Below are 64,054 nucleotides of genomic sequence, written 5' to 3'. Positions count from 1 at the left end.
CAAGAGGAATTCTAGAACGAGGACAATGATAAAGGACATTTTATCATTTTTGAAGTTTGCTTGCTGTCGTTAACCATCAGAAATCATAATAAGAGTTATGGACAAAAGATTTGCATATCACATGGTTAGTTACGACATGTCACGGCTTCATATATAAGGGGTGAAATAGTTTGGTAACTTTTAATAGAAGTTTTCCCACCTTAAATATTTGAAATGATCTGTTTGGCCTATATCTCCTAAACCATAAATAATCTATCATATTTTCGAATTTTGTTTGTTATCTTGTTATCGCAACTCCTCGGAAAACCATCAAAATCTATCGACATAAGGTTTTGAAAATTAACAGCAAAAATTATCAGAAATACAAGATACTCTAAAAGGGAAAAGAACGAATTCATCGGATTTAATGAATAATACTTAGTATTATTAATAGTACCATCGTTTGATCGTTGCCGACGTCATATCCCAGTTGTCGGTAAGAACTCTTTGATTACAGTAGTAATACATGTATTCCGATTCTAATGCATTACAAAAAGAAATAATACATTAGAGCTTAAAATGGTTTACAAAGAAAAAAATACACGGGTCCGTTTGGAAAAATCGTCACTAACGACCATTGATGCAATTAGAACATGCACATGAAATTTTTTTTCATTTTCATGATCATATCAACCGATGCCTCTTTTTTAACTGTTTCATACAAAGTCTTTTCCCGAAAGATTACATCACCTAAATAAATCCTAATTTATAGGCAGCTAGTTCAGATCAAACTTAGTGCAATCAGGACATCTAAATTGTCACGACGAAGCCTATCGATATTTTGCGAGATGGTTGTTCTGCCTGCCCAATTTACATTACAGAAATTGACAGAATTTAAAGTCATGCAAGCTAAATTCCAAATCATAGTGTAAGTCATACTGTCTAACTGTTGAAAGTTTCGGTATGCCAGTCAAATTCTTGTCATTTGTTTACATGTTAATTCATTACTGTCGACAAAACGAATCACCTTTTGGGAGTGGGATCAATTTTGATTTCCTATTCTTGTTTGACTTGTCGTCGTTTAGTTTCTTGGCCATGGTGTTGCATGCTTTTTGTACTTGAAGTCGTTTATAAGATTGTGACACGGTGTTGACTGCTGTACCCCTATTTTGACATTTTTACCTTTTATGTCTGTTTATTTTATTCACGCATCGTTGTCAATATAATGGAATTTGATGCGACTGTCCTACTAGTGAGAGGTTTAGCGCTATAAAACCAGTTTCAATCCACCATTTTCTAAATGACGACATACAGATTAGAGGTTTGACATGACTTCATACAAATTAGGGGGTTTGATAAAGCCTTTTCAACCGTGACTGATATCGAGATCATCACGGATAGCTGATACAACACGTTGACCGTATTACACATGCAATTTATCTGTATTAACTATTAAGTATATGATAAACCTGGTTTTATAGCTAGCTAACCATGTCACTTGTATGGCTGTCGCATATAATTCCATTATATTGACAACAATGTGTGAACAAAGAACTTTTAGAATATAACAAAAGTTCTGTTGGGAACTTTCATTATGTAAATTTGTTTTCCTGTGTGAAGGAAATTTTCTTATAACATTGGATAAAATATATTAGGAAAGTTCCCAATGAAACTTTTGTTATATGATGAAAGTTATTTAGAACACATATTATGTGGGAACTTATATTCTATCACAACAGTACCAAATATTTGGGTATCACACGCTGTCCTTATCTGATTACAACGTAGTTACTTCTACAGAGATTACGACATACTACATATCATTTATTTACTTATTGTTTACATTCTTAAAATTATTGAGTGTAACAAAATCTTACATTTATCAGACTCTGATAACAAATATGTTATTAGGAAAATCCAGGAAGTTAAGTTAGCTGATTGTAAAAACAAATTTTATACCTCAGAATTTACCGGGAGATATCAATGTTCAAGATCTCAGTTCAAACCAATTTACAGCTATTTAAAATGACTCTTTCGTTAATTATAAGTACTTACAAGAACTGATTTTGGAAAAAAAACCAAATTGAAGATCTATCTTGTGATCCATTTAAAGGATTATATAATCTTGCTAAGCTTGACATGTCTCATATATGCTTGATTTATCAAACGTATATTCAACGGTTATATTTCTTCAAATAAAAAACTTAACAAAATCGGATATCAGAAGACTCATACGTAATATGCCCCAACCAATAGATTTTAATAAGGATTTTATTTATTCCGACCATGTATTTGGTGTTCTAAGTGAATTGTCATTCTTATGAATTGATATGATGCCTGTACAAGAAGTAGGACGGGGATTCAGTCATATTACTAACCTGCAAAATTACACTTCCAATCATGCTATTTAGTAAGCTTGTCTAATACAATATTCCAAGCGTTTTTATATTTTCTACAGGAGCTTAGTCTAGTCTTACAAATTGTCGACTAAAAGCCGTAAGGACGGATGATGGTTCTCTGCTTTCGTTTCCAAATCTCCGTGTAATATACTTTCATGCAACGTTTATGCATTTGAGACGAGCACTGCATTCATTACACCTGTACAGCTATTCAAATCTAATCACAGTAAATTTTGGTCATGTTATTGACGACAGTATTGATGGCAGTGACCTAACTTTTGTTACGACAATTACATCTTGTTCGGATTGGTAATGGCAAGAACATCATCAATATATCTGAATGTGAAATTAAATGATCTTGCTTCTTTGTTCTTCCTGTTTTGACAAGTGTCTGAAGGAAATTCAAATCCTATGAAAGGAAGGAGAGGTCGGCAGAGAGAACCGTACAGTAACTAACTACATATTAAACTTTATAATTACTGTCCACAATAACAAAATATAATTGAGATGGTATATGAAGAAAGAAATAATGAATTGGTACGGTGTACAAAATTTAAAAGTCACTTGTAAGTAATTTATTACATCAATTTTACAAAGGGAGATGCCATGTATTTTGTCTTGTTTCATGACCAATAAAAGGCTGATAATTTATTTAACTATTTCGAATACTTGCTTTTTCTCTTGTGTCTGGAATTTCATATTTTTTCTTCAAAATACAATATTATCCTGTCCCCATTTAATAAGTACGCGGTTGTTTCTCTTTGAATATAACAGAAAATTCAAATATTTGGTCAATTGATAGAGTAAAAGGTAAATAAATTTGTAAAAACAAGAACTTGCATGACGTGTAGACATGTTTAAAATCAATATAATATCTTAAAAATAGTAAAGTATTAATACATGCGTCCTATATATTGAAACCAATTTAAGATGTTAAAATTCCATTTGTCGACCTTTGTGTCCTAGATATAAAGTGTTGTTGACTTACAAAGTCATTGTTACTATAGAAACCATGTGAAAGTCCTGTTTTTGATATCCATGTCACAAAATGGTGCGGATTCTAATTTACTCAGTAATTTATATTGTTATTCAGTGTGATGAAATCTCTCGATCATTAGATTGTGATATTAAATATGTATTTAATGGAAAACTCGGAGTCAAAATAGCTGATTGTAAAAACAGAGGACTGCAGTTTATTCCTGAAGATTTACCTCGGGATATAAATGTTCTAGATATATCTTCAAATCGGTTAAAGAGTATTGAAAACAGTTCGCTGATTATTTATCCACATCTACAGGAACTTTATTTGAGAACGAATCAACTTAAATATTTATCTGATAAGTCATTTCAGGGATTATACAATCTTGCCGTGCTTGATATGTCTCACAATTTGCTTGATTTATCTTATGCATATTTAGCCGAACTTTTTTTTCCGATTCAAAACTTAACAAAATTGGATATCAGGAGTAATATGCCTCAACCTGAGAATTATGATAAGGAATTCAACTATCCCGATCATGCGTTCGGTGTTCTGAGAGAATTGACTTTCTTAGGAATTGATATGATGCCTGTGCCAAACTTCGGAAGCGGATTCAGTGAAATGAAGAAACTTCGGAAATTATACTTTAAATCTTGTTATTTGGTACGTCTATCAAATGAAACATTCCAGACGTTTTCATCATCTGTAGAAGAGCTTTATCTCAGAAATTGTCGATTAAAATTTGTGAAAACAGAAGATGACGCTTTGAGTCCATTTCCACATCTACGTGTACTGGATTTTTTTGGAACGTTTATGCACCTCACTCGTGCTTTACTACTTTTACATCCATACCGTTATAGAAATATGACCACAATTAATTTTGGCCATGTGAGTGACCTAACTATTGATAGCGACGACTTCCCGTATGCTCTGACAATTACATCCGATATAATGACAAATCTGAAATCCATTTGCATAGAAAATCTAGATTTATCACAGAATGGAATAGTTGATTACAAACATGGATCTTTACTTTCCTTTGATCAACCAGAATGTTTACAACATCTTTCATTGAAAGGAAACAGACTTTTACTAGCTTATATAAAAAATCACGAAGAGATTAACTCTTTTTTTAGAAAAGCTTTGCGATTGCAAACTTTGGATTATTCATATAATGTCGTCAACTTCTTCATTGAAAATTCATTGACCTCAGATTCTGATTTTAAAAGTTCTGGTGATAGTCACGTAATCTTGCCAGCATCATTAGAACAATTAGATATCAGTTTCACAATAGTTAATACATTACCCTTACTGTTTATAGTTCCTAAAATCAATAATCTTACTTATTTGGATATATCTTATACAAATACAACTGTGACCATGCTTTTTATTGAACTTCGATTAGAGACATTTATTTCTGCTGGAACGAGGTAAAGTTTCGGTTGGAAGGAATTAAATCGTTTTCAAGAGACCAACCTAAAAAAAATAGTTTTGAAAGACGCTACCCTTAATGATGGAATAGACACATACGGAAACAGGTTTTTCATGAAATGTCAATCAGTCAAGTCACTGGATATATCTGAAAATAGTATTTGGCATTTTTCGGACGATATTTTTAAACCAATGCCAAATTTGTCAAATCTTTATTTAACTGACAATTTTCTCCAATCTATTCCAGAACAGCTGGATACGCAAACAAACATAAAGGTGCTTGATGTTAGAAAAATCTCCTTACAAGTATAAATTCACTCATTAGAAATTGGGCAGATAAAATGCATGAAATCCATGGAATGGCTTTGTACCTTGATGGCAATGCATTTATTTGCAACTGCGATAATTTAGACTTTATACGATGGATACAGACTACAAAAGTTGATCTGGACAGTCGGTCTTATAAATGTCAATTATCAAATGGAACCGTTACTGATACACTTACTGCCTACAACTCCTTATCACACTTGTTCGCGGACTGTAAGAGTACTATGTGGTTAACCTTTGCTTCGACATTGTTATCTACATGTGTTACAATCTCGTTACTGCTTCTGTTGTATAGTAAAAGATGGAAAATTGCCTTCTCTATCTATGGAGTTATTCAGCGTAGTATTGAACAAAAAGTTCGAAAGACATACCAGTACGACGTGTATATGTCTAATGAAGGAGGGGTAGTCGTTTGGATAAAAGATGTCTTAGCACCAAAACTTGAGGTCGAGTGGGGACTGACCATGTGTATAAAAGATCGAGATTTTTTAATTGGTGAGAGTCTTTTGGATACTGAGGCCGAATGTATCAAAAACAGTAGGTACATTATTTTCCTCATCACACCTGAGTTCAAATCGTCGCGTGATTGCTTGTTTGAACTCGATAGAGCAAAATATGAGACAGTAACAAAAAATCTAGACAAAATTATTGTTATAACAAAAGATATTATAATTACCGATATTCCCTTGGAGTTTTCGTACATTTGGAATTATGCCTATGTTGTACAATGGCCGAAAGATCAAAGAGATTTAAATGAATCTTGGAGACGACTGAAGATGTTGCTAACAGATGGACAAGTTCATAATTAACAAGTAACACCATAGAGATTTCAACAGTCGGTGACAACATTATTATTAAATATCATTTACAGAAATGTTGTATCAACGTCTTGTAATTAAAAAAACCAATGAGTTTGAAACTGGAGGTTTGCAGATTTTATGAAACATTTAAGAACGTATTGGCCGATTTTATGTGATTTCTATACAAATGTTCAATCATTAATATTCAAATCATATAAGAGACAAATGCATTAACTGTTCGATTTTTGGTAATAGTTCAACGAGTCAAAGTTGTATGCAACATTAACCAAAATCTGTAGCATAACCCATTTACTGTCATCTGACCTTAATTCTTATAATTTTCCGCCAAATGTTTTAGTATTTCCCCTAATTACTATTTTATTAAAACACAAGGATTCCATCAGATATTGCACACAATACAGGTAAATTGACAACGTTTTAACAAAGGTTACTGAATAGTTTCCGCAAATTTATCTTTCAAACGTAAACAAAACAAAAAAAGAACTCATGAGCATTTGAATATCTATAGATATGTAATTTTTTAAAGAATTATAAAGTACTATTATGTCTACTGCTTATTTAATTCTTTATTGGTTAAATTCATGTAATGTTGATATTTAATCATATTGTATTAGTTAAATGCATGTATGTTACGGGGAGGGTTGGGCGCCAAAAAACATGTTTAACAGTTCCTTATTCTGTATGTGCATGTACTAACTCAGGAGCCTGTAAATCAGTGGTTGGTGTTTGTTGATCTTTATCATGTTATTGTTTTGTTTATTGTTTCGTGCATAAATAGCTTTCGCATTTGAGTTGTTTTACAATTGTCGTTTCAGGGTCTTTTATAGCTTGCCTTGTTGGATTCCGTTTGATCATTGTTGAAGCTGTAAGGTGACTTATAGTTACATACTTCTACATCATTTAGTCTCGTGGGGGGAATTATTTCATTGGCAATCATACCACATCTTCTTTTTTCTATATTTATCTGATAACTTGTATTACTTGAAAGTTATGGTCTGTACTGCATGCAATATTCAGTATCGTTTGTTTTCTACTAAGTATCTGAACGAATATATTATTTGAACGTTGCATAATACAAACACTTTTTTTAAACTTATCTTGATCTTCTGTCTCGTCATTTAAGATTTTAAGAAATGATGACAGTAATCGATTAACACTAGAGAAAGAACATTTTGGATGTGTATTCGCACCATAATTAATTCCATCTTTCCGTTAAATCTATTTTCGTTCCTCTGTCACTTCAAGATGTTTAGGTTTTTTAGTTTTGTTTTGTCAGATATCGAAAAGATGTTTGGCACATAATACATGATATTGAACAATTAATATGCTTATGCAGTTGCTCTTGTGTAAACAAACAAGTTGTATTTTCTCCCTGTCCTCTGTTTTTCATTACTCGTTCGCATCCAAAAACAAAATTGACAATTGATTTCCCAAATTTCTCGTTATATTCTCAGAATGTTCTGTTTAATTTTGACTAAAGCGATCTGGCGACTCCGTATGAGAGTGTTTTATTTCTTTTTTCCTGTATTAATGATAAGAGATATAAGTAGATCATCTATCAAAATGAATAGAGGCCCAAGTTTTCTGACTTGGGGTTCATTTTTGATCAAAAGAAATTCTAGAACAAGGTCAAAGGTGTATGTTACTTTTTTAATTTTGAAGTTTGCATGTTATCGTTAACCATCAGAAACCATAAGAGTTATTGACAAAAGATTTTGTATATCAAATGGTTATTAACGATATCTCACAACTTCATACATAACTGTCGAAGTGCTTTGGTAACTTTTAAGTTTTCTCCCCAAAATATTTGAAATGATCTGTTTGGTAGTATATCGCCTGACTCATGAATAATCTATCATATTTTTTAATTCATCTTTTTATAGCAACTCATCAGAAAACCGTAAAAAGCAATCAACATACGGTTTTAGGTAAATTTTAAGTTGCGACACGCAAATACATTTGAGTTGAAGTGCTCTTGTTACATTTACAAGAAGTTTAATTTCTCACTGGAAGTTTTAAAAATAATGTGTTTGGTAGGAATACTTCTTATAATATGAACCTGGGATTTTAAAATTGCGTTCTATATTTCGACCTTTGCTATATCTTAATGTTGTTACATGATCAGGTCGTATAATCCTTCGCATTAGAATGGATGTCATATGACCTTCAAAAACGCAAGCAAAATAGAACGTTCGTAAATGTTTACTTGAATTTTTCTATACTTATTTCATGTAAAAGTACCTAGTTACATTATATCTTCAGCATCAGTATAAATCAATATTTCATATAATCTGGAAGTAAGAAATTATTTCCCTTATTGTAAGCAATAACATTAAGAAACTATGTTTTGTTTTCGGAGCAGTGTAATGAAAGTTATCATATGACACCGAAAGTGAACAGCTAATTTTCTTCTTATTTCACATATATATATATTTGTAATGAAAGAAAGTACGTTTTCAGATGACACATGTAGTGACTGTTTTAAAGCGGAAGTACCTGATCATCTCACTTATTCAAAGGAAAGAACCACAAACAATATATTTTTGGAATCTGTGTAAGATAACATTATATTCTGATAAATTAATTTTAGTTTGCACAAGCTACTTTTGTAATTTATAAAAGAAAATAAATCACACGTAAAACATAAAAGTGAACTACTAGTGTAATTTACATAATTGTATAAAAATCAGGAATGGATGTAAAAATGTTATTCATGCATGTTAACATACACTTGACGTCGTACCTCATACTAGAAAAATGTCCAATGTTTGCATATATTAAAGTTTATCAGTGCATTAAAATTAATATCTTTCTATCTTTAACAATATCAAAGTTATCATACTGTATACTTAAACAAAGTGTTTCATACAGACTACTATAGATAAAAACATGTTAATTTGAACCATGTATTGACAGATAAAACGACAGTTCAGTGACACTAGTATTTGTACAAACACATCTATAAACATTTAACAGTAAAGGTAGTAGAGGAACTTTGTTAATTGAAACTGTCCGATATAAACAACACCAGAAATATCAATACAACGTTCAGACTAACATTTTGAAATAGTTAGTTCATATAGGAGGCGGTTTTACATAATAATAAACGACAAATCACGCCAACGAACTTCAAGTGATAACGATACATTAATGAAAATGCTGATATCTTAGGATTACATTATAATCAATTAGTTATCTGCTATTGCGTGATGTTTTATATATCACTTGATAAAACTTAGTAACGCCAATAATAGGAGTAACACGACAAATGCAAGTGCAGCAAGATTAGCTCACCCTTAAGGAGCACATGCGATCACCCTCTGTTTTTAGTGGGGTTTGTTTTGTTCAGTTTTTAATTTTCTATGTTTTTTCGTAGACTGTATCTTTTGGATTTTTGAAATGACATCGCCATGTTGTTTTCAATTTATGAGTTTGAATATCCCTTTCGTCTCTCCCGCCTTTTTTTCACGGAATAGAAAAATCAGTTGAGATTTAAATTTAAAAAAAGCCTAAATACATGTTTATGTGCCTGCTCCTAGTAAATATTTGTCAAGTAAGGCTTTTTGGTATAATAAATCTCTGTAATTAAGTTCCATTGTTTTTTGATCCAATTGTAAATAATGTATTATCTTATACGTATCATGATTTGATTTATAGAATATATATTGTTTAAAACCAAGTTTGAGCGCTCGGTGTGTTTTGTTATCGTTTAATGGCATTGTATTGGTCACAACTATGTAATTGTGGAAATGAGACAAAACCTGTTGAAGAAAAAAAAAAGACAGGGATCACTTGTATATACAAAAACAGGAAGCTGTAACCAATCAATGTTGAAATCTATGAATCAGATCTATTCAATAACCCTTGCGTATCACATGAGATAACATCCCCTCCCCTCCACCTTAATTGAGATCTTGTTCATCTTGCTTTGCATTTAGTTTTTTATGTTGTGTTTTGTGTACAGCTGTTTGTCTTTCGGTTGTTTTTTGCAATGGCATTGCAAGTTTGTTATCGACTTATGAGTTTGAATGTCCTTTTAGTGTCTGTCCTATCTTTTGCACAACAAATAAATCGTACCGAGGGATTGACAGGAGAGAACTTGATTTGTGATGGAAACCTAAAAAAAACTAATGTATGCAGGGAATGGAGTAACCGACTAAAATACAATGTCATCCGCAAATATGCCGGTCATGAATATATAGCAGGAGAGGGTTACCCTGTCAACGCTCCACGATACTTTCAGAGTGTATGCAATTCCTCCAGTTTTTTTGTGTTTAACCTAGAAATGTAGCTTTCTATATGTTTTTTTATATTTGATCAACGATAAAGTACGGATACCTTTAATAACCGTTTTATACAGTAAAGAAATAGAACAAATCACTACCGTTAAAGTAGTGATCATTGAGGCTTAGCATATCAGTTCAAAGAGATGAATAGAAATGTGAGTATATATATATATATATATGAATTTTAAAATACATATAACGTCAATACTTTATTTTGAATATAGTAAGATTATATCGATGTGTTAGAAATAAAAAAAGAAATTCTATAAAAGCAATATACATCATTTCAGCTCTGTTGCTTGGTTTGAGTGTTGTAAACTAACAGAGCCATTTTTACTTAGGACTAATGTAAAATTTAGTTTTTGAGATTCATGCAAAAAAAATGGTAAGGATTATTATTTATGCAGTACTTTGTACTGTAATTCAGTGTGATGTAATCTCTCGATCATCAGATTGTGATATCAAATATGTATTTAATGGAAAACTTGTAGTTAAAATAGCTGATTGTAAAAACAGAGATCTGCAGTTTGTTCCTCAAGATTTACCCAGGGATATAAATGTTCTAGATATATCTTCAAATTATTTAAGAAGTATTGGAAACAGTTCGTTTATTAATTATAAATATCTACAAGAACTTTATTTGAGCTCAAATCAACTTGAACAATTATCTAATAAGTCATTTCAGGAGTTGCACAATCTTGCCGTGCTTGATATGTCTCACAATTTGCTCGATTTATGTTATGAATATTCAGCCGAACTTTTTTTTCCGATTCAAAACTTAACAAAATTGGATATCAGGAGTAATATGCCTCAACCTGAGAATTATGATAAGGAATTCAACTATCCCGATCATGCGTTCGGTGTTATGAGAGAATTGACTTTCTTAGGAATTGATATGATGCCTGTGCCAAACTTCGGAAGCGGATTCATTCAAATGACTAACCTTGGAGAATTGCATTTTGAATCTTGTTATTTAGTACGCCTATCAAATGAAACATTTCAGACACTTTCATCTTCTGTAGAAGAACTTTGGCTCAGAAATTGTCAGTTACACTTTGTATCAACAGAAGTTGGCGCTTTGTGTCCGTTTCCTAATTTTCGTTCTTTAGACTTTTTTGGAACGTTTATGCATCTTACGCGTGCATTACAGCTGTTACATCCATACACTAATGCATCTTTAACTACAATCAATCTTGGCCATGTAAGTGACCTAAGTATTGATAGCAAAGACCTCCCGTATGCGTTGACACTGACATCCGAAATAATAAAGAATTTGAAAACAATTTGCATAGAAAATCTCGAAGTTACGCTATATTACCAAAATCACTAGAAAAATTAGATATTAGTTTCACAATAGTAAACCCATTACCTCTACCTTTGTTTATAGTAACGTTAATCAATAACCTTACTTATTTGGATATATCTTATTCAAATACAACTATTTCAATGCTTTTTATGACACTTCGGCTAGAAACATATATTTCTGCTGGAACCGGGTACACTTTCGCTTGGGACCAATTACGCCTTTTTCCGAAAAACAACATAAAAACGATTGTATTGAAAAAAGCTGTCCTAAATCACTGAATAACCAGAAAAGGAAACAACTTATTCACAAATCTTCAATCTGTCGAGACACTTGATATATTCTAAAAAATAATATATGGTATTTGTCGGACGATATATTCAAACCAATGCCAAATTTGTCAAACCTTTATTTAACTGACAATTTACTACAATCTATTCCAGAACAGCTAAATACGCATACAAAATGAAAGTGCTTGATGTTAGAAACAATCTCCTTACAAGTATAAGTTCATCCATTAGAAATTGGGCAGATCAGATGCATGAAATTTTGTAATTTTAATACATAAACTTAGCACTAAAGACTAGAAGTGACTTTCAATAAACCGGAAGTTGCAAATTGTCTCCTGGTTTACAGGCAAAAGTATATAGAAACTATATATTTTTGGAATCAGTGTGAAAAAAGCTTTCATATGAGAGCGGAAGTGACATTTACTTTACCGGAAGTAGCTAATTATCTCCCTTATTTCACTAAAAAGTATAAGGAAACCATTTATATATCGCATCAGTATGACGAAACTTATGATTGGATAGTACATTCCACTTTGAGTAAACTGGAAGTAGTTTCTTTTCAATAACTTTGAAAATTGATGTGGAAAGACCTTCAATTGTTCTCTGAACGATTGGTTTTTAATTAATGTAGTATTTATAATTACACGAGAGAGCTTAGGTATATTTTCAAAGCTGCAAAATAAATGGGCGAGAGGAATAACTAAACACTAGTAAAAGAAAATCAAAACTACAGATACCTATATTATTTGGAAAAAAACAATTTTTCTCTAGCAGAGTCTGTTCTAAAAACTGATTTAATGAAGTCTTTATCTCCAAATGAAGCTACTGATGTCTTTTGTAAAAAAAATATATTGTATAGTTTGTTGCATTTTGTAAGCAACTATAAATTACAAAATGAAAAAAGCGCAATAACTCCAATTTGTATTTACATCTATTTTGTCGAGAGCTAGGATACCGCATCAATTCTATGGTTGACAAATTAATAGATATCAATATTATTTTTCCGTATCAACATTTTTTAACATTCAATGTTACTCATTGTATTGCATCGAGTGTTCTTTTCAAAATCAATACCTCTTCATATATGTTCGAAGCAATAACCTATGGTGAACACGAAATGGGTTGTCAAGGCAATAACATATTTGTATGGTTAATAGGTTGAAAGCGGAACCGATGTGTGGATGTGCGACAATTTGCCATATGAGTGAATGTACATGCCCCTACGTCAAATGTTTTCGCAAGGTAGGCACTAAGTTTAAAGCAAGTAATGCATTGATTCGATACATTATGTGTTTTACTAAAAATGGACATTAATGTGATAACAAATGGACAGGTATCTTATCTGTCTAAATATTATATAAGAATTGATAAGATTAAAAGGAGGAAGATATCAAAGGAGGACATTAATACTAATAAGTCAAAAATAAAACTGATAACGCCATGGCTAAAAAAGAAAAAGACAAACAAACAAAGAATAGTTAACAAAACACAACATAGGAATCATTGAGGTGTTATGGCTTACGTTTTGGTTTTCGACAGGACAAAAACACCCCAACAACAATATTCACCAAGACTCAATGAGTTGCAAGTACTGCGAAGAGTAAATATAAGCACAGCGTAACAATTCAAAAAAATTAATTACAAATAGGTAATCTATGCATATTGTAAACTGAATTTATGCTGATTCATCATAGTAAGGGCCAAGGATTTTTTAATGTTGATGAAATATTAATATAATTTCATATTTGAGTTAATTTCATTAGATAAACCAGATTTGGTGAAATTCTACATGTTCTCTTTGTTCACCTAATATACGTTGCATTTCTGTAAATATAGACAATGTAATTTCCCATAGGAACTCCTTTTACGGCGTACACTCTACCACTTTTACTTTGAAGTTTCGGAAAAAATATATCCTGTAATGGAAAGCTCATATGCACTGCTATCTTTTTCAAAGGTCACAATATAGGGCTATGCAGCATATTTTTTAACATTTATATGCCCCGAAGATCTAAGAGTTTAAACCTATACCTAAATTATATACTACACCAACCTTTACTTTTGGTCTCCGTCAGAATTCAAGGTCGCAGCTATATATTTTTTTCATTTTTACTGGTGACATTCCCAATTTATGTCTCTTTGAGATGCTAATAAAGATATTATCTGGGAACCATAAGGTAAACAAAACAAATTGTCTATGAATATTATATATCTCATCAAAAGAGGCGTGGTTTGTGAAACAGCTGAATTTACAAAGTGCAACTTTTAGGGTGATAAATACCATTAATGTTCCTATTTGTCTTCATTATAAAGTCCCTTTTGGTCCTTTTAATCTCTCATTTCATCAAAATTTCATCTTTTTAGGCTAATAAATACAAATTTTTGGGTAATTTCCACTCATTTATGAAAGAGATGTAACAATAAATGAGTATTTGAAGTATTTAAGATAAAGTCGTACTTAGAAAACAGTTTTCTATTGTAACAACATATAAGAAAAAGTCAGTAAAAGCTCCCCAAAAACACTGAGTATGACTTGTTCTGTCTACTACTATTCATGGTAGAGTCATATTTCAAGGCAATATTCTCATAAAATGAGTTTTTGAGACTCAATCCACTCAGAATATTTCATTTTGGTAATATTTCACTTAAATGGCATAATTTATTTTACAAATGAGAGTACACACAAGGTCAAAGGTGCATGTTCACCTTTCATGTTAGGTGTAATACGACCACTAATTTTCCCTTATTAGTAGTTTCAAATAAAAAAGTACTTGGCATGAGTACAGTTTTATCATGTCCAGTTCATTTGATACAATTTCACATCACATTTCATTGCAAATAAGACAATAACCATTACTGGTTAACCAATCAAAGTTTCACCTAAACCTTTTTCAACTGATTTTTTTAGTTTGTTCTTCTGTTGTATTGTTGCACCACTGTCCCATTTAAAGGGGAGGGATGAGCGCTCATATTGTGTATATGCCTGTTCCATGTCAAGAGCATACTGTTGCTTACATCCATGTTTGTGAATTGTTGTGATATAAAATTCATCTCTTACTCCTATTTCTCTCAGTTTATAAAATTGTAAAATGGTCAATCATGGCAAACAAAAGCAAAGGCTACATGTATATGTAATTAAAAAAAAACATGTATAGAAATGTTAACACAAGGAAGCTATATAACCAAGAGTTCCAACTGGTTAAGTTGAAATCATCCATTCGTAAATTTTATGTACGCCATCACGAGATGATGTCGGATATGTTCCTTATGTCGTTACTACAATCCCCTTCCCTTTTCACGAATGTGACCTACCGAATTAGACTTTTTCCCGGGTTTGTTTAGGAAAATGTCGCCTCTTAAGTTTCGACATTATGACAGTTTACCAGGAACATGTGTCAAGTGCATAAAACATATATAACTATCTTGGTAATGAAATATCACGACGAAAACTGATAGAGCGATGTTCATGACAATTGGTAATATAGGTAAATACAACTTAGGAGAATGATTTATAAATCTTACTTTGTTTGATATATGCGCCACTTGCTTTATTGTCGAATCCAGAGTTTTGTGTACGTTATCTAAGGAAGAATTGTTTAAGTCCTGAAATGTTTTTCTTTAAATTTCTAAAACTGTTTTCTGTCAAGACCTGTTTGAGTTTTATCTGTGCATTTATAACCTGTATGGAATGAACGGTTTCCTGTAAAACGTCTACTTTATATTCCAACTGTGCGATCTCATTGTTAATGACATTGACATTCACGTCTTGTTTGTTACAGTTACAACGGCTAAACTTTTCATTGATATTGGTTATTTCCTGTTAATTTTGTTTTACAATTTGTTCCAACTGTTCACGAGAATTACGTTCTTCCACCAGTAAATTAAGTAGCATGCTAAAGTGAGAATCAGTCATAACAGTTCCAGCTTTAGGCAACGATGTACTCCCATCTAGAAGAAACCCTTGAATTGTCACAAAACACGAAAGGAGCAAAAAAACCATGGCTTAATTAACAAACATAAACCAACCTTATATAGTGGAGTTCTACATTCAACTGATAATTCAAAGTTTTAAAAACCTACTATGATAAAAACATAATACATAATACGTTTACAAAGGGTTGTAATTTGAAATAATGCAACTAAATATAGTCTGTCTATTTTTACATTAATTTCTGCATTTAAAAATGAATTGATATTAGGTTTGATTATGTACTAGTTTAATTCGTTAAGTGAATTAATTAGAACACGAATTTGTGTATCTGAAAGCTAATTGTTGACGGGTATTACATATTTATGTTGTCATGCAAATCCAACTGCTAGACTACTATTCTGAAATTTTAGTTACAAATGTCTCTTGTGGTTTGAAAACACAGTCAAATGAAACTACTATTTAGATTATGGATCTTCTGGTGATCTAGATTTATCATTATGACAATAATACAGTCGTGTTTACATTTGAGAATTGCTGAAATATTTGAAAAAAAATATCTCAATAAAGATAAATAGGGATTTATTTTGAGGTCAAACACTATCCTTCTAGATTTACAAGTATACCCTTAATCAGCGTTTTCTGGTATCGCGATTGACATCCACCAGTTCATTATAGAAACAATAATATCGATACACATTGATTTTGACAAAATTCAAAAGATGAACCATTATAAATAATAAAGGTGGTAAAACAAGTGTTACAATAACTCAACGATAAAATATCAATCAGAAATCTATGTGGTAGAACAAACATCATGATAAAGATCTTATACAGCTGATCATACCGTAATCTCATTATTTGTTAACATTCATCTAACAATTAACAGCAAGTAAGAGTTTTATAGAAACTATGTGATTAGGGGAAATAATGCTATTGAAGGTTGTATATCTAATGTTAGGAAACTGCTATAAGTTTATTAGTACGGATTACCTAAAAATATATCGATCTTAAAGGTGATGCGATAGTTCGTTGCAGTTCAAGAAACGAAACAGCTGCAAAATAGACCGAAATATGTAAAAAAGCCAATTATCTTTTTATCAGTCAAGAAAAATGAGATGTTGATTGTATATATCTTATTTTTTTGATAAAATGTGATAAAGTATTTGTAGTATCATATCCGATTGTGATGTATTCTATTAACAGAGTGATTTTTGCTAAAAGCTTATGAATTTCTAGCCAGAATTTAAAAAACGTTGTCAATAATATTTTGAGATCTTTTATAGTTGATAGCATGGTAATGGATTCGTTTATTGCTAAAGGCGTACGGTAACATATTGCTGATTACAGCCTGTCATCTGAACATGTTGTTGTTTACCCTTGGCGACAAATTGTTACGATAACGTCCTGTTTTAAACCCTGAGTTTTTAACACGCTCACGCCCTTCTCCATATATGTATATGTTGTTAACATGTATATGTTATCTGCAATAATTTATTTCTTGAAAAATGTATTTTTAATTAATTCATCCAATCGATAATACAAATTTTCAACACTGCATGGATTTGACTTTAGTCTCTTAAAATTTAAATATTTTAGTCAGTGAGTTATCATTCAATAATCAAAATTTGTGTACATAACGATCGGGTAAATGTCATGTACATAAATATCTCTGGAAATAAATAGAACGATAGTTTACTTCTTATTATCAAATAAATGTTCAAATTATGTCACACAGATAATAAGATTGCGTTTTTGTCTGATGTTTAGTCTGATAAGTCAAAGAGGAAAAGTACAACAATGCACTATGATTAGATGAGTATGATCATATAAGGACTGTTTAATGTTAAATGAAACAAAGATATTTGTTAACTTTTATCATGCCAAAACCCTCCGGTATTACAATCATGTTTGTTTCATAAGGTAACACGAAAGTTATTATTCACTAGTCGACAATGGAAGCATTGTTTGGTCCTGCGTTTTCCCTATAAAAAATCAATTGAAAAAAGTTTCAACTTTTGAAGTTTCAACATCTTTGGGTGTGAATATAAATGCAAAACCTGTCTGGTGCCGCAGTCTTATTGTTTGAAAAATAAAATGTGTATACTTAATTTTGAAGAGAACAAAATGCTAATCACAAAGAATGCCCTTCAAATGTCTTGTTGTTTCTTAATCAATAACCAATATTCATTTATCACTATTTTAGTAATTTTGTTTTTTTATTAACAGGGCAGTAGAAAATAAACTTACTAGAAGCTATTATCTTGGATGCAAAATTATGTGGCTCCCGTCATCTTTTTTCTCCCTTTTCACATATCTAACAACTATAATCACACCTGCTATGTATTACATTAAAAACAGTTCGTACACCCTTTATGTTTTTAATGTGATTTGCATAAAATAGTCAAGTTTGGAATGAAATAACAACGTAATACCAATAGTTTTAAAAAATCAAAATTATCTATGTCTGTAGCTTTAAAACTGAATGCAAGACCAACAAAACATAACATTGTTGATATGTTAAGTTAGAGCTAATGGAGTTTTCTTTAGTTTTGATAAAATGTAAATTTTTGGATATGGAAATATGTAGTCCTCCAATTTTATCCTTGCTACATCAGGCACCGACAAGGAGGACATGGTTATGAAGAATGAAGAATGTTCGTGATAGCCTGTACATAATGTCAATAATTTTACAGGACTACTAACAGAAAAGTTCCCGGTTCGATCCCCGTTCCGGAGAAAAAAATTCAGGGACTGAATGTTCGGTTTCCCTTGGCACCATTTGCGAGTATGGTCTTGTGAAACGATCATTGTCTGTCAGAAGGGGACAATAAATGGCTATGGTTAAGAGAGGGCCGTATCTCTTGCACGTAAAAAATACCCTTGTAACTTTTGAAAAAAATAGCATGCTAAAGCCGCTACAAGGCAGAACTCGCACCCGCAAAGTGGAAAGTGATTAATATGAATTGCAATACTATGTTTCCCAAACCACCTTAAATAAAACTAATTTCAACATAGAAAACAAATGATTTTTTTGATATCTTGTTTTGACATTGAATCAACGAGTGTGTAACAAGCAACAATCAAGTGACCCCCCAACTAAAACATATTCAATAAATTTATAAATTTGCTTGGAGCTAAAATTTTAATCCCAAACGGCAATGTCTTAAAGAACATACATGTATAGAACTTTTATTTGAACTATACATTTAAATGTTTTTTTTTCTTCAAAATAGATGCTAAATATTTTTTTCGCTATTGGAATATCCTGAAATATGTTTTTTTTTAATATGGGTTGAAACAACTTATAGTGAACACTATTTGTAATCTCTTCTGTACATGCTATTAATAAAAACATTTTCTATTGTTATAAATACTAATGGACTGTGTTTTCGGGATGTAGGAGCAGGGTTTTTCAGAAACCCCGCTCGTCACACCCTGTGGTCAAAATCCATTGTCTTTCGTAACAATAGATCTATTCAATTTACACTTGTTTCAGAAATAGAAACAATGAAGTGTAACAATAGAACTGGGGTGTAAATATAATGTAGATAATTAGAGTTCCGTCTGAGATTCTGTTTTTCTTAAAAATGAGGAATAGCTAATATACAAGCAATAATTTCATAGAAGTTTTCAGTTACATAGATTTCTCACTTGAAATGTTTTACATATTATATTATATTTGGGTCTATTATAGCCATTTTTTCTTCATAATATCCAGCTTTCAAAGAATTTTTCGAATTAGTGGCATGTATATGTTTAACCGCTTCATTGTAATTAGATTTTCTATTCAAAAATCATTCAGTATTACAAATCATGACAGAGCGTTAGCAAATGCTTTCCTCTCAGTCAAGTTTTTATAGTTTACAACGCGTCAATGTTTTTCTAGTATAGATTCAGCAACCGACGGCAACTCCACTAAATATATGCCTCTACAAAGAGAACTGCAGAAGTTATTGTTTGTTAGCGTGGCTATACCATACGGATAATTCCCTACCCCTCCCCCGCAAAAAAATGCATTCGGAATAAAAGGAAGATCAAAAGTATACCAAATCATTATAGAATAGCGACATTTGATGTTTAGCAAATGCCGTCGTCAAAGTTTTACTTTAATATCAATAATTTCCAAAATATGAGAATAAAAATCATTGAAATGGCTAAACTGTTTTAATATCTAAATATTCAGTTATATAATAAGATATTGGAATAATAAATCTCTTTATTCTGTTTGTTCTTACGAATATTTGTAAACAAAAAAGAAAAAGAAAAAAGGTTAACCCTATTTATTACAGGCTGCTTGTAAAGACGATACATATTCGGCTTTTGAAAGTTCATGAAATTAACTGCAACACAAGTGAAAAGCTTACATTCGAAAAAAAAATCATATAGGAACAGTTTTATAAGAACTTATTGTATCGTAGTATAGGGTTATGATATTTATCTTGGTGTTTTATGTTCCTGAAATGAGATTCGTATTAGTTCTACCAGACTGTTTAAAATTATGACGTTCTAGTATAAATCTATCATCACATATTCATCGAATACAGTATCATTTTGTGTAACTCAGCAATAATTTTTTTTCTAGATAAACTATTTTTTCATTTTTGCGTTCATTATTTACTAAAATCAGACTGTTAAATGTTTTATATTTGTGAATTCGGGCCTTTAATAGCTGACTATGTGGTATGGGTTTTGCGCATTGTTGAAGGCCGTACGATGACCTATAGTTGTTAACCTCTATGTCATGTGCTCTATGGTGGGGAGTTGTCTCATTTGCGATTATACTGCATCTTCCTATTTTTACAATTTCACTGACAATTAATTAGTTTCAGACGTTTAGAATATGTTAAGATTTAACAATACCAGTACGTTTACAGTGCACGTGACAGATATATTAGATTTCAATTACAACAAACTCAGAATAGTAAGTGCTTTGATGGGTGTGTAGAATTGGAAATCACTTTCTTCTTGCTTTTGAAATGAAAATAACGAATAAACTATAAAATTCGCTATACTATACGATACAATTGTATAGGGCTCTGGTTTCCTTTTCTATTTTCTTGAAAGAGGCTTGCTACTTGCAAGGACGCTGTGTTTACCAAGCGGAACGTCTAAAAACCGCTCAGGACCTCATGAGTGCACTCAGGACACACAAAGTGCATTCAGGACATGTAATAATTTTACTTTTTGCATATAAATGAGCAAGTAACAAAATGTAGATTAAATGAATGTTTTAATGATTTACTTTAGTGATGCCGAAATAAAATTGAAAGCTGCTAAATAGACGTTATAATATGTATAACGTGAAGACAGTTCTATATCTGTACTTTATGTCGAAATTATTTCATTGAGGAATCTGTTATAATCAATTACTAAAAGTCAAATTTACCCAACTTTACGATTCATTTTGGAGTTTCCACATATGTAAAAGTAAAGGTTACGGTTACTTCATCTGCATAATGCATTGACAATATACGGTGATGTCACAGCAATAAAATTTAATATCAGGAAGTGAATGTCAAATATTTCCTCAGATTATTTTGAATTTACATTGTTTGTGTAATTTCCTTCTCTCTTATGAATAAATGGGGATTACACTTATGTGTCAATGAGACAGCAAATAAAAAAAAAAACAAACAGCTACAAGAAAGAATTTAAAGAATTTAGTCGCTTAATATGCAGAGGTATAAAAATACAATCGCATAGACCATTGGTCAACCTCAATAATTCTAAAGAAATCAAAACGTTTTAATGTTTGCAAACATAGGTGAACCGTTAAAAATGATAACACTTATTGTAGCTGTAAGTGATCAGTTTTAAAGTATAGAGACAATGCTAGAAATTGACAATGATGGACTATTAATTATTATGGCGTAATCCCCATTTATTCATAAGAGAGAACGAAATTACACAAACAATGTAAATTCAAAGTAATCTAAGGAAATATTTGACATTCACTTCTTGATATTAGACTGTCCCCTGTGTATCTTACGCCTCCTATTTGTATACACTATCAACATTACGAAATACATTTATAAAATAACCTGTAAATTTCTGTCAGATACTTTAAACTATACACTTCAAACTGCCTTATGTGTATGTAGCTTTTGCTCAAAATTGCATTGTACTGGTACCATTGAAACATACAATAAACTGTACCAAAACATATGAAAAAAATACGCTGTACATAAACCGATAAATTGGTAACATAAGATAAATTCTACCATATTTTTTTCTACCATTTGTGCTATACTCATGAACAAAGTCATATATATGGTTGTACCATTCGCTGAAAAACGCCAAAATCTGTTTACCACTTAGTTATTTCTACAGAAATTACTCCATACTACATATCATACAGTTGGCTTCATTAAAATTTTGTTGAAAATGATTTATTTGTTTTCGAAAGAATATTAAATTGCAGACGTAAATCGCATTCCAAGTAATAGAAAAGCACACATGGTCCAACTTGGTTTTTTTTTTTATATATAACTTTACTGTATTTAGATCATTGACGGACAGTGACGTTTTGATGTTTTACCTATGTCATCTTAGCAGATCAAAAATCAAGGTATGTAATATGTAAGGAGAAACCATCCCTTATGTCATCTAAAAACATTAAAATCTATTGTATTTCATCCATTCATGCAGAATGATTGAAGCATGGAAATCTCAATTTTAATGTATCTAATCGTTCGTTGTTGAAGCTATTAGTATCAAAGCGCTTTTTGAATTTCTTTTGTGGATATACAGGTCACAATATGACGAGGATTTCGATTTATTTAGTTATCTTTTACATTGTTAAGATTATTGAGTGTAAAAAAATCTTGCATTTATCAGACTGTGATATCAAATATGTTATTAAAAAAACCAAGGAAGTTAAATTAGCCGATTGTAAAAACAGAGGACTGAATTTTATACCTCAGAATTTACCGGGAGATATCAATGTTCTAGATCTTAGTTCGAACAAATTAACAGCTATCAACAACGATTCTTTCGTTAATTATGAGTACTTACAAGAACTGGTTTTGGGAAAAAACCAACTTGAAGATTTATCTAATGAGTCATTTAAAGGATTATCCAACCTTGTTGCGCTGGACATGTCTCACAATATGCTTGATTTATCAAAAGTATATTCAGCGGAAATATTTCTTCCAATTAAAAACTTAACAAAATTGGATATCAGAAGTAATATGCCCCAACCAATAGATTTTGATAAGGATTTTATTTACCCCGACGACGTATTTGGTGTTCTGAGCGAGTTGTCCTTCTTAGGAATTGATATGATGCCTGTGCCACGTTTTGGAAGGGGATTCAGTCATATTACTAACCTTCGAGAATTACACTTTCAATCATGCTATTTAGTAAGCTTGTCTAATACAACATTTCAAGCGTTTCCATATTTTGTACAGGAGCTTAGTCTAACAAATTGTCGCTTAAAAGCCGTAAGGACGGAAGATGATGTTTTGCTTCCGTTTCCACATCTCCGTGTAATAGATTTTCACGGAACATTTATGCATCTAAGACGAGCACTGCATTTATTACACCCGTACAGTTATTCAAATCTAACTACAATTAATTTTGGTCATGTTAGTGACGCTAGTATTGATAGCAGTGAACTACCTTTTGTTATAACAATTACACCCGATATGATGAAATATCTGAAAACAATTTGCGTTGAAAATTTAGATTTATCAAATAATGGCATAGTTGATTACGAATCTGGATCTTTATTCACCTTTGATCGCCCTGAATGTTTACAAACTCTTTCTTTTAAAAGAAACCGGTTTGTTATTGTTACTAAAAGAACGATTAGCGATTTTAATTCTTTTTGTGGAAAAGCTGTTCTACTAAAATCGATAGACTATTCATATAATGCTGTCAACTATATCATGAACAACTCTGTGATTTCCAATTTAGAGATAGATAGTTATCATGGTAGTTATGTGACACTTCCAAAATCACTAGAAAAATTCGATATGAGTAACACAATACTAACCACTTACCCTGAAGTATGGATTATAGTTCCTGAAAACAACAACCTCAAATATTTGGATGTATCTTATGCAAGGACCAATATGCCGTTATTTTTTCTTCAAATTCGAATAGAAACATTTATATCTACTGGACTCTACGAAACTGCCTGGAGAGAAATAAAACGTTTTCCTGAACACAATTTGAAAACAGTTGTATGGAAAGAAGCTTACCTTAATGAAGGAATAGAAGAACAAGGAAACCGGTTGTTCGATGTATTAACATCTGTTGAGTCGTTGGATATATCTAGAAATAATATTTGGTATTTTCCAAACGAGTTTTTAAAACCAATGCCAAATTTGTCATGTTTGTATTTAGGAAAAAATTTACTTCAGGCTATTCCAGAACAGTTGATTGGTCATACTAAAATAAAGGTGCTTGATGTGAGAAACAATCTCCTAACAACTGTAAGTTCAGCCATTAGAAATTGGGCAGATAAGATGCAAGAACGGCATGGAATGACTTTGCATCTCGATGGCAATGCATTTATGTGCAACTGCGATAGTTTAGACTTGATACGATGGATAAAAACTACAAAAGTTGATCTGGACAGTCAATCTTATAAATGTAAATTATCGAATGGAACCGTTACTGATACACTTACTGCCTACAACTCGTTCTCGCACTTGTTTGCGGATTGTAAGAGTACTATGTGGTTAACCTTTGCATCAACGTTGTTAGCTACATCTGGTACAATCTCTTTACTGCTTGTGTTGTATAGTAAGAGATGGAAGATTGCCTTCTCTGTCTATGGAATAATTCAGAGTTTTATTGAACAAAAAGTTCGGAAGAGTTATCAGTACGACGTGTATATGTCTTATGAGGGAGAGATTGTCATATGGATAAAACATGTCTTAGTACCAAGACTTGAGGCCGAATGGGGACTGACCATGTGTATAAGAGATCGAGATTTTTTAGGTGGTGAGAGTCTTCTGGATACTGAGGCCGAATGTATCGAAAAGAGTAGGTACATTATTTTCCTCATCACACCTGAGTTCAAAACGTCAAATGATTGCTTGTTTGAACTCCACAGAGCTAAATATGAGAGAGTAACGAGAAATCTGGACAAAATTATTGTTATAACAAAAAATATTAAAATTACCGACATTCCCTACGAGTTTTCGTACATTTGGAATTATGCATATCTTGTACAATGGCCGAATGATCAAGGAGATTTAGATGATACTTGGAGACGATTGAGAATGTTATTCACAGTAGGGTCAGTTGCTAACAAACAAGTAACTCTATAGAGACTTCAACAGTCGTTATCCATATATTTATTTTGTATCATTTAAACGGACATTTTATATCAACTACATATAATATTTAAAAATTCTATAAAATAGAAATTGGAGATTTTATGATTTATGACAAACTTTAGAACTTTTCTCGCCGATTGTATGTGCTTTCTATACAAATGTTCCCTTATTTGGAAAGAACTCAATTTCAATCAGTAATCTCAGTGTAAGACAAAACATGATCTCGCAGCATTTCTAATCGATTGGGTCTTTTTAGCTCTTATTTAGTGGTCGGATGCCAGTCCGTCCCTTCGTCGATGTAAACGTTTGATGAAATCACTGAACTATGGGCTTAATGTTCAAAGCTTTACCTAGTAGTGCTTATAGAATAAAGTCCGAAAATTGTATCAGAAGATTTGATCCATCACCAAGCAAGGATGTTGCTCCAAACAAATTTGTTCTGTAAAATTAGTTCTACAAAGAGCCAACATTTCGAAAATCGTCCTTATGCATAATATGATCTGAAACTGACATTATCTATATGTTTGATTTCTTAATTGACATTTTATGAATACATTTTAAAGAGTTGTTTTTCTAATAAACAACATACTAGTAGGCATCAACTGTGTGCCTCTACTGGCCGACTTGTTTCTTAATTCATATGAGGCAGGGGTACTACCTGGTTTTCTGAGGAAGACTGCAAAAGAAACTAGCATTATCTTTAAACTTTACGATAAGCTATATAGACGATGTCTTTTCACTAAGTTATTCAATGTGTGTTGACGAATATATACCCCATAGAACATGGCATAAAGGAGACCACAGGTCGGTTAAGTCTTCCTTATATCTTCTTGACGACATATATCTAGAAATTGACAATAAGAGTCTGATGAGAATTTTTTTTTTAAACAAAACACATGATTACAGGTTCCCAATTACGAACTTTTCATTCATATGCAGCATCATTTCCACAGATCCTACATATGGAGTACATATACCCCGGTTGATACGATATTCAAGTTTCTGCGTTTCCTATCATTATGTTCTTGAAAAAGTGTTCCTGCTTTGAAAACAGATTCAGAGTGTGAAAGTGAATAAACTCATCATAGATACCAGGATTGAAATTTTGTATTTGCGCCAGACGAGCGTTTCGTCTACAAAAGACTCATCAGTGACGCTCGAATCAAAAAAGGTAAAAAGGCCAAATAAAGTACGAAGTTGAAGAGCATTGAGGACCAAAAATTCCTAAAAGTTTTGCCAAATACAGCTAAGGTAATCTATTCCTGAGGTAGAAAAGCCTAAATATTTCAAATATTCAAAGTTTTAAACAGTCATCCATCAGAAAAAAAATTATGAATGTCATGAGTTGGTTGACACTGATTATGACCGATATATTCCAACTGCCGTTACATCAATACCGTTCCCGTTGCTCTGATACGTCTCCGAATTAGAATGTTCTCCGAATTTGAACTTGAATCTGCAAAACGATGGGTGCCACATGTGGTGCAAGATCTGCTTCCCCTTCTGGAGCACCTGAAATTCCATTCGTTTTTTTGTTAGGTTCGGATTGCTTAATCTCTAGGTTCTATGATGTGTCTTGTTTACTGTTTTTTGTCTTTTCTTCCTTTTTCCTTGTTTGCAACGGCGTTGTCAGTGTGTCTTCGCGTTTTGAGATTGAATGTCAATTTAGTATCTTCTGCTTCTTTTTATAGGAGTTATTGGCTCTGAAAGACGATTTTAGCAGCTTTTTTTTTCTTCAGAAACTTTTATATATGGAGAGAAACCATAAACAACAGAAATGCTCAACAAAATAAGATCTACAAAAAGGTTGGAATATTGCCCTCATAAATGAGTTATTATCCTTGAAATGTAATTTTGTTAATTTTTTATTGAGATCTTTGCAGAAACTGTAATCGATAGAGATAATATAAAACAGGTATTTTGGCAGAACGATATTAGACTGACAGAAATTGTAACAGCCAAAATATTTAGTTAAATAAAATCTACATATTTAGCAACATAGCCGAAATCTCGTCATTTGACACCTAATAGGAGTTATTGCACTTGAAAGAATAATTTTACACGCTTTTTGAAGAAACTACAATAGAAAGGTAGAAACAGTACAAATCAAACATGATCAGCGATACAACATGCTCAAAAATGCCGAAGAACTAAGCCATGGATTTAAAGAAAAATAATACTGTAGGTGAAGACGTCATATCCCAGATACCGGTAGCAACTCTTTAACTAAAGTACTGTTATTCCGATTCTATTTCTATTGCATTACAAAAAGATGAGTTTGCGCAAAAAGGTCTTGGCAAAGGTTTATTTTGCCATGGTGTTGTCGTTTTTTTTTTTGAATTATTTTTGATTTTCCTTTTTAATATCGAATGATAAAGAGAAGAACGTTTTAATTACCTCACAGAATAAATCAATAGAAAATATTTACGATAATAGACAACAACAGTACCAGATTCTAATGAAATGTCGTCAGAAACAGTCACACCATTGAAGCATTTAGAGCATGCACTTAATATTTAAATTCATTTTCTTTAGCACATCAACTGAATCTGTTGTTTTTAACTTCTTAATACAAAATCTTTTCCCGAGAGATTCCAGTACGGGATAAAAAAATACTTGGTGAAGACAGCAGTTGTAATAAACAGTCTATTCAGATCGAGCTTATTGTGATCAGGAGATATAAATCGTCGACATAGAGAAAAGTCCGACTTACTGTCATACTCAATAGTTACTACGAAGCCCGTTTTTTTTTAAAGAGTTATGTGTTTCTGATTGCGCAATTTAGATTGTAGGAGAAACTTAGTATTTGAAGTCATGTAAGGTACATTGCAGATCATGGTGTAAGTCGTACTGTTGAAAGTCTTGGTATGCAACTTTTGATTTCAAGTCAAATTCTTTTTATTTGTTCTCACGATCATTTACAAGATCCTGCTGCCGAAATTTCTTGTTAAAAAGGAAGTTCAGTTCTGACCATCATTCCAGAAGCTAGAAAGATAAATCACCCTTTTTCAGTTGGATCGGTTGAGTTGTGCTATTTTTGTTCGATTTGTCGTCATTTAGTTTCTTGGCCATGTTGTTGTCTGTTTCTGAGTTTGGAGGATTGATATTTCAAGAGACAGTCGATATTCCAATGGGTACTAATTGTGCACCCCTTCTGGCCGACTTGTTTTTGTACTCGTATGAAGCAGAGTTCATTCAGAACCTTCTAAAAGACAAAAAGAAAAAGCACCTTGCAAAATTCTTTAATTTTACTTTCAGATATATTGATGATGTCCTATCACTAAATAACCCATATTTCAGTCAGTTCTTGCATCTCATATATCCCAGTGAACTTGAAATTATGGATACTACTGATACAAGAAGGACTGCTTCATACCTTGATCTTTTCCTTAATATTGACACAGATGGTCGACTTTACACTAAAATCTATGACAAACGGGATGATTTATAACTTCCCAATTATCAATTTACCATTTCTCAGCAGTAACATACCCTCTGCTCCGTCGTATGGTGTTTACATATCTCAATTCATACGTTATACTCGTGCATGTTCACACTATACGGACTTTATATACAGGAGTGTATTCCTTACGCAGAAACTGCTCCAACAGAGTTATGAGGAGGAAAAATTAAAAATGACACTCCGTAAATTTTATGGACACCATCACGAATTGGTTGATCTATATGATATGTCTGTGTCTAAACTAACTAATGACATTTTTACCACGTCTTAGATTGTGGTTTAACATCTATTTCGTCTGTCTGCTAAGTACCGAACTTTAACTATTCCCGAATGTTTTGCCGAGTTTGAATTTAAACTGCTATACGACGTGTCTCGGTATTTTATGCATCCAACATTCATGTATTTATTAATGATGTTTTTGTTGTGATTTCGGTTTAATAATGTGCTATGTCTTATCGTTTGTGGTTAGAATTCTATACTTTCTGTACATTTTACAGATGTCTTATTTGTCAGTATAGTCGAATTAATTTCCATTTTTTATGGATAAAGTATTGTGTTAGTCCAAATAATTATGACGTCATCACAGCATTTATTTAAAATATCCTTCCAATACCGTCATTATTATGATAATTGTTTGGACTAGTATTGTGAAAAAAATTGTATGAATTTCAAGATTATATATTTGTTAAAAAAATACGTCAATGATTGTGATGCCCTGTGCTGTCTGTCGTTAATGGAAGATGTTCGTTGTTATTCTGCGGTTTACATGACTATTATATTATTTATTTGTGCGTTTCTCTGTGATGAGTGTTCATGCGTTTGTTTGTGCTGTATTTCTGTCACGTAGTGTTGTCATTTTAGCGATATTTGTTTGGAGGTTTAAATAGCCATAAAACCGGGTTCAACCCACCATTTTGTCTTAAAATGTCCTGTACCAAGTCAGGAATATGGCAGTTGTTATCAAATATTTCATTTCTATGTATGTTGGCGTTTGTTTTTGTTGCACTTTGTTTTCCTCTTATAGTTCATGTGTTTTCCTCGGTTTTAGTTTGTAACCCGGATTTGTTTTCTCTCAAACGATTTATGACTTTTGAACAGCGACATACTACTGTTGCCTTTATCTGTCTTGTCCCCTTGGTATCCTCAATTTCAGTTTACTTGTTGTATTGACACATAGCTTAGACTTTTATATATTTTGTTTTGTTTTGTAAATGTTATGTTTCATAGTAGACCCTGCTGGAATGGTATTGGCGGTGATGGTTTACTCATCAAATTTCTGTCTTGAATGAGGTGGTTTGTTATTGATGTTTGTCTTTGCGTTTTATGTATATACGCCGTTATGTTGTCTATTTTATTGAACTTATTATCTTAAATGCCAATTTAATACAACCCTTGTCTTCACTAGTTATCATGACACATAGCTTAGACCTTTATATTTGACTGGTTTTGTACTGTAAATAATATAATGTTTCATAGCAAACCCTGCTGTAGAAGAATTCATGGGTTTTGGTAATTTTGTGTTGATGAAAAACATATCATTATTAAATGTTTTCAGTTATTTTCTAATGTAAAGACACAGTTGATATATACTTTTTTCATATAAAATAGTTCAAATCGAAAAAATATATTATAACATTATATTGAATACAATAGCAAACTAATGTTTACATATAAATAAACAATTGAATAAAAAAAAGCCAGAAATATCAAAGGAACATTCAAATTCACAAGTCGAAAACAATCTGAAATATAAAGCGTATTGACAGGAGAGAACCTGATTTGTGATGAAAACATAAAAAAACTAATTAATGAAGGGAATGGAGAATATTCATTCACAAATACGTAGGGCATGTATATATAGCAGGAGCGGTTAACCCTGTCGACGCCCCCAGTATTGATATTCTCATACTTCCCGATTTTATGCAATTCCTCCAGTTTTTGTTGTGTTATTTAGAAACTTAGCTTCTATATGTTTTATGATATTTGATAATCGATAAACAATGGTTGCCATTAATAACCGGTTTTTCAGTTAAGAAATCGAACAAAGTTAAAGTAGTGAGCATTGAGGCTTAGCATCTCAAGTCAAAAAGATGAATAGTAATGTGAGTATTATATACATTTTAAGATACGGAACGTCAATAGTTTATTTTTAATATAGTGAGATTCTTATCGTTTCGTCAGAAATTAAAAAAGTAATTTGATAAAATTAATATTCATTATTTGACCTCTGTCGCCTGGTTAATGTGTTCGGAACAAGAAGAGCCATTTGTACTATAGGACTGCTGTAATATTAAGTCTTTGAGATCCTTGTTAAAATGGTATGGGTTATAATTTATGCAGTAATTTGTATTGTAATTCTATGTGATGAAATCTCTCGATCATCAGATTGTGATATCAAATATGTATTTAATTGAAAATTCGGAGTTAAAATAGCCGATTGTAAAAACAGAGGACTGCAGTTTGTTCCTCAAAATTTACCCAGGGAAATAAATGTTATAGATATATCTTCAAATCAGTTAATAAGTATTGAAAACGGTTCGTTGATTACTTATCAATATCTACAAGAACTTTATTTTGGCTAAAATAAACTTGAGGATATATCGAATAAATCATTTCAGGGATTACACAATCTGGCCGTGCTCGATATGTCTCACAATTCGATTGATTTTTCTTATGCATATTCAACACAACTTTTTTTTCCAATTCAAAACTTAATAAAATTGGATATCAGCAGTATTATGCCTCAACCTGAGAATTATAATAAGGAATTCGACTATCCAGATCATGCGTTCGGTGTTCTGAGAGAATTGACTTTCCTAGGAATTGATATGATGCCATTGCCAAACTTCGGAAGCGGATTCATTCAAATGACCAACCTTGGAGAATTGCATTTTGATTCTTGTTATTTAGTACGTCTATCAAATGAAATATTCTAGACGTTTTCGTCGTCTGTAGAAGAGCTGTCTCTCAGAAATTGTCGGTTATACTTTGTGTTAACAGAAGTTGGTGCTTTGTGTCCGTTTCCTAATTTTCGTTCGTAAGACGTTTTTGGGACGTTTATGCATCTTACGCGTGCATTACACTCTTACATCCATACAATAATGCATCTTTAACTACAATCAATCTTGGCCATGTCATTGATAGTGATGAGTTCCCATATGCGTTGACAATTACATCCGATAACATGAAGTATCTGAAAACAATTTGCATAGAAAATCTGGAATAGTTGATTACACACATGGCTCTTTATTTTCCTTTGATTACCCAGAATGTTTACAACATCTTTCTTTGAAAGGAAACAGACTTTCGATTCCTAAAAGAAAACATCAGAAAGAACTTAACTCTTTTTTTGGAAAAACTTTACCATTGAAATCTTTGGATTATTCTTATAATGTCGTTAACTTCATCATTAAAAGTTCTTTAAATTCCAATTTGAATTTTACAAGTTCTAGTGGAAGTTACGCTATATTACCAAAATCACTAGAAAAATTAGATATTAGTTTCACAATAGTAAACCCGTTACACCCACCCTTGTTTATAGTTCCGTCAATCAATAACCTTACTCATTTGGATATATCATATACAACTACAACTGTTGCAATGTTTTTTATGACACTTCGGCTAGAAACATATATTTCTGCTGGAACCAGGTACACATCAACTTGGATCGAATTACACCTATTTCCGAAAAACAACATAAAAACGATTGTATTGAAAAACGCTGCCCTAAATGATGGAATAAACAAAAAAAGGAAACAACTTGTTCACAAATGTTCAATCTGTCGAGACACTTGATATATCTGAAAATAATATATGGTATTTTTCGGACGATATATTTAAACTACTGCAAAATTTGTCAAACCTTTATTTAACCAACAATTTACTACAATCTATTCCAGAACAACTGAGTACGCTTACAAAAATAAAGAGGCTTGATGTTAGAAACAATCTCCTTACAAGCGTTAGTTCGACCATTAGAAATTGGGCAGATAAAATGCATGAAATCCATGGAATGACCTTGTATCTTGATGGTAATGCATTTGAGTGCACTTGTGATAATGTAGATTTGATAAGGTGGATACAGGCTACAAAAGTTGATCTGGACAGCCAATCATATAAATGTAAATTATCAAATGGAACAATAATTGATTCACGTATTGCCTATAACTCTATTTCCGAATTGTTTGCGGACTGTAAGAGTACTATGTGGTTAACCCTGGCTTCGATATTACTTTCTACATTTATCACATTATCACTGCTGCTTGTGGTGTATAGTAAGAGATGGAAGATCATATTTTTTACTTATGGAATTATTCGCCGTGTTGTTGAGCGTAAAGTTCATAACAGCTATCAATATGACGTGTATATATCATATGAAGGGGAAATTGCCATTTGGATTAAAGATGTTTTAGTACCAAAACTTGAGGACGAGTGGGGACTGACCATGTGCATAAAAGAGCGAGATTTCTTAAGTGGATCGAGTCTTGCGGATAGTACAGCAGAAAGCATCCAAAACAGCAGATCCATTATTTTTCTCATCACGCCTGAATTCAAATCCTTACGTGATTGTTTATTTGAACTCGATAGAGCAAAACACGAGAAAATTACAAAAACTCTGGAGCGTATTATTGTCATTACAAAAGATATAGCAATTACTGATATTCCTGTGGACTTTTCCGTCATTTGGAATTATGCATATCTTATTGAATGGCCAAAGGATCCCTACAGTTTAGAAGATACATGGAGAAGACTGAGAATGTTATTTGCAGATAGCATAGTTTCTAACAAATACACAGCTTAATAGATAAAATTCTTTTGAAATGCAATTCTGTTATATAACGAGATAACTATACACATATATTCTGCCATTAAAAAACTATTCCGGATAAGTCATTTACTTAAAAAAAAATTATATATATTGCATGAAAATTGGTTTTCTGCATTTGTAAAAATAAAGCCAGTGATCTAGCCAATTCGATTATTGAAAAATCGTTTACATTCCTATTTCATGTTGTACATAGATGTATATTTGAATTTCTTTTGTTTTCTAGACACTGCCCCTGGAGCTTCCTTTCAAAGGTCATCAAATGAGGCCTCTTGCAAATTTTTATTCAGTCAAAATGTCCTAATCATGGAATTTGCCAGTTGTGAGTGAGTTGAGACACCTACACAGCGTATCGGTCGACAAATTCATGATGGTGTGTAGCGTCGATTGCCTTCGTTCTAGGTTTCTCATAACACTGCTTGAGCAGTGTTTGTTTTTGGAGCCCAACCCTGTTAACAGAGTACGTCTTGTTTGAACATGGACAAAAGTGAAATTTTAACTGAGATATGTAACACCCGACGACGGAACAAGGGGTATATAACGGCTGAAAAAATTGGAAAAAAAGGAAAATAAAAAATTCCGAACTCCAAGGAAGTTTTAAAACAGAAAGTCCTTTAACAAATGAAAAAATCAAACGCTCGAACACATCAAACGAATGGAAAATAACTGTCCTATTCCAGACTTGGTGCAGGCATTTCCTTATGCAGAAAAAAAATTGTTTAAACCAGGTTGTAAGCTGACTAAACCTCTCACTTGTATGACAGACGCATAACATTCCATTATTGTGACAACAATGTGTAGTCAAAACAAACAGACATAATAGGTAAAAATGTCAAAAATTGGGGTACAGCAGTCAATATTGTGTTATAATCTTAATCACTATAAAACAAACAACTACGTCAACAAAGAAAAACAAAATGGCATGTAGACACTCCATAGACAAAGCACATAAGCAAACATGAAAGACAAGAATACAAAAAATGACCAAAGCACAATAACACAATGGCGGGATATATAAATACCGAGCCAAGCTGGAAGTTGACAATTGGAAAATTGAGATCATCACTTTTGTCTTAGATTCTAGTTAGAAGTAGTCCATCTATGTTAATATCGAGTAAAAGATATGCAGTAGAGCTTCTACTTTTGGTAGTATCCCTAATATCAAGTTCACTGAGATATATAAGATACAAGCACTTATTGAAATGAGGGTTATTGAGTGACAGGACATCATCACTGAAAGTGAGAAAATGAATTTATACAAGATGTTGTTTAGTTTTGTCTTTTAGAATGTTCTGTATTATTTTTTCTTCACATTAGTACAATAATAAATCGACCAGTAGTGGTATACAATAACGACTGTCTGCTGTATGAATAATCAGCTAAACCAAACAAACATGTTTCTCGATAGTTTGTTTTAGCACTTCGATTTCGATAATATCCTTTTCGGAGAACTTGTCAAAATAGTACGGTTTCCACATGTGCAGAAGTATCTGTCTACCCTCTTAGATCACCTGACATGTAAGATCGTTCCCGAATTTTGGTGGAGTTCGTGTTGCTCAGTCTTTAGTTTTCTATGTTGTATTTTGTAGGCTGCTGTATGTCTTTTGGTATTTCTTTTTTTTTGGTTTTTTGTCATAGGGTTGTTGTCAGGCTGTCTTCGATTAAGGAGTTTGAATAAATCTTAGGAATCTCCCGCATCTCCTTTTTATCATGTACAATGCCGTTATATGCATATTTTCTTTCAAAACGATATGTCATTCTTTTGTAGAAACAACGCGGACGATACCCTAACCCTAATCAAAGTTTCAATGAAATGGGTTTAAGGCAAATTGTTTTGTTATAAATTAGGCCTTTACTTTCTCAATTGAATTGCTTCATATTTTTTATGTCGGGGCCTTTTATAGCCGACTATACGGTATGGATTTTTTTTCATTGTTGAAGGCCACACGGTTGCCTATAATTGCTTACATCCACTTCATTTGAACTTGGGTAGATGGTTGTCTCATTGGCAATCATACAGCATCTCCTTATTTGCATATTAAAGCATAACAAAACGACATGTAGAGGGGTAATATTTTGCTTCATTATAATGCAAACCACACTTTTCTCAAATATTTAATTAATTTCACAAGTATTGTGCGTTGTTGCCAATTTCGGCTTTACCTTTCAATATTCTATCTATGATATGGTTAAGACAGAAAAATTCCATTCCCCCTTTTATTTAATCGTATGATCAAATATTCTCAATTTCTATATGGGAACAGCCACGTGTTTTATATTAGAGAAAAATGGGGTGCTTTACTATTTGATCTTGATTCTCAATTTTTGAAAACATAAATGTACTGCCAGACATAAGAGGGAATACAATTATTCTGAATAGTACGTTTTGAGAAAAATTTGTTTTTTCTGCAGTATCGTGTTACAAGAAAAGCCCATAGCATCTCTCTTTTATAAGGTTATATTAATAAATTACTTACAAAGTGATTTTATATACTTCATACTTCATGCAGCTACAGGAATATTTGTGTTGTAACAGAACAGTGATATCTAAAGTTTATATCTAGAATAATTAGTTAGATTTATTTTTATAATAAATAAGTCTTAGCGTGTATTTAAACCTAAACGCTGCAGAAACTGAATATTGCTTTACGTTATATAGGTGGTATTATGCATATTGAAGGTTTTTTTGTCGTATAACACACCGTGATATGTCAAGATTGTTAAATGAAAGAAATGCGTACGGTTGGTCTTTCATTTGATCATTCCGGACACCATCAACGACAAGAAAACTTTAAAATACGCGTCAACTATAACAGACATCACATGACTTTTCATTATGTAAATTAAATCTGATACAGGTGTGTCATTAATGGGTGCAAAATTATGAGGGTAATAGAATATTTCATAAACACCTGGGACAGTCTGCTAAGGACTTTCTTAATAATTTCTATTACAAAAACGGTGGAAATTCCTGTCTTTGATATTCAGGTAAAAATATGGTGATGATTATCATTATACAATATTTTTTGTGTTATGAACTGTGATGAATATTTAGATTCATCTGACTGTGATATCAAACATTTAATTAAAGGACGAGAGAACGTTAAAGTAGCTAATTGTTCAGACAGAGGACTTACGTTTAAACGTCAAATTTTACAAGTGGACATAACTTATCTTGATCTGCGTTCAAATCTGATCACAAGCATTAAAAACAATTCTTTCGTCAATTATAGAACTGTTTTTAGGTTAAAAAAAATTTAGTAATTTATCAAGTGAATCGTTTTGATGGTTATGCAATCTTTCAGAGCTAGACATGTCTCACATTTTGCTTCATTTATCTAAAGTGTATTCGGCAGAACTACTTTTTCCGATCGGAAATCTAACAAAATTGGATATTTGGAGTAATAAGCTCTTACTAGAAGATTTTGTCACAGTGTTTTACTACTCTGATCATGCACTCGGTGTTCTTAGAAAGTTGTCTTTCCTAGCAATCGACAATATGCCTATGCACCATTTCGGAAGTGGATTCAGTTATAGAAAAAGTCCAAATAACTGTCTATTCCTGAGAAATAATAGAGCGGAGGCCCGTAGGGCCGACGCCCATTATTTCCCAGGAATGGACAATTATTTGGACTTTCGCTAACTTAAAATACACCTTAAATATTAAGAACGAATCTTTAGATTATAACATTTAATAAAAAAAAATATTTCATTTTGTAATGGTTTTCTTTTCATTTCCCCGTGTTGTACCCAATAATCCACATAATTCGATATTTCAAACCATTATATTAGATCAAATAGAATTATACAAGAAAACAGTGTTTCATGTTTCATGCATACCCCAACATTTTTTTCTTTCCCTTTGCTCATAACAACGAAAAAAATGTTATGCATGTTTTAGCAGATAAGTCTTAAATAGCAATACAAGCAAACTGAAAATATTTTTCATTCTTACCTAATATCAGAAAGGAGGCAAAAAAGATTTAGAAAAAAAAACCCGCGTGATTAAAAACATTTCTAGATTGCTTTTTGTAGTCTTTAAATTGAGTGGAAAACTACTTATAATAATAATAAATTCTTTATTTAACGAAGGTAACTCATTTTACATACAATTGTTAATCTCACACGAGGCCTATACACATTAAAATGAACAATTAATACATATAACAATTAATGCATATAACACAATAATCAATAGAGATGTACACAATTACAAATCTATATACACAAGCATGAAAACAGACTGTAGAACTAGCATGGCAAGAATGTCCTAAGTGAAAAAAATGTTTGTCTACTCATTTTGTTTTGTGAAAAAAAGATTAGCAAATTTCACCTTAAGGCTTTCTATATGACTTGAATCTTTTATATCATTAGGCAAACTATTCCAAATAATTAGACCAGAATATTGAAAAGTCTTTTTGAAGTATTCAGACTTTGGCCTTGGTAAATGAAGATGTCCAGATGTTGTTGACCTAAGAGAATAACTATATAGATCACTGCACGCAGTAAATTTACTAGTAAGATAATCTGGCGCTAGCCCATTCATACATTTAAACATTAAAATGGCTTGAAAATATTTTATCCGTGTAAAAATGGTCATCCAATTAAGTTCTTTAAACATTGATATTGATGGATAATCAAAAGGTTTATTCAAAATTAATCTTGCTGTGCGATTTTGCAGCTTATGAATCCGCTCAATGTTGCAGTTTGCGGTAAAACCCCATATGGTGCAACAATAATCAATTATTGGTAATATATAACTGTTGTTAAAAGGATAAGACCTTTGCGAGGAAAGTATCGTTTTAATCTATTTAACGTAGCAGGTATAATCTGCTTGAAAAAATCTCACATACTTTATCTATGTGAATTGACCATAATAGATTTTTATCTATATGGATACCAAGAAGTTTTTCTACTTCCATATTGTCAAATAAAGTCTGATTTTGCGATAATACACACAAGACATCATTACAATTCTCAAGTTTTCTCTCAGATCCCATAAGCATACATTTGGACTTCTTATTATTTGTTATCATATTGTTTTAGCACACCATTCAATTACGTTTTCAAAGTCTTTATTTAAGCAAGAGTTTAAGTTTGAAATAGATTTGGACGATATATGCAAAGTTGTGTCATCAGCATATAGTTCAGACTCTGTGTGTTTTAATGTAAACGGGAGATCATTTATATTGATTAAGAATAATGAAGGTCCTAATATGGAACCTTGTTGGACCCTGAATGTTACATTATTGTATCCTGATACAGTTGTTCCAATTTTAACCTTTTGCAATCTATTTGAAAGGTAGGACGAAAACCACTTAACAGAGTGACCATCACATTTATATAAATTAAGTTTCGATAATAAGATGTTATGGTTAACAGTATCAAATGCTTTTTTTAAATCTAGAAATAAAACAGCAGTGAAGTTGTCTTTGTCAAATTCTTCTAACCATTTGTCAATTATTTTGCTGGGTGGCATGAGTGTTTTTCTCTAAATCCATATTGTTGTTGTACTAGTAGTTTGTATTTAGTTAAAAATGAATATAAATGTTTAAACACAGTCCTCTCAAAAATCTTGGACACTGTATGTAAAATTGAGATAGGACGATAATTGTTCGGATCATCCTTATTACCGGCTTTGAAAATTGGAGTTACTTTTGCATACTTTAGAATATCTGGAAATATACATGTACATAAACTAAGGTTTAAAATATGAGTTAGAGAATCTACAATTATTGACTTTGATACTTTTAATATTCTTGGGCCAACTCCATCGGTCCCGGTTGATTTATTAATATCTAGATTTGTGAGTTATTTTTTTTTTTATTTCATTAAAACATTTCAAGATTAACGCCGTCATTTGCACTCCCGATATAACTTTTATATATGCCACTGGACATATAACAACAGTAAACGAATTCGATTATGTTACGCGTTTCTGTTGAAAATTGAATAACCATCCCACCCAATATTTAACTCAAGTCTTATTCAAATGTTATCCATACCCCCCTCAAATTCTATTTATTAACACTATATTCAAATTATAACAACAAAAAATCAAATGATATACCGAATACGCCATTTTCACCACTTCAGTTTCTTGAACTATTTATTCTATTTAACCACAATACTGTTGTTGAAACTATCCGAGTAATATTTCTTTTGTTAATGTATATTTATTATAAAATGGAACAAACGATTTTGCTGTACAAAATCAAAATACAACACTTTAAATTTCAAGCAAATGATATCTTAAACGGTAAAATTAAAATCAAATCTGTAATTAAATATAGAAATAAGAAAATGTAGTATGATTGTCAATGAGACAACTACACAAGAGACCAAATGACACAGAAATTAACAACTATAGGTCACCGTATGGCCTTCAACAATGAGCAAAGCCCATACCGCATAGTCAGTTATAAAAGGCCTCGAAATGACAAATGTAAAACAATTCAAACGAGAAAACTAACGGCCCGATTTATGTATAAAATAATATACAACATTATATAAAAACAAATATGATATACGGCAACAAACGACAAACACTGAATTACACGCTTCTTACTTGGGACAGGCACATACAGAATGTGGCGGGGTTAAACATGTTAGCGGGCGCCCAACCCTCCCCCTAACTTTGGACAGTGGTGTAACAGTACAACATATGAACAAACTATAAAAATCAGCTGAAAAGGGCTTAACTCATCCGATAGATTCTAAGCACAAAAACAAGTGACAAAAACACAGAGTGGACGTGGCAGGGTACTTATACATCCCTACAACAAAAAGACACTAAGTACAGATCTGAGAGTACTCGCAGTTACTGACAGCTAGTTCAAAGCCAAAAACAACTAATAAAAAAAATCATGCATCTATAAGACTAATTTTCCTTATTGAATAATTCTAATGTGTTCAATATCACAAAAGAATTCAACTGAGTAAACACATTTGATATTTTGTAGATGCACAGAAGAGGAATGGCACTCAATGGAAAATATCCGTTTTTACCCCTTGGATACTATCCGTGACAAAAATGCAGCCACGATTTGCATCGGAAAACAAAATATGGATAATGTAATGAAATTTTAGTAAAAACGATACTATATGTTATACAATGGAATTACAACTCGCAAATAACAGCTGTTTATTAATAATGAGTTATTTGGTGTTCATTGTATTACTACGATCCCTATTTTTTTTTTTTAAATCCATTAACAGTCGTTTTAGTAAGTTTTCATCTTCATTCAATATCGCGTTTCGACCTTGAGGATTATTTCCATGGGTGAAAACTTTTTAAAAAAGTGCCCATGGAAATATCCAAAGGGCAAAACGTCCGGATGAACGAAGATGAACAAAAGAAAATAACTCTCCATTCCTGAAAATAATGGAGAGTTTGAACAAAAGATTTACATCACAGTTGTATTTTAAGTCGAATGAATAACCTTAATGAATTACAATTCCAATCATGTTATTTAATAAGCCTGTCAAAAAATAAAACGCTTTAGAGGTTTTCATCTTCCATAGAAGAGCTCTCAAAAATTGTCGGTTTAACTTTGTAATTTCGGAAAAGTATGCCTTGCTGCCGTTTCCACATCTACGTATATATACTTATCTGGAACGTTTATGCTTTTGAAGCCTGCATTGAAGCTGGTACGGATATTCAGTAATGCTAATATAACTACAATTAATTTAGGTCATGTTAATGACGTCAGTTTAGATAGTAGTGATTTCACCTTTGCTTTGACTATCACGTCCGATATAATGATATAGATTTATCCGTGAATGGCATTGTTGACTACGAACCTGGGTCTTTATTATCCCTTAAACGTCCGGAATGTTTACATCTCTCCTTTAAATGAAAAAGGTTTTTGCTTGCTAACGGGAAAGGTTAAATGGGGCAAGACGTTTTTTGAAGAAGCCGTTGGGTTGAAATCATTTGACTTTTCTTGTAAGGCTGTCAAATATATGCTGAAAAATTCAGATGTTTCTGGTTTTAATTCAAATAGTTCCAAAATACCTGGAGAAAATGAATGTCAGCTACACGATCCTTAGATATTTCCCACGAAAAATGTTTATTGTTCCTGCTGACAACAACATTACATTTATGGATATGTCTTATTCACAAGCAAATTGGTCCATTGATAACAGTCAGCTTCATCTGGAACTTTCATTTGTGATTGAGGATACTACTCATTTTTATTGAACGAGTTTAATCGTTTTCCTTCTCATAACCCTAAAACATTAGTGTGTGGAAAAATGTTGGTTTTAGTGATGGAATAAAGTTTCAAGGAAACCGATTGTTTCAAAATTTTTTATCTGTCGTATCGTTGGATATATATGAAAATGATATTTGGTATTTTCCAAACGGTCTTGTACAGCAAATGCTTAATTTGTCAAGTTTATTTTGAACAAAAGATTTTCTCAAAACTATTCATGAACGGTGAACTGGTCTCACTAATATAAAGATGCTTGATATAAGACAGAATCTATTAACAAGTGTGAGTTCAGTCATCAGAAACTGGGCGGACAAAAGGCATCAACTTCATCTGTATATCGGTGGTAATGCATTTGAGTGCACTTGTGATAATGTAGATTTGATAAGGTGAATAAAAGACACAAAAGTTAATCTGGACAGCCGGTCATACAAATGTAAATTATCTAATGGTTCAGTTATTGATACACTTATTGCCTACAACTCTTTATCCGACTTGTTTGCGGACTGTAAGAGTACTATGTGGTTAACTTTTCCATCAACTTTAATATCTACATTTGTCGTAATAACCCTGCTGCTTGTGTTGTAATGTAAAAGATTGAAGATCATATTCTCTATTTATGGATTCATTCGCCGTGTTGTTCAGCTTAAAGTCCGGAGGAACTATCAGTATGACGTTTATATATCATATGAAGGAGAGAGTGTGTATTGAATAAAAGATGTCTTAGCACCAAAACTTAAGGACAATTAGGGACTGACGTTATGCATTAAAGAACGCGATTTTTTAGGTGGAAGTAGTCATGCAGACAACGAGGCAGAGAGCATCCAAAACAGCAGATACATTATATTTTATTATCACACCAGAATTCATATTGTCATGTGATTGTTTGTTTGAACTCGACAGATCAAAATATGAAAAGATTACAAAAAATGTAGAGCGTATTATTTATAACAATAGATATTACAATAACTGATATTCCCATTGGGTTTTCGTACATTTGGAATTATGCATATCTTTTACAGTGGCCTGACGAAAGGCTTGGGTCGCTAAAACATAAAATAGCTTTATATAGATAATAAAGGCAGTGTACATAAAAAAAGTTAATCAAAATACAATGATATTATAATACGAAATAACTTAACAATATAATCTGCAATACTTATACCTGTACGAGATATCTATACAAATATGATTTGCCATGTTAATACGAGGTAACTGTACAAATATAAATCACCATGGCAATACAAGATAACTATACAAATAAAATCTGATTAACAGAATAAAGTTATATCGAAATTGAATTGCAACTTGACTTTTTAACAAATTCGTTTAAGTTTTTGTACTTGTCCCGAGTTGGCAGTGTTCATTATTGTAATTGCTGTATGTCTTTTTGTCGATTTAGTTTTAGGCATTGTAGTTTCCGTTTTATATCGGATTTTGAATTGGTCATTGATTCCTTGATATCTCTTCTGTTCTCATTTAGTTTAATAGATGTATAATAATGCTTACAAAAATATTTTTGACCGAGTTGTACGAAGCCGTCTTAATGGAGACCGATGGACACATGTGCCAGCAGGAGTGCGTTAAAAGAAAAGACCTATTACGTTATTAACTACACCTACAGTTTTCGATCTAGATGCAATGAATAATAACATTTTCTTTTCAAGATCATTTATTGTTTTTTTCTTTTTTCTTAAATGTTTGTCTTACCTCTATAATTTTTGGTGTACTTATTTATTTTTATTATTCATTTTGGGATAATAATATAAGTATGTGTGAATGTTTAGGACACCTCTTCATTATTCATTGACACTATAAATGAAGACAAAGTCATGTATTGAATATCAGGAAGTTGAAAGACAAATATGTTCACAGGTAAATCGTAATTATGTGTAATAGATCTTTCAGAAGTTTGAGTGCAATTTTCAATTGATGCCAAAAATTAAAAACAGTCTGATTTTAAATATTTGAACTCATGATCAAAGAAAACAAACCGCTAGAATTATCAAAAATCTTGTAAGATAAGGTTATTAACCCATGAAAGAAAACAAATGACAATTTCAGTGATATTTACAGGTTTTGACTTCTGAACTCGCTGACAATTTTATTATAAAAGTTTCTGTCAATCATTTCAACAATTATCATAAAAGAATTCCATTAAGGAGTCGTATTATAATTGTGCTTGTTTGCATTAAATGTCTAAGTATATGTAAAGCCTTTTTCGTTCAAATTTTTTTCTTGAACAGTATCCTAGATATACATTAAGCTTTATTTATAGTTGGTGTAATCCAGACAGTTGCAACTTTAGTAATGACATTCCATCTGAAAGAAGGCGGAAGATACAAATTGAAAAATGTAACCCCATAATTCGTAAAGATACTTACAAAATTATGGCTAAAACAGAAAACAGACAAAAAGACAAAGAACAGTCTATAATAAAAAAAAAAAGTTAGAAAATAAAACTAAACTTGGGAAATAAAACAATGGCCAAAATCAAAACGATAAATTGAATACAACAAAACACAGAAAACTGAATTTAAGCATTTTGGAACTCCATAAAAATCAAAGTGAACCCAAATGCCGAAACAGCACTATTTCTCGTTATGTAAAAACCTAGGTGCTTAAACAGCAATATTTCATGATATATAAAAACCCAGGTGTTGAATCTGCAATATTTCATGATATGTAAAAACCCAGGTGCTGTATCAGCAATATTTCATGATATGTAAAAAGCCATGTGCTTAAACAGTAGTATTTCATGATATGGAATATCCATTGGGCTGAGACAGCAATATTTCATGATAAGTAACAATAATGTGTCCATAGTACACGGATGCCCCATTCGCACTATCATTTTCTATATTCAGTGAACCGTAAAATTGGGGTCAAAACTCTAATTTGGCATTGAAATTAGAAAGATCATATCATAGGGAACATGTGTACTAAGCTTCAAGTTGATTGGACTTCAACTTCATCAAAAACTACTTTGACCAAAAACTTTAACTTGAAGCGGGACAGACGGACGGACGGACGGACGAACAGACGGACGAACGGACGCACAGACCAGAAAACATAATGCCCCTACTACTATCGTAGGTGGGGCATAAAAACCCAGATGCTGAACCAGCAATATTTCATGATAAGTAAAAACCCAGGTGCTGAAACAGCAGTATTTCATGATATGAAAAACCCAGGCGCTGATACAGCAGAATTTTATGATAATTTAACGCAAAAATTCTGATACAGCAATATATCATGATCAGTAAAACGAGTTGATGGCGATGTTTGCGTCTGAATATCTCACATCTTTTAATGAATACATTTAACGGAAACTTTGAAAATCATACAATCAGCAAATTTAGGTAGAAGGTCAATTTCGATGTGTACTTTTGAAATATGCAAAGAATAATATACCTTCATGACTTACTTTTTGAGATAATTTGGTTCGAAATTTGCATATTTGAAGGAAAAACACTGAAAATTCTAAAATAGGGACTTTTAAGGAAAGTACCAATACTTTTGAACAAACAGTCATAATTTAACCGGGTTTTTTGTAAAATGTCGCCTTGATCCATGGCATCATAATGCTGTAACAAGTTAACGGTTGAAATAAATAATTATATCCTAAATTCTTTTAATACAAGTGAAATAAAGAAGTTGAAAATATTTTTGCATCTACACAGAAGTGCAGAAAAAATTCTATCGTTGATTTTTTCTTAAAATTTTGGCGGAGCGTTCTTGAAACAGAATTTGATCGATTGCAAAAGAAAAAACTGGGGGTCCATGTGCTTGTTTTTTCATTAAAAGCAATAAACCTTAATTTTTATTGGCAAACGGGACGTTTGCCAATAAGGCGCCAAACTAAATTGGAATAAGTTTTATTCGCAACAACGTCGTGAAATCTTTCCCGCAGTTCACTACTACGTTGTCGATTTCAGTGGTAGAGCCAAGGTGTTTTTTTTTAAACCAATAATATTAATCATGAAAATTAATAAAGCTGGCTCCTCGTAAAATAGCATCATATTTGCCAAACCTTTATGAATTGTTACGAATTAAAACTTGTATAGAAAAAGTATTCTAGTAAATAACTTTTAGAAAAGAAATGTTTTGGAAACAAAACAGATATATATAATAATAAATTAATTTGCATCTCTGTCCGACATTAGTCATACAATTCATGTAGACAACACAGCTTGAACATAGTTTTAATTATTCAAAAGGCCCCGACATGACAAAATGTGCAACAATTATAAAGCAAGGGGATGATATAAAAATAAGAACATTTGATATGATTGCAAATGAGACAACTATCAACCATAGTTCAAATGACGAAGATAAACGCTACTAAAGGTCACCCTACGGCCTTCAACACAACAAAAAAGAAAAAGAAAAAGCCACACCGTATGGTCAGCTTTAAAAAGCCCCGACATGACAATGTGAAATAATTCAAACAAGAAAACTAACGACCTACTCTATAGGCATTGCATGAACACATAATCATACCCACATTAAATCGGGTCAGCTTAGTCCATTACAGTGTAGTACAAAAATGTATAACATGTCATATAGCAGTCGATATTAGAGCATGAAATTTAATGATTCTGTATCAATAGATAAGTTACCTAAGCTTGTCTCCAGGGTATTTTTTTTTTATTACGGTACATATAGTCACTGAATTACTTGTCTGTATTATACCTTCAATCTAGGAGTGAGTGGAACCACATTGTTTGTCCGGTCCAACAAATATTTTGTTTCTTATCGGAGAAACTCCTTTACAAAAAGACTTCGTATTTGGTCAGTAACTTAACATCAATAAGTTGCAACTCTGGTCTGTCAAATACCTAATTCCTGTGTGCCGATTTTTTTTTGTGTAGTTGGGTTTCTCTCTCATCGACGTCTTATGTTTTTCATATCTCTTATTCATTTCCTATATGAAATAACAGACATACAAAATTAAGAATGTGGATTTGATTTTTTTCCCATTCGAAGTTAATATTGTTGACTTCCTTATTAATGAAGAAATATAACAATTCTTGTGATTTGGCCGATTTTCATTGCAGGTACTTTTTTCAAATTCGCGCAATCGGAATTATGCCGTCAGTGGATTTCCGCAAATGTGACTACATCTAAAGCGACGTCGCGAAATGTAATCGTTCTTATTACAAACATCGCGAAATAACAACGTTCTGATTAACAACGTCGCGAAAACAATACGAAAAGTTTTGAAAACGTTATTATCTGCCCCTGCTACTGTATCGTATGCCCTTGATTGTAGTAGGCAATCAGATACTTATATTCAAGTATACTACAAAGTAACCCAATTAACATTCATAATAAAAATATAAAAAACAAAGTGTTTATTAATATTAACAAAAAAAAAATCAATTTTCAGAAAACTTAATGCAAAATGAAAATGATTTTACCAGAATAACAATATGGCAAAATACAAAACGTACCGAAAAGAGAACACTCACAGTCGTACTGGATAGCAAATTTACTATGATAAAATTATGTTAAGAAAAGGAGATATGGATAATATATCAACAGACAGTCATCAAAATACAAAAGTATCCAAAAAAACATGCACACGACAACATTTTTATCCGGACTATAATATCAATCAGTCATACTGTTTTTTGTAGAAGTTGTATGAATCATCATCTTTTCAGTTTTTGATTTTTACTAATCAATCTACACAAGTTTCAATAATTATAAACAGCAAATTTCAAATTGTTAATAATTGACAACTACTGCTTTTGGAATTATATTAAAGCTGCAGTAGAATTAATATTTGTTCACTTAATTTAATTGATATTTTTGCTTTTTATCGTCTTTCTATATCTATTAAAGTTTCCTCAGTATAGAAAAAAAATACGTCTGAATCGCTTTTATGGATTTCATTTACCAGGAACGCTCAAACCCAAACTTTTGCCATAAATATAAATACGTGAGAAGAATAGCCAAATTTTTCTAATATCAACTTTCCTGCAGCATTTGGAATCTTAGCTTCTTAATAATTTTGTAATATATTAACGATGAATTAAAAAAGGTGTATTATCAAGCATGTACAAAGACAGCTGCTTTATTTGGTCGAATACGAATAATATCGTTAATAAGGAGACAATGTTTGGTTTCAATTGTTAAAAATTGATAAATAGATTCGTAACCGTAAAAGAAACCGACAAATTTATTTTTCCAAATTGCTCGTTATATTCTCAGGATGTTATGATTAATTTTGACCTAAGCGGTGAAGAGATTCCATATGAGAAGTATTTCCCCTTCTGTATTTGATATAAATGAAATGTATTTGTAACTGGCAAACCATAAGTGATAGAGACCTAGGGTCTTTTGATATGAGGTCCTTGGTCCATAAAAAAGAAAATAAGGTTGAGGTCAAAGGTCAAGGTCATATTCTAATTTTGATTTTGGCTTATTATCACTTTTTAAAACCGTAAAAGATATTGACAAAATATTTCTACTAAATTGTTATTTGGAAACATGTCGTAACACATACATTTTAGCTGAAGAGTACGTTGACATTAAATAGGAGTTTTCTTGCCTGTACCAAGTCAGGAATATGACAGTTGTTTATCCATTCGTTTGATGTGTTTGAGCTTTTGGTTTTGCCATTTGATTAGGGACTTTCCTTTTTGAATTTTCCTCGGAGTTCAGTTTTTGAGATTTTACTTTTTTCTTCTCCCCTCTTTTATTAAAAATTATGCATATGGTGATATAACTCAAGAACCACATAACATAAAGATCTAGGGTTATTTTCATTTGAGTTCCTTGGTGTGTGACTTTGACATTGAGGCCAAGGTCATATGTAAATTTGACGTTCTAGATTTTGACCTTTGCCTTAACTTCATATTTATACATGATAAAGCCATGGTACTTTTTGCATAAGGTTACAAGCCATATGACATTGAAAAAGCAAACCAGAAATGACCCTGTGTAAACCGGAAGTAGCTATTTTTGTACTTATTTAATGTAGAAGTATATAGAACCATATATTTTTCGAATCAGTGTCTAGTAAATTATCATTTAATACCGTAAGTGACATTTTTCAAAGCGGAAGCAATAAATGTTTCCCCTTATTTCAAGCAAAAGTGTATAGAAACCATATATTTTTTGGAATCAGCGTACAGTAAGCTATCGTTTGCCACTAGATATGATATCTTAAACCGTATTTTAATATTTTCATATCAAAATATATCGTTTCGGGTGGGAAAAAAATTATAATAATTAAAAAACAATTGTTCTTCCGCCACTTTTAATTCTTGCGAGAAAATTTCGTTTCGCAAGATGTCGCTTAGATATTTGGTATATAATATCGAATAGTTTATACGTTTTAAAAACTGACACCGTTTAACCGAACACTTATCCTTGTAAGAGTTATCTCCCCAAATACTGGTTTTCTTGTTATTGCTACTCCTTCGCAACCATAAAAAAAGACAAATTTATTTTACCAAATTGCTCATTACATCCTCAGGATGTCAAAAAAAAAATAAAATGACCGAGGCGATCTGGAGACTCTATTTGAGAGTTATTTCCAGTTATGTATTTGATATAGGTGAAATGTAATAGTAACTCATAAACCATGAGTGCTAGGGACCTAGGGTCTTTTGATTTGAGGTCCTTGGTCCACCAAAATGAAAATAAGGTCAAAGTCAAAGGTCAAGGTCATATTATAAATCTTGATTTTGGCTAATTTTGGCTTTTATTCAGAACCGTATACGATATCGACATAATATATTACAAAATTGTTAGTTGTGACATGTCACAACACATATATTTTGGTTGAATTGGTACGTTGACTTTTAATAGTTTTTTCCCCTCTTATATTCAAAATTAGCTGTATGATCATTTACCATATATATAGTAAAGACCTAGGGTCTTTTGATTTGAGGTCTATGCTTGATGACCTTGCAATTTAGGTCAAAGTCAAAGGTAAATGTTGATGTTCTAGATTTTGACCTATGCATTTATATCATATTTAAACATGATAAAGCTAGAGGGTCTTCTTCATTAGGTTGGTAGATATGTGACCTTAAGCTTGAAAAGGTAATAGTAAGTCGGAAGTGACCTTTTTTAACAGTAAGTTTTCATTTCCTGCACTGATTTAATTCAAAATGACGTAGAACCATATATTCTTGAAATCAGTTTGACGGACCTATCAGATGGTACCGGAAGAAATTTGTTCAGCCGGAAGGTTCAATTTATCTTCCTTATTTCGTGCAATATTATATAGAAACCATGTATTTTTTCAATCAGTATGAAGAAACCTATGATTAGACACCAATAGTAAATTGAGTAACCTTAGCTTCTTATCAATTTTGTAGCAATTTAATTGCAATACTCATTGAAGAAGACCCTATATTAATACTGAACGAATAACAATGAGATGGAGAACAACGATCAAGAGTTGTTGACGTATTTTCTAAACTATGTTGAAGTCCTTCCTTTAATCACAAAGTGATTAAAAATTGTTCTAGAGTTGTCTCTCTTTGTCTGTTGTTAATTGTAATTCACAAATACCAAAATTAAAATACTACAGACTTTCTGTATATTATACTCATTTGTGTAGAGGTTCCATCCTTTGTTTTTCATTTCTAACTTTTATAACTTATACAAAAACAATCATTCTAATTACACATACATTTTATTACAACATCTTGTATTTACATTTTCATGACTAGAATATACATTATTACTGTGTGGCATTACTTTGGCTACAGAGTATTCTATAATATTTTGTTGAGGCGCCAGGGTGACAACCGATTACCTATACACACTGGCTATCAGCTGACCTATGTTGACATAGTGTCATAAAACCCCTGGTAGTTAAACACGGCTACACCACCACCTACCATGGGGAGTGACCGGGGAAAACACTCGTATTACCAATGCTCCAGTTATTAGTGCCCCACCTGTTGGCAGGTGTAGGCCTCCCCTCTATAAGATGAGGTGGAGGAGGTCCCAGAGTTTCCCATCTGTAGACCCCACCATTACCACTAACCACATTTTCCAAACCTGCAAATTGTAGAACTTGTCATGCCCAGAGCAAGGGCCGAGTGAAATAATCCCCCAATCACTACCAGTCTCCCTGGACCTCCCCCCATTCAAAATTGACTCTGCGCCTAAGGATAGTAGAAGAAAATTAATTTCTTTAAAATGTCTTGTTTTCTTCCCAATTAATAAAATTGGTAATTAATATAAACTTAAATTCATTCTGGTTGCTTAAGTCACAATAGTCCATATGTAAATTAAGTGCTTAATAACGGAAATGTCAAAATCAAAGAAACGCAAGTTTACTCCAAACTATCCTGTATTGGTCCAATACCATGGAGGAACTGCTCGGATACTGGTAACCATAATATTGCAACCAAATACAGCAAACTAGTGCCTGAAAATATAAAACAGAAAACAGCAGCAACTATTCTTATTTGGGAGGGTGGGCGGGTTTTAAATACTTTAACTAATTTCTGCAGCACCTGCTTTGTTGTCGACAGCAAATTAACAAGTGCCCGATACGGGAATTCCAAAATTCAGATTCCACCTGAGAGCGCCATCTATGACCATGCCAAATATGGCAATGAGCTAAAGGCTGCAACACCCACACACCCACACAAATATTTGATTGAATTAAACCAGATTATTGAAAATATAAAATTTTGATAATCTCTATTAATTGCAATACTCATAGAAGAAGACCCTATATTACAGTCCGTGTAACGTAAAAGTTAACAATACGAACGATGCCCGAATCATGTACGGACGATGCCCGAACGATGTACGTACGCTTCCCGAACGGTGTACGAATGCAAACGAAACGCTGACCGAACGTTGCACGGACGCTGAACGAATGATGTACGAACGAAACCATATACCATAAACCATACCATAAACGATAACATAAGCGCCCTTTTATCGTACATCGTATGGTTTTGCGTACATCGTTTCATTAAGCGTATACCGTATCGTTTAGCGTATTAGCGTACATCGTTTCGTTTAGCGTATATCGTATCGTTTAGCGTACATCGTTTCTTGGCGTGCATAGTTTCGTTTAGCGTATATGGTTTTTTTTTAAATATAAAACATGAATGGTGTTCTGTTATATCTTTTTATATAGGTGATAATAGGCGTAAAATTTAGATTGGATGCATGTTTCAGTTTTTAATTAATAATTTAATAAATTATAATTTGATCTGACTCGATGTTGATCCAAAATTATTTACATAAAAAGTTTGAAAAATAAACACTGAAATAAATTTAAACAAATTAAAAGAAACGATTATGAATTTAGTTACCCGTAGAAATGCGTACTTGGTGAATGTGCGCGTAAACTGCAGTCTGCCGGGTATTCAGTCAACAATTTTTGAAAATAGTCTAAGGTATTAACATTTTTTTTTAACCTAAATGAACAATTTATTTAAGATGGAATTCGGAATTAATCTAATGTTCTTACAAAAGTATATTCGGGGTCTTAAGGTTGACCTTTTGTCCAAAAGGTTGGTTAAATATTTTTATGTATTCTCTTTTATCGCATGTATTTTAAAATCGACTGAATAGCAGTTGTATCCATATATCGTAATTAAACCATTTTTTTAGATTATAGATTTTTTTTATTCATCTATCAAATCAGTCGAAAAAAAACAAACATTCGAGAAATTTCAAATAAAAACAATTACTCGTTATGTGCCTCATCAACCCTAAACATAAATCCCTACCAATGTACATACGATTGTGTATTATTTTAACTATAAATGCACTTGACTTTAAACTATCATCAACAATTGTCCGGCAAAAAAACTAGACCCTCTATTCTTTAATTTTTTTATACCATTTTCCTCTGTTCTTTATTTTTCCCGTTATACTCTATTCTAATTTTATATCTATTTTCTTTATTTCCTGTATCTATACCTCCTTTATTCGGAGCAACCCCACCATAAATATACATAATTATGATACACACGGTCTATAGGTCATCGCTTGTGCCGTGATACACATGTTTGCATAACAAAGGATGTCCTTGTTCATATTTATAACATTTTAAATGTCCTCCTAATAATACATATAATAGTTGCCACTGGACATTAAACAGCTAACTCTAAATTCATCCGTCATTTTCTTAGTTTTGTTAATATAATTATTGCAGATTTTCACTGCCGAAATAATGGGAAACAAAACCACTCAATCACATCCCTACGCCACAAAGTCTAGCCTTTTCACATGTAAATTATTTTCATAAATCTATTTCAAAATAATTTTAAACAATTTTAAATCAAACGGTCATTTTTCTTATTTGCCAAAAAAAAAAAAAAAAAACACCAAACAGTTATTTTCATTTCTTATTTTAAACAGATCGAATGTTTTCAATGGTCGGTGCCTGACAGCATCTATAAAATCTATCACCATATTTGCCAATAAGAAAGTTTCATAGAACAGGAAAACAACAATGTCTTGGAAATACTTCCACGCCCTATTTTCCAATTTCTGTTGTAATGTGGTTTAATGCAAAAAAGGTAACTCATGAATACTGATTTGTACCCATCAAGCATTTGGGGTTAATAACAAATCTATGGTAGTCTCTTTTTCTTTACTCGCAAAGTATTCGACTTTGTACGACTTTGCCCCCAGCAGAGCTATAGAAAAACAGTACATTGACGGGTGTTACACGGACACTTTTTAGATGATACACGGACACTTTTTAGTTGTTGCACGGACACTTTTTATGAATAGAATCACTCGTGCGTGATCAGTGAGTTCATGGGCACTTTAAATTTCAATTAGATTTGAACTTTCTGTTTCACCGATATATTTCTTGTCTTTTTCATTAAAATATTTACGTTGGCATCAATAACTAAATTTTTTTTCAAACAATTCCAATATATTACTATTCATATCAGTACACTAAGAGATTGACCATTTAACTTCAAAAGGGGAGTTATGTTTTTTCCAAAAAAAATATTCTGATCCCCAATTTTATGAGAAAAAATATATTGTGGTCAATCAGATGACAAAATAATGTTCTGATTCCTGATTTTCCGAATACCGTATATAATAGTGCTAATTTCGAAAAAAAAATATTTGGGTGATAGCGTTGATAAAGTAAATCATTTTCTTCCTCAGAAATAAAAACATACCCCCCCTTTTGAAGCTAAATGGTCGGTCCGTAAATGTCTTTTTTTTTTTTTCAATATATGGACATGAATAGTATTCTGGACAATGCTGAAGTAAAGAAATGCTGGTACCGACGTTTATATTTCAATAAAAAAGACATGAAATATATATAAAAAAATCAAATCTAATCAAAAGATAAAACCCCTATCAACTCACCAATGCACGATTGATCCTATAAATAAAAAGTGTCCGTGTAATACATGTTCAAATAGGCAGCAAATCTTGAAGAAAATCATTCAACTTATGTCACCAATTTTGGACGGTAAGCTGCGATTGGATCATATTGTGACACGTGTTTGATCCTGACCAACACTATTAGAGACATATATAAAAACCTATAAGAATAGTTTAAAAAAAAAATCCAAAATATATGCCTATATATGGGTGATTTTAACAAGACAAAATCGATTTTTTCGTACCATTTCATTCACTAATGAAATAGGAAATTCATTCTGTTTATATTGTTATTGAATTATAAACTACTTACTTGCGAAGATGCATTTTTAAAAGTCTCAAATGTGTACGACATTCATCTTTTACTTGACATGTAAAGTTTGTTTAAACTGTCTTACTTACATTGACTGGTATATGGCCATTTAAGTTTCGAATCTGTAAAATTTTGCTACTTCTTCTACATGCAAAATGTACTACTTCTTTCTTGAAACGTCGTACAAGTCAGATACAAAACAAAGGTAACAAAAAACAGGCCGGAAACAAACTGCCGAATAGTTTTTCTGCACTCGTAGTCAGGTCAAGGTCCTCGGCTATCGCCTCGGACCTTCACCTGACTACTCGTGCAGAAAAACTATCCGGCAACGCTTGTTACCGGCCTGTTTCTTTGTTACCTTTGTATTGTATCTAATACAAATCATGTTTTATTTATGAAAATTGCTCATTGCAGACGAATGTTAAATATTGATCCCTAGATTTTCAATTGTTTACTGGTTAGGTTACTGTCTGATCTTGCAAACCTGACATTTTATGGTCATTATTTGTTGCATCCAATTGCACCAATTTATTAAAAAGATACTAACGCGAAACCGTACGAGAGTCGTTACTTTACATAAACTACTAATATTTTTTTTCTATAACGAAATACGAAACCACTTCTCGCAATTCGCTTTGGGGTAATTGTGCTTCTCTTTTGACAAAAAATCTAAATTTCATAAATTGTTGTTGAGATTGTTTCATAAAATATCTATTGAACATTTTTACTGATATTGAACTGAAATATTTTACGTTTTTATTTACCGTTATAACTTTGATAACCATTTCAATGCAAAATATATGTGAACAGAACGTGTATATTATTTTGTAAAGTCATTGTTTATTTCTCGATTTGAGGAGAATTCGTTTGAACTTTACCTTGCAGCAATTTCTCCTCAGGCGTACACAGGTGTGATTTCAAGCGTACACAGGTGTGTATGTTGTCATTTTGAATGGATTCACAGAAAGAGTATAGCGTGTTTAATACACCAAGATAAAATATCCGATGACAATAGAGAAACAATAATTAAATTGTTTAAATTAATTGAAAATAAACATTCAACCTTTGTCAATTCCGGAATTGTATACAATATTACAGTGGAACAATTTTCGATTACGTTCTATGCAATTTGCATAAAATTAAAATATGAAGTTAAAAGAATAGTACTTTTAATGATAAAAATTGAATGTTTCATTTCCCAATTAATAATAATTGCACATCTGTTTAATTTACTTTACCGGAATTCTTTAACTTGTATTTAAATCTGGCGATATTAAAATGCTAACAATCGTAAAACTATCTTTATTTTTAAGTTTTAAATTGAAAAAAAAATACAACAGTACAACATGCGTGATTTTTAAAATTTTCTTTTTAACATTTCATTCTTTCATAATCAAATTAATCTGCCAATCACTTAAACGAATTATTTGTAAAAAATATCGTTTATTTCATTAATGGATATGCATACATTATAAATCTAAGCTAATACATTATTTTGCTTGAGGATTTTTTTTTAACAAGACTTAGTTTTTTTGATATTCTATGATAATTTTTGTCACGGCAATGCTGAACAGGATAGCCGTCATTAATCCAAATTAGTTATACAGTAGTTGTAATAAAAGGCATATCATAGTAATGTATTATAACTGATATTGACGATTTTAGAACAGTTCGTCCCATCCTCGTTGTTCTTGAAACAATCTTTACTAGTAGACTTGTAAGTTTCATGACGTATTAGCGCCATTGAGGATGAGCGCTAAAGGTTCTTTCTAACAGACAAAGCAGACTAGTAGCGTTTCGTTAGTTTGTTTTTGGGGCAGTAGAGCCCAACCACTGGTACAGATAAACAGAATCACCATACAAGCTTATGTTGTCAACACTATCAGAAAAGGGTTCCCATCGTCGGATGGGGTATATGAAGGCTAAGAATGTACAAGTGACATACATGTCTGACTCTGAACAGCTAGTAAACCGACTTAACAATGATCTATAGACATCGACCGCTTGTTCTTGATATTCGAAACTGCATGCATATATATATACGTTTATGAGAGTGATTATTAATCTTATGTCTCACGAAAACTAAATGCCTGCATGGTTATATCTTGCCATTTCGTAATGGTTTGATGGGTGTTCACTCAAAATCGTAATTCAAAAATTGTGTTTGTGAGATGTAGATTCACTTTAATAACGAATTTCGTCTATATATTTCACAAGTGTATACCACGGAGAAGCTCTAAAGGAATATTACTCCCATTTTGTTTGGGTGTGAACCATCGATGTTTACAGCAATATTTAATGAATAAGATGATGATGGTAGAAAGAAATATGAGTGTCATGTGGCAAATATTACATGAATGTCGGATCATGAGTTATCTATCTGTATGAAAAGATTTCCAATACAACCATACTGAGTAGGAGTTTTTACATGCTATACTCGAGTCGTACTAGTATTACAGGCTTCTTATGTCGTTTGAATCAGACTGACACATCTTTTACTTTAAGATGTATGAAAGGTTCTATATATATATTAAATGTAACAATAATCAAACGCCTACAGGCAATAACTAAACGGGTATGAAGTTTTTATACAGATTTATTCTTATTTACATAATCATTAACAAACTAAATAAATTGAACAAAGAAACACAGTGACACTACGATATAACGAATGGGATACTTATTTATTTTTAACCATGCTATGCATCAAGTTATCGCACGTGAATACCAATTTGGAACACGATGTGTGATTTTGTACAACTAAAAATGTCAAACGAGCAGTAACTTTGTCTAGCAAACATTTTTTTTTACTATGCCTCTCTTTGTCTCTTTTCCTTTACAATTACTATTACCTTTTCGTCGATAATTCTCCATATAGTATATTGTTCTCTATTCGGTTATCTTTTTTCACGATGCCACTCTATCTCCGCTCCTTTACAATGACTATTTCCACTGTCGTTCTAATCCTTATAAAGATAGGGACATTGGACATAGAAGGAGCTAGCTCTCTTATCTTCAATAAATAAATATTGATACTGACTATAAGTGCTGCATTACTTTACATCTGCATGTTTGCCATTCGTCAAAAGCTTGTATTTGCGTGAAGAATTTTTTTAAAAGAAGGGTCCAGAATCATGACAAAACAGTATTTATTTCACAAAAAATAAGGTCATGTTTATAAAATTTTAAAACTTATTATCAGCAAAAATAGTGGATAATATTATTATCAGAACATCATTCATTAACAGGTGGAATTATAATTTCAAACACGCACAAGATAAACAACGTCGAACACATATATGTGGTTCAATAAATGTTACCTGTGCACGCCGGGTACCTCAAAACAGAAGCCATATGGCATGAACCTGTATTATATAATTGTGTAATACGAATTTTTAGTCGAAAGGATGTCACTGGAGTACACAAGGACGTGTATCTAATATAGTATATATATATACGTCCTTGGGATAACTAACTGAATGTGTCGCTCTGACACGACATCTATCAATAATTCTGACATACCTATTATCAATTCGGGAGGAAGCCAATATATATATATATATATAGAATAAGATAACGTAAATAAAATTTAAAAAGAAAAAAAAAACTATACATTTGTTACCAAACATACCAGATAGGGTCACACATTTAACTGTAAAGTGTCTTTATAAGTGACTGTTCCGAATTGATCCCGTATCAATTTGATAAAGTTAAAAGATTAGTTAAAAAACACTTTTAATAAAAAATTGAGATGTCCAATTTTTCGATGTTTACATTTCTATAACCTGGGAATATTATACTATATCAACATATTATGTCTTAGCTAAAACCTTTTCCTAACATTGCTCCTTGTCAATAGCCGTTAAATATCATAATTAAAAAGATGTTATTTATCGTATAACTTTATTAATTTGAAAAATTATCTTGTCTAAATACGGAACTATTCTTTATATAAATCAATGCACTTTATATGATAGAGGCATACTAAAGAATCTTTTGTAAATCAGTGATTGGTACAAGAATACTGCATTTTTCTTTCTTAAGCTTATAATTGAAACTTTTCTTCCTCATCAAAATTTTTTTTTTTAATCAACGAGATCTTATCATATAAGGATTTGATAACTATATATAATAGCTATCAGAACTGCTAGGTTATTTTGTTATTTAAAAAAGTATAATTACCACCAAATCCCCCTCGAAACAAGATTTTTCAAAATGGTCTTCCTACATCAACTTGTGCTTGCTATAGATGCAACTATTTGCTGTTAGTTTAAGGTTGTACAAACATGTCTGATACAATTCTTTCTTTTTTTTGTGGGTTTGGGAAAACTATTTAGACTTTTGTCATAACCTTGTCGGACAGAACAGCCGTACGCTAGACAAGACATTTTCACACTGAATGATCGTCTACGGTAATCCCCGATTGATGATGGGAGTTTTTAACGCACGGTCAATAAATCCCTGATTCATTTTGGTCTTTGAGGTTTTTAGATATCACGTGACTTTTTAGATCGAACATGCCGACAAGACGGCGATATGTCGAGAACTGATAGTGAATTTCAAAAATCGATTTTGATCTCTTTTCATAGAGAATAAAAGTTTTTTTATTTATGAACATGTGGTTTTTTATACTTAAAGAACAAAATATAAATTTTTCATTTTTTCGCGGAGTTTCCCTTGAAGAGTTGGGAAGTAGGAATTCCGAGTTTTAATTGAATGTTCTAAATCTTTGTGTATTTCTGATATATGATTGTACAGACTCAAAAATGTCTTTGTTTTGCTGAAATGAAAGGTCACCGTTACCAGCCAATAGAAGCAAAATAGATATAGTAGATCTTTCTAATTTTGAAAACAATATTTCTCTTGCTTCGTTGATAAAAGGGCACATAAAAAATAATGAATACTACCCTCAACAGGATGACCAGAGCTGGCGGCCATGCGGGATTGGGTTTAATATTAATAAGGTTTAAATCTGCATTTGAAGAACTGCACCATATTTCTCAACTGTATATCAATGATATTAAGATTTCTATCACCACAACTAAACTAGCCTCGGAAGTGCGTACTGTGAATAAATTATTATACTCAGTTTACTATTGTTTACAACAATTTATCACATATAATACCAGGTTAACAATTAGACCCGAGGACACATTTATTTCGTAGTGCATTTCTTTTAGACAATAAATTCAAATTAAAAAAATCGCACCTGCTCTATCTCAAAAAGATTTTTTTACAGTGAAGTGTACTACTATTGGGACAAATAATTTCAAAATTATAGAAACTTCTACCGACTCTAACTCAAAATATTGACAATTCTGTGATAAGGGGGTCTAAAATTCAGTTTAACAGCTTCAGACGTACAAATGTACTTTTGTTTACCTTTTTTAACTGGACCAAATCACTCCTTAACATAAAGATTCAGCACCCAAATTGTTTTAACATGTAATTTCATCCCCCTTCTTAATATTTCATGAATTAAATTTGAAGAAATAAATTGGGAAAGTATATCAAAAAAAAAAATGCAAGTTAAGCACTGTTCACACTTGGAATTATATTCGTAGGGTGACGGTGTTTGACAGTCTGACGGAGACAGCATCAATGATTTAATAAGGCAAAGCTTTTGTTGTACTCAATCTTACTTAAAAGTTTTCTTTATTATATATAACAGATATATATATATATCCGAGATACGATAATGTAGTTTTCTTTTTTATATCAAACCTGATCATCTATGATATATATATGGAAGTTTTTAACAACCTTGACTGGCTATACAGCCCTTGCACGGTCGGTTCATCTATGATTTACTACTGGAAGTGTTTTACGACCTTGACTGGATATACATCCCTCGCACGGTCGGCTCGGTGCCCGAAGGCGTTTGGTGAGCGTTTAAATAATTTTGTGCCATCGGTCAGGAACAGGTGGAGGACGCCATTTTGGTAGGCCGCCATCTTGGTTTTGTGAGTTGTTTTGGTTTTTCTTTTGTTGACTATTTTGATGTTTTGTCTTCACAACGGCTGCTTTCAGGGCCAGATTGGTCAGCTTGGCAGCCCGCTAACCTCGATGATGGAGTACTGGTAGATGAGTCTCGGACGTAGTATTAACGATGACAGGAAGCATTATCAGGACCAAAGTCGTGAGACAGTGAAATGGTGGTCCATCATCTAACACCTAGGATACAGCCCTCGGACGTCACTCTGCATACCACTCCCCCATCCATGATCAACAAATGGAAGTTTTTAACGACCTTGACTGGCTATACAGCCCTTGCACGGTCGGTCCCATCCATGATGGGATATTATTCCACTTTTTATACATATTGATAGTTTAATCAATATATGATTGGTTGAGACTATCCCACGTGTCATTGAACAAATCTTCACATTCCATTCTGAGGATCATATTCCCCTCTGAAATGTCGGGATTACATCGTGTGACGTTACGCGCGGTTAATGTACATAACGTTTTGAACTTCTTATTCTTCTTGAAATAGCGATAGCAATAATCATTATCATGTTCAAATTTATTTCAGACGATAAAACAAAGACTTATAATTAAATTTTGATCGGTACAGTTTATCAATGGGTATGCCGTGTTTAGTTTAGCTTATAAAAACAAGCGGATAAGAAAACAAAATGTATGCAAAATAATATTTAATGTATTGATAGTAAAAAAAACATAGGCAGTGGAATAAAACATTCATTTCCCTTTGTTTCGGGAGATATGAAGATTTGCTCACCCTCGAAAAATCATATTTCCCTCGGGCAGAGCCCTCGTGAAATATGAATATTCTTGGGTGAACAAATCTTCATATTTCCCTCAGACACGGGAAATAAATGTATAATGTCTAATGAGAGAATTTAACCAGAGACTGAATAACGTAGAAATGACAAATTAAAGGTCACTGTACGGCCTTCAACAGTGAGCAAAATCAATACAGCATAGTAAGATATTAAAGACTCCGAAATGACAAATGTAAAATACACTCAACACTGTTCAAACATCACCGCACGTCAAACTTTGAACAACAGAAAAACTTGATTTGACATTGGTAACAATTTAACACGCCCTCATGAATTGGCGTACGTCCTATCAAATACCTTCAAAAGCTTCCATTGAAATTATTTTACACACAAGTAACTATTTTCCTAATAAAAAAAACAAAATGTATTTTGCGTTAAATGTGCAATGAAGCCACGGATTCGTAATCTTCAAAAATAGTTCAGAAACGGTTGATTAAATGTGGAATGTCTGAATAGAAATATAACAATTATGTCCAGTGCGCGTTTATAAAACGGACTCTTTTTGGATATTTCAAGATACTATAAGTACTTGTTTTCTGTGTATAGAATTTTAGAGGTCAATACGACTTTTCATCAGTTGGATTTTCAATTTTAATAAAAAATGAGTTGGGTTTTCTTCTTTTCTTTAAATTTATATCATGATTCTTTGATATTTCCCATTATCTTCTGAATATTTTTTAAGATGAATAATTTAAAATTTGTATACCAAACATTTTTAATTTTACTCTGCGTTTATAAATAGCATTGAAAGTACAACATCTTATAAACGATAAACATTGATAGAGGTAAATGAGCCACTCTTTCTCATGTTGAGATGGAACATGTTCGTTATTTGATTTAATGAGTTTAACAATCGAAACCCCTGAAATATCGTCTCATGACAAGCACGAAAAATGGCGAAACTGAACTACCAACAGCGGGCGATGATTTTTAATTATACAATATTCTTTCAATGGATTTTTTAAATGCAATGTAGAACTTATCAATTAAGACATTTCTTATCCCTAATGTCTCATTTTAAAAGATTTGATGTACATGTTGATTGGAAAAGTACGAATATTTTTATTGGTTTTTAATACAATATCATCTTCTGACCAGGAAAGAAATTACTAACCAACATCTGTGTTTTAAATAAATATGTACAAATAAATGTTTAGTGCCAAGAATATTAGTATCGATGTATGGGATATTTCTTCATAACAAAATTCTCACATTATAATTTTTGTGATTTTTTCCTTCAAAACTGTCTTTTTTGTGACTTTACTCAACAACAAACTTTTTTTTCAAACAATACTTTTTTATAAACTAAATGTCCTATTTTCTTTTCACTCCTATTTTCAAAGGAAACCAATAATTTGTTTTAAAAAAAACTGTCCCCCCTCTTTCCACAAAAAAGAATTTGGTTGTCATTGTTTCTAATTAAAACGCAATTGCATTTTATAGAAGATAATCTGGAACTAATACATTTATCTATTAGTTCCAGCATACAGTAATATGACTGTATATTTTTCCTGTTTCAATTACAATGTACGTATATGTATGAGATTAGGAAAAGGTTATCATTTATGAGGATATGAATGGGGTCAGAGACATATAATATAGGTCTCTGATGGGGTTTAAAGAACAGAGAATCATGGGACCACTAGATAAAAATAAATATAGATAACAGAATAAAGAGGTGATTGTTTGTTGCTTAACGTCCAGTGGCAAATATTACATGCATGCTTAGGACAATTATTATACAGATTAATTGGCAGAAGAATAAAGAAAACAGTGAAATGGTAAAAAAATAAAAGATATAGAACTATAGAAACGATGATCTGACCCCCCCCCCCCCCCCCCCACCATTACCACCCACACTCGCATATATGCACCTCGAAATAAATATTTAATTTTGATCTCATTGTCCCCCCCCCCCCCCCCAGACATCAAGGTTCTGGATCCACCCCTGATGGGGATGTACACGACTTCCCAAATTTAATCTAAAATTCAACTACGTTAAACAACACTTTTAATATTGAAACAATACGAGATATCAATATTTTTTATTTATCAAATTCGAATACTGGGAGCTATCTGAAGTCAGTTCATAGGACCTCAGTTTTAATAATAAAGATTGGCGTGCAATTGTGTCTGTATCAAGTTCGATAAATATAATCATATTTCTGGACGTACATATGTCGGGGTTTAGACTATTTCATTTGATAGTAGTAGATGGAAAAAAAAGAATTTTCTGGTTATATCTATTCATAACTGAAAAAAAGTGGCATTAAATCGTAGAGGCAGTCCCACTTTATGTGAAGAATAGAAAATATTGAGCTTTCTCGATTTTCTTCTGTCCACTAGCAAATGTGGGCCTGTACCACTGAAAATATATAACTTCCGGACTAGCAAACACGGGCAACCCAGCTACTAATCTTCCTGCTTCCAACTAAACGTCATGTTCTAGATTGTCGTAATCTTGTTGAGTACAACCATCCCATAACTCACGTGCATTTCCATAATTGGTCTTATAAGTGTTAAGTTTATACGAGTAAGATAATTTCTAGTCAATACATATTTCAATTCTTTTTAGAAATTTTATCTTGTGCTTGCACAATTTAAAACGTTTTCTATATGTGTATAGAATTTACCATTGGAATCAAAAGTTATCCCTAAGTGTTTATGACAGGAGACAATTCTACTACTTGATTTTGAAGTTCTATTTTAATATCATCTGGGGAAGAATTACAGGAGAATAGCATAGTAATTGTCTTGTTAGGATTGAAATCAATAAGCCAATCTTTAGACCATGCTGAAATTTGTTCTAAATCGCTAGTAAAGACATCCTCTATTGTGTAAGGACTATAATACTTAAATTAGAAAGGGATGTTTCATCAGCACACAATCGAGTTAGACTTATCAAATTACCAGCTATCTCATATACATAAATAAGGAATAGTAGGGAACCTAATACAGAGCCTTGTAGAACTCCTGCATTAGTATTCTAAAAAGGCGAATATGAACTTGAAACAAAAACGCTTTCTTGTATATTTGAAATATAA

At 32.1% G+C, this 64,054-nt stretch overlaps 2 protein-coding genes across 2 annotated transcripts; both read left to right on the top strand.

The window, feature by feature from the left end:
* The first annotated feature begins 3,322 nt into the window (after positions 1–3,322).
* LOC127704782 (leucine-rich repeat and immunoglobulin-like domain-containing nogo receptor-interacting protein 2) lies at positions 3,323–24,773 on the top strand. The gene is made up of 2 exons (XM_052208993.1): positions 3,323–5,561; positions 24,650–24,773. The coding sequence occupies exon 1, from the start codon at positions 3,427–3,429 to the stop codon at positions 4,789–4,791; it is 1,365 nt and encodes a 454-aa protein (XP_052064953.1). The 5' UTR covers positions 3,323–3,426; the 3' UTR covers positions 4,792–5,561; positions 24,650–24,773.
* Positions 22,505–33,360, top strand: LOC127706726 (toll-like receptor 3). The gene is made up of 2 exons (XM_052211383.1): positions 22,505–25,022; positions 32,252–33,360. The coding sequence occupies exons 1-2, from the start codon at positions 22,505–22,507 to the stop codon at positions 33,298–33,300; spliced, it is 3,567 nt and encodes a 1,188-aa protein (XP_052067343.1). The 3' UTR covers positions 33,301–33,360.
* Positions 33,361–64,054: the final 30,694 nt, after the last annotated feature.

The sequence above is a fragment of the Mytilus californianus genome, unplaced genomic scaffold (genome assembly GCF_021869535.1).
Source record: "Mytilus californianus isolate M0D057914Y unplaced genomic scaffold, xbMytCali1.0.p SCAF_6, whole genome shotgun sequence".
NCBI lineage: Eukaryota > Metazoa > Mollusca > Bivalvia > Mytilida > Mytilidae > Mytilus > Mytilus californianus.
Note: the sequence above shows the minus strand (reverse complement) of the source record. Positions and strands in the feature narration are given on the sequence as shown.

Excerpts from the sequence above, each read along its gene's own strand:
- LOC127704782 (XM_052208993.1), top strand. The coding sequence starts at position 3,427 with ATGGTGCGGATTCTAATTTACTCAGTAATTTATATTGTTATTCAGTGT.
- LOC127706726 (XM_052211383.1), top strand. The coding sequence starts at position 22,505 with ATGACGAGGATTTCGATTTATTTAGTTATCTTTTACATTGTTAAGATT. Across the intron at positions 25,023-32,251 it reads TGCTAACAAACAAGTAACTC|GAAACAACTTGTTCACAAAT; the intron begins TATAGAGACTTC and ends AAACAAAAAAAG.